The sequence below is a fragment of the Littorina saxatilis genome, linkage group LG1 (genome assembly GCF_037325665.1).
Source record: "Littorina saxatilis isolate snail1 linkage group LG1, US_GU_Lsax_2.0, whole genome shotgun sequence".
Taxonomy (NCBI): Eukaryota; Metazoa; Mollusca; class Gastropoda; order Littorinimorpha; family Littorinidae; genus Littorina; species Littorina saxatilis.
Window position 1 is genome coordinate 70826582 of NC_090245.1, and position 72089 is coordinate 70898670.

General features: G+C 41.7%; 3 protein-coding genes and 1 long non-coding RNA gene across 5 annotated transcripts in view; 2 read left to right on the plus strand and 2 right to left on the minus strand.

Annotated features, from left to right (window-relative positions):
* Positions 1-25531: 25531 nt before the first annotated feature.
* LOC138946280 (uncharacterized) lies at positions 25532-27947 on the plus strand. Its single transcript, XM_070317855.1, has 2 exons — positions 25532-26025; positions 27833-27947. The coding sequence occupies exons 1-2, from the start codon at positions 25532-25534 to the stop codon at positions 27945-27947; spliced, it is 609 nt and encodes a 202-aa protein (XP_070173956.1).
* A 5473-nt stretch (positions 27948-33420) lies between these two features.
* Positions 33421-45793, minus strand: LOC138977522 (chitin deacetylase 7-like). Its single transcript, XM_070350364.1, has 7 exons — positions 45665-45793; positions 44774-44994; positions 44095-44202; positions 41637-41780; positions 37938-38273; positions 35438-35608; positions 33421-34134 (listed from the first exon to the last, which is right to left on the minus strand). Exons 2-7 carry the CDS (start codon positions 44969-44971, stop codon positions 33904-33906), a joined length of 1188 nt encoding a protein of 395 aa, XP_070206465.1. The 5' UTR covers positions 44972-44994; positions 45665-45793; the 3' UTR covers positions 33421-33903.
* A 9234-nt stretch (positions 45794-55027) lies between these two features.
* On the plus strand, positions 55028-65594 carry LOC138977311 (uncharacterized). Its single transcript, XR_011459242.1, has 4 exons — positions 55028-55168; positions 59819-59869; positions 60331-60419; positions 61874-65594. It is a non-coding gene; the product is annotated as an uncharacterized lncRNA (long non-coding RNA).
* Positions 65595-67594: 2000 nt separating this feature from the next.
* Positions 67595-72089, minus strand: part of LOC138977414 (inter-alpha-trypsin inhibitor heavy chain H3-like) — a 48398-nt gene continuing 43903 nt past the window's right edge. For both annotated transcript variants that reach the window (XM_070350302.1, XM_070350308.1), the window contains one exon: positions 67595-69448. In XM_070350302.1, the coding sequence (XP_070206403.1) occupies positions 69279-69448 (170 nt within the window). In that variant the 3' untranslated portion in view covers positions 67595-69278. The remainder of the gene's footprint in view (positions 69449-72089) is intronic.

The window sequence follows — 72089 nt, forward strand, 5'->3', positions numbered from 1 at the left end:
TGTCTCTGTCATTCTACGCTTGAGGGATGGTGTCTGTTGAAGCCTCTTAATCACACTTTGAGTGAAAGACGTACACTTTTTTGAACACCAACCACCACAAATGAGGGCCTTATAAACTATTCACATAAGTAAAACAAACAAAACACACACACAAAACACCGACAACTTCCAATGTATCATTAAGACTGAAAGACAGACCACTAGAACAAACATTTACATCCTCTGTCTGTCTTGTCTGTCTGTCTGTCTGTCTGTCTGTCTGTCCGTCCGCCCGTCAATCCGTCTGTCTGTCTATCTATCTCTGTCTCTCTCTGTATCTGTCTGCCTGTCGATCTGTCGGCCTGTATGTCTGTCTGTCTGTCTGTCTGTCTTTGTCTCTCTGTCTCTGTCTCTGTCTCTGTCTCTGTCTCTCTCTCTCTCTCTCTCTCTCTATCTCTCTTTCTTTCTTCCTCTCTCTCTCTTTCTTTAGCATAAATACATTTGCTTACATTTGAAAGAGAAAGAGACATAGATGTGTTAAGGAGGCGAGTTTTCTTCAAAACTAAAACGGTAAAAGGCACAATATTACATCTGAAGTCAACAACAATGTCAAAAGAGGAAAAGTATGGCATTTTGACCGAAGCTTTATATATATAACACAATATTTCAAAACAATCTCCTCAAATGTTTTAACGAAGACTATGCAAAGTTGAATGCGTCCAAATGGTCGTCGCCACGGGAGGCTTCTTCATGGTGGTAGTTGGAGGATGATCAGATGGTACAGGAAAGTATCTGTGCATGTACGTCTCTCCTTCTTCCCTGCAGTTTTGTTGTTCAAAGTCTGATCCTTTCCCAACTCTAATAAGAAGTCAATTTATTCTGACCTCGAATCTGACTTCTTTCAATAGTCAGTGTTGACCCTTTCCCCTGTGGGCTCCTCTTTGTCCACGGAACTGTTAAAAATGGTGGAATCGAATCGAATCACCTTGGTCCTCTTTCCAGGTCCCCTCTTATTGAGTTAAGGGGATTCGTCTGAGCCGAGGGTGACAACAGAGTAGAGAACAGGTTATGGCAAAACCGTGACAATGGCGGCAAAGAGTAAATGACAGAGGTGGGAAACTTGACAGTATTCAGAAGTTCATTCACCTATTGTCGAGGTCTTCAGTGTGCGAAACCATCTAGTACTTGGGATGACGATCGCGTTCACTGTGCACATTACTTCTGTTGACCGACTCTTCTTTTTGAAATAAGAGATCACGCTACACTGTGGAACAACGAGGCGTACAAAGCGCGACAGATAGACGGACTAAATGACGATCGCGTTCACTGTGCAAATGACTTCTGTAGACTGACTGACTACACTGTGGAACAACGAGGCGTACAAAGCGCGACAGATATACGGACTAAATGACGATCGCGTACACTGTGCAAATGATTTCTGTAGACTGACTGACTACACTGTGGAACAACGAGACGTACAAAGCGCGACAGATAGACGGACTAAATGACGATCAAACAAACGGCCAGACGGCCAGGCGAACGGACGGACGGACAGGAATGTAATAACAAAATAGTCTGTCTTTCTGTGTTTGTGTTATTTGTTTGTTAAGAAAATGTACGGTGTCACCCCAAACTCATTTAAGTATTTGTTTTCTTGTTCCTTGTTTTTCCCTTGATTTGTTTGTTTGTTTGTTTGTTTGTTAACTACTTACACTATTTGTTCTGCCTATCCATAGGTCTTATCAGCAACCAATGTGTTAGCATCAGACGAGGACAGCCTTCATAATCTCCGTCCGCGAGGTTAAGCAAAGAAGAAGAAGACATTATGTGTGTATCTTGGCTTCACTGTATTAACTAAAGCCGTAGACGAGTCCATCGTGTAACTGTAATTTCTTCTGGGAAAGAAATGCGAACAGAGAGGAGGGCTGGGCAGTAAAGACAGATTAAGACAGGTGATTCATAGATAATCAGTTGGGATCTCCGGCCACTCTGGGCATGCTTCTGGTATGTGTACCTTTCGTCCTGTCTATGTGCGTAATCCTATGGAATTGATGAGAAAATAAATGTGGATGCAAAACGGTCGGATCAGGTGTTTGGTTTTTCGAAGTAAGGCGAATCTCTGCGAAGTTTGAAAAGAAAAGAAAGAACAACAAGTCGGAAAGAATAACTGTGGAATCAGAACCCCGATATTTATTTGACCAAACAGACAGACGGACAGACGGACAGCCAGACAGACAGACAGCCAGACGACAGACGGACGGATGGGCAGACAGACAGACAGACAGACAGGCAGACAGACACCGAATAGACAGAAAACATGTATACTTACAAACAAACAAATCTGAAAATGAGTGACAATTGTCCCAAAACACAAATTAAAAATATAACGGTTTTGAATATCGCGCAGATTTGTGTTGCTCTTGTATGGCCTACATCAAGGTAAATAAATAAATGAACAAGAAGATAAATACATGACCTATTGCATCAGTCATGCAAGATACCAGGTCAGGCCCTACTTTCTTGACAAAGCCCAAGCACTTTTGTAAAAGTTAAATGATTTGGCCGTCAAATAAAAAGATAGTTCGGAGAAAGACTTAATGAGACCTCCCTGAGACAGAATCGAAATAGAATTCCTGGGTTGTGCCCCTTGTCCGATTACTTCCCCCGCCCCTGGGGTCAGGGGAGATAATGCTGTTTAATGAAGTGAAATTCACCTTATCTGGCGTCCAATCAGACTCCTCGAGTCGGTTACCCAGGGCAACGCTATCACGCGACGACTGTGCCCTCGCTGTGACCCAGAACGTATCCTTAGAACGAACCTCGACCGTAAATTTGCATTTTCTATTTGGCACAATGAGAACGGGGAAAAAAAACAAAATAAAGGAAGAAGAAAACAAAAATAGGAACAAAGCAAAGCAGCCTTTTGTTTGTTTGTTTGTCCAACCTACATTTACATTAAATTTGAACATTCTTAGTCTATTTTACTATTTGCATTTTATTACGAATTTTAACTTTAACGAAAGAAATAGAAATGACCCGACACTCATTCCTAAAAGGACCATAGTTATGACAGTCCCTGTCACGAATTCGCAATCCAGCATAAGGAAAATACAATCACACGGATTTAATTACGTGTGCGAAAGGAAAGCTAACAGAGATGTGCTTGGTTTCTTTGCTCACCAGTTCTACACAGTCACATTTGATAGTTTCTGAAAAGAGTTTGGACCATCTTCTGACAAAGATCTGTTTCACACTCAATGATAGAACCATAGCACAGAAAACCTTAAAAACACATGCAATATACAAAACAATGCTAATCATTAACAAATTACGGCAAAGCGTTGTCTTTGGTGAGAACCAGTACTCAATTAAGGTTCCATGCATCCATTTCCATTTTTAGAGCAGATTGATTCTCAGTTCTCACAGTTATACACACAGTAGTACAGATACTAGCCTGCTATCTGCAGCAGTAACTCACGGGGTAGATCCGAGCATCCTACCCGTTATCCACCCGAAACTGACCTCCCGCGTGTCCCCGTCGTCAGGAGGGACCCAGAGAAAGGATTCGGGGTGGAGGTCACGTGACCCCAGCTTATCTGCCTCCGGAAAGATCAAGGGCGAGGAAAATGCTGGTTTTTGGTCTATGCTCAGAAGTAGATAAATGGTGGAGTGTTTCAGAGTCTTTACTTATATTCGGATAAGTGTTTGTGTTCTTGAGAAACCTGGTGGTCGTATGCGTGCTATAAGTTCGCTTTTCACCATCAAAAATGTCTCGAGCTTTAGCCAGAAGTTGATAAATATCGAAGTTTGTTTAAATATGTGTATATGGTTCTTACTTTTGTGTAAGTGATCCCGTCGCGATATAACCTTGAATGGTTGAAAACGACGTTAAACACCAAATAAAAAAAGAAAGAAAGAAAGGTGTAAGTGATGCATACTCAAATAAACTCAAGCATGCTGTTGAAAATACAGTTGAAAATATAATTTTTCGTTCTCAAATTTCTTCACAATTTTGCTAATACATGTACACAATTCTATTGTGAACTGAATACGCCAAAGTGAGAAACAAACCCATTACACTTACATAGGTTAAAGCGATCTGATTTTATAATGAGAATTGTTTCAAAGTCTTTCCTAGCAGATACCTTCAGGCTCATGACATTAGACAAAAAACTACTACGCCACGAGACATTACACGACAATGTGTAAATATAAGTTAGTTTGATCAGTCTTTCAGTTGCAGTATTAGGGGCCATATGAAAAAGGCACTGGTCCACTCTTGTTCTATCTACTCCTGATAATCACACTCATTAGTGCATAGTACCTGTAACAACGTTCCATGTGATCCCTACATTTCTGTCCTCTCGCTCCTTGTTTCAAAATACGCTGACGACCCCCAGCCGTTAAGTGCCAAGGAATAACTTGTTGGTCGTTGAAGTAAGGATTGACTTTTCTTTGCACGGCAAGACTTCTGATTTAACAGATAACCCGCACATATAGTAACAATTTCCGTTGATAGAATACACCGCGTTTACTTTAGCATCGTTCGAAAACGGGAAACCCCTGAACAGTGAGGAAAAGATACGTCGAGAATAACGAACGAAACTCGATCATTCGCACACTACGTTCGCGACTGTCGTGTTGTCGAGGAAGGTTAGAACACAAGGTGCTTAAAACAAGGAAGGAAGCTGCTTTTATGATTGCGGTGTTGTAGAAACGATCAAGTTAAAAAACAGTGACTTTACAGGATAAAGATCATGCTGCTGAGGTTTTAAAGTTTGAAGTCAGTGACTCGGGTTTTGCGATAAGAGGTGGTCCAGGGGGCGGAGAGGTTAAGCTTTATGTTTTGCCAGCATCACGTCATCAAAGGAACCTTGAGGCATACATCTGACCCCGGCCTTAAAACAAGCTAGAGGTGAAAGTGTTTGAGGCATTTGGACTTGAGGCTTCATAGTATTTAACACTTTAAAGTAAGAAGGCACTTGAGAGTGAAAAGTGGACTAGTAGGCGTAAATTGTTAAGTGACTAACATTGTTATATGAGAAAACAATAGAAATTGGTGGTTTTTACTGGTGTTTTTTTTTTAAAGACATTGTTTGCACTCATGGTGACTTTGACTGCAGCAGGATAGCTACTCAAAACGTTTAGCCTATCAAACTAAATCGAAACAGTTTCAAATAATATTCAACAAGAGAAACATCGATGCTACAGGAAGACGGAATTTGAAACATTGAAATTGTAAAAAAAAGAAAGAAAAAAAAGAAAAGAAAAGGGGAGTGTGGTTCTTGTGTTTAAAAAGGCAGGAAAACCAGGTATCAGCTGGTTGTACACCGAATTAGACTGTGTTGAAACCCAGAATTATTTTAGGTGTAACAGGAATCACGCCTTCCTGACCAGTCATCGCTGAAACACCATTGCAACACTCGGACATCTCACGCCCACAGTGATACTTTGGATTAGAAACCATCATTACTGAAGTGGGAACCATAAGTGTGGTCACCTTCCGGACACTCCAAAGATGACTGCATTTATTTATTCGTGTCGTCGAAATTTGCTGGCCATTCCATTGTGTTCCGTCCATAAGATGAAAACGGTTAATTTCGTTTGACTGTGTTGGCGATTTCTGCTACTGAAGAAGAACTGCAGGAGTTAACGTTGATTGTTGACTGGGATATTCTCAAAGCTAAACTTTTTTGGAGAAAAGGATGGCAGTTCCACGATGTTTGCTATTTTTCGTCCTCCTCCTTATTATGCAGGTAAGTTTTAATGCCTGAAGAGACAGATACTTGGCCAAATACAGACAGACATACGGACAGACAGTTCCACAAAACATTGAAGCAGACAGGCCATAAGACAGACAGACCGACAGACCAATAAAGTCACTGCCCGACAGTCAGACAGACAGACAGACAGACAGACAGACAGACAGACAGACAGACAGACGCCCGCAGGCAGGCAGGCAGGCACACACACACACACACACACACACACACACACACACACAGGCACACACCCACACACGCACACGCACGCACAAGCACACACACACACACACACTCGCGCGCGCACACGCATGCACACACACTCACACACACATACATTCACACACAAACACACAGACACACACACACACAAACACACACACAAACACACACAAACACACACACACACACACACATGCATACACACACACACACACACACACACACTTACATTGTTATCTTATTCTTCTTGTATTTGATGAGTACATTTTTGTTGTTATTTTCTAAATGTAATTCAATCAAGTTTGCGTTTTAATGAAACAGATCCTGTGATTGGTCAGAATGCCCCAACTCATTAAAAATCACCGGTGACTAATTGTCGATAGCCACTCGCTAAAAAATCCATTGTCTTGACAACCTGCTGGCGAGGCGCATTGATACCGCCTGACTAGTCTCGGTTAGCTTTGAGGGCCATTTTACAAGTAGGAAATATGAAGGCCAACGAAATACCAAGACCATAAGGTATGCAAAGTGATGACGTCGAATACGTGACGTAAGTTGATGCATGAATTCTTCCGGACTACGTCAGTCAATTCCAAAGATCGCTTTTGTGATGAAAGAATTTGTTTTAGAGTTTGGTGTCCAGAAACCCGTCAAAAAAGAAGGAAAAATGTGTGTGAAAGAAAACAAAACAGGAGCAGAGTGATACGATAGGAATACAGAGACATATTTCTTGAGACTTGACCCTTGCAGGTAGGTGGACTGAAAGTAGTGTGTGAACAGAACAGAACCAATTCTGTCTGTTTACAACCGCATGAAAGCAGGAAAGAGATCGTCGTCAGATTGAATTACAATAACATTAACATGCTTCCATTTGAAACTTCTCGGTCTTCATCGTGGATTGACGCCCTCCCAAAGTCAAATTGAAGCCCTCCGTCGCTTCGCTCCGTCGGGCTTCAATTACCTTTGGTCGGGCGTCAATCCCCGATGAAGACCTCAAAGTTTCAATTGGAAGCATGTTAATGTGTAAATGTAAGGCAAAATGATGTACTTGATCGTGAGCATTTTGCTAGTAATGTTTGATGGCAAGGTAGACACAAAAAGCCAGAGGGCAGACAAACAAAATCGTCCATTTTCAAGACCTTCAAAAATCTGAGAAAATCAGGTCTGAAAAAGAAGAGAGCATTAAATTGGAGGTCAATGTTCTGAGGTATCAAACAGAATCTTAAAAACCAAGATCTTAACATTGGGGAAGTCCTAAACCGGGGGGGGGGGGGGGTAAATTGGTAAACCGGGGGGGGGGGAGGTGCGTAAATTGGTAAACCGGGGGGGGGGGGGTAAATTGGTAAACCGGGGGTGGGTGGGGGGGTAAATTGGAAGTTCTACTGTAAAACATACAGCTACCTTCGTTTCTTTGATCCTTTTGATCCTCCAACTATTTTCACGGCAATCATAAGAATAAGAGCATTGGCTTTGTCCCTGTAGACCACAGACTTTACATCTTCCGGCGTCAGTTTACTACTCTCCGGAAGTGGAGCGAACACGAACCAGTGGTTTAAAGTTTTGCGCCATTCTACTATAGTAATAAGACGGAAATTGCTGTCTGTGGGGAACGGGATCAGCTCGTTATTCCCCCGGCTCGTTACTCCCCCTTAGGGTTAGGGTTAGGGTTAGGGTTAGGGTTACTAACAAGCCGGTGGAGTAACGAGATGCTCCCTGGGAAATGAGGTCTTGCCTTAGGTTTCTTTTACGGAGACGGTGGTCATAAAGTCGAGCAGAAAGAGGTTAAGGTTACAGGCACTTCGAGATTATCAACAACACCAATAACAGTATTGTCCTCCATTCCAGAAAGTAGTCTCAGACTATACACTTTTTGTTACACTTGCTGACAAAAACGTCGAGGGTGAGAATTCGCAAGTCGCATGCACATACACGCGATCGCGGATTCAAAACTTTTACAATTGCACATTTACGCGCAAGCTCCTACAGGTGCAAAACGAACATTTCAAATTGGGCGAGAACAACAAATCTGTCACCGGGAACAAGAGAAAGACAATGAAATCGGTTGAATGTGTTTGTTTTCTTGTTTTTAGTTTTCAGTTGTGCACTTGTATGTTTTGTTTACCATCACGTTTCCTTCCATTAGATTTGACGAGTTGAAGAATGGGTTTCACTATACTCACTTCAGCTGGCAAAAACCGTGTCGCAAAATTTTAAAAAGACAGAAAGAAGAAGAACCAGAAGAAAGAAAAGCCTTGTCCTTTCGCTTTACTGTCGCAAATCTAGAAATATTTCAGCAGCATAAGCCATAATGTCAGCATCATGTGTCAGCGCCGTACATGTACGCGCCATTGTCATTTCGGTCACACAATTCAATTAAAGTGTTCCTTCGTGTCCATAAGCTTATCAGTCCTGTTTGTGCGTCATAATTTTTTCCCCATCTATACAATCGAAAAAGACACAATCATAGCGATATCTTGCCCTTACTTCTGGAGTGAACTGTCGATAGCAACCTGCCAATGTTACGAAACAAAACAAACCAGCAAAAACGTCAAATCTTATTCTGCGCGGAGTAAAGCCGTAGACTACATTTTCCCACCAGACAGGCTTGAACTAAGCCAGGGATAAAGTGCGGCGCATGGATAGAGCCTAGCTGGGTAATCTGGGCTTGGAGATTGTGGGGTGTGTGATTTGAGACAGAAAACAAAGAACAGACAAAATCACAACAATTAGCGCTCACTAAAACTGCAAACAGGTTACAAAGAAGTCAAGACAAGTATGCCCAAAGAAAGCACTGAAAACAACGTTGGTCACGTCGAAGTTTGTTCGAAGATGAACAAAGCGGTCATTGACCCCCATTCCTGATTACGGACTCCACGTGCAGATTGGCACCGTTTAGCGATAAGACGAGGAACCCTGGTAGCGTTTCCTTTTCAAGCCCTTGTCGATCTCTAAACGAGATTATACTGTGTTTTGTTAGTTATTACCCTTTTAGAACATTAGCAGCGGTCAAACTCCATTTTTGTTCCTGATGATTTGGTTACTATTCTGAAACATGAAAGTAAAGGGCATATTATTGTTGCAAGCCATAAAACAGTCGGTATTATTTTTTTCTGATTGGTTCTCATCTTTTGCTTACTTTTTTCGTTACCGGGGTAGTGACCCTTGTCTCTATTACTCTCATAATTATGTTTACTCTTGCAACGACCACAATACTCTGCAGATATTTAAAAAACCATGTCGAGTTTTATTTATCCAGAATACAAATCCTTTCGTGAGTGAAGTCTGTATCAAGTGCTTATAAAGACACTAGTGTCCACATTTAAACTATACCTAAAAAGGACATGATTTCCTTGATACGATACATGAACAGGATTTGAAAGGCTTTGGTTTAAGCGTGTTTTATTCAATTTCTCATACACTCGTTTCAAACAATATCAACATTAAGAACGTTAACAAGCAGATTGCTTATGGACACGTTCTTGAAATGATAATCAATACACATTCCGATAGCAAAACATGGCGAACAAGTGATAACTTCAACACTTTTCTTGATAATCTTTCATTATATTTTATACAAATAAGACGAAGAGAGAGACAGAGAGAGAGAGAGAGAGAGAGAGAGGGAGAGAGAGAATGCCTGGCTGCATCAATTGCACAGTTAATATAATATCAGCCGAAACGATTAGTTAACATAACATAGTCTTGTACAACAGAGAATATTTTCGTGTTCAAAGATATAGTTAAATCAGTATTTCCAAACAAGAGTGTTTTGCAGTCTAGGACGTGTGTTGGCAGACTATTAAATAAAATGGTTGAACTATGTTCTTTAAATTTTGGACAGTGTAACAAGAAATGTTCAGAATCTTCCGGGCATGCTCTACACGTACATTCTAAATTATCAGAGAGGTGTCGGCTTGAAAGGCTTTCAAGAAAGAAAAGAAAATGGATCTCGTCTAAAACCGGTATCAGCTCATAAATAATACTTTCAGCTTGGCTAAATCTGTAATATTATCTTATCAACTTCCTTAAAAAAGAAAGTATTAAGGGAATAGTATATTTCAGATAACCACATTTTTGGAAGAATGTGTTTTTGTCTGCAACATCCCCCGACAAATATTCCAAACATGCAGAGGAGAGAAAAAAATCTGACTGCATTAGCCGCTAAAAGCATCCGGGTAGACAACTCTTTTGCGCATGGTTTAGAGTTACCACCCTCAGGCTTACGCCATTTTGTTGCACTTCGTGAAGGAAATGATTTTGTTTCGCCAGCAAGGAATGTGTTTTGGCGGACGCACAACCGAGTTAAGGGAGGCAAAAAGGTAGGCATTCCTTTCAAGGTAGGGGGAGGATGCCGGTGTTTGCCTGGTACGTACCACCTAAGCAAATAGCCTCATCACGACCAGGCCAACAAGTTAGAGTGTTCAACAGAACACAATATTTATCAGTTCACATTCACGGTGCGTCGTGCTGTGTTGACAAAATAGGTAAAGTGGGCTGAAGATCAACTTCAGAATAATGTCCTGTTGTTCACAAAAACACGACACAATGAATCCAGTCAGGCGCACAACTTTCTTACCACCGCCGGGTTTATTGTGATGATTTCCATTTTTTTTTAAACCACTAACAATACTCACAGGTCTGCAGTGTTACTAGACAGTCTCATCCTTTCGATGATACGCCAACGTACACATTTTTAAACGCAATTTAGATTGTGTAGCAGAACAGAATAAAAGTGTAAAAGATGTATTCCTGATGCTTCTGTTGTCACTGGAGCGTATCTGAGGAAGGGGGGCAGATAGTGAGTGAGGTAAATAAATAGTGGAAAGCAGTTCGTTTCAGAAAAAGAAAGAGAGCTGAAATGTTATCATTCATACACAATTTCTTCTACATTCGGGTTGCTTAACTATATTGACTCATTGCAACGAAAACAGTAAGCCCATTTTTGTATGTGTTGCTTGAGTGTAACAAATTGACATGGTCTTCTCCGTTTGCAAACGTTTCTAACTGGCAACAAATACCTTTAAGGTAATGCATTACATACGAATATTACGTCGACGAGTACAAGCTACTCAACTACCTTGGGACTGCGTACCCCTGAAGGGATGCAGTTTGGAGTCGGCAATCCAAAAAACGCCTACACTTATTTCAAATCAAAGACAACATTGCCGTCAAATCGGCAGATCCGTCAAACTTGTTCACGATGTGAGAAAGGTAACTTCTATGTAGAACTATCTTAAATTTCCAGGAATTGCCGAAACATTTATTACCCTTTCGAAAAAATTGACGAAGGAAATTTGTCCCTGAAACATCTCTGCTGTTGCAAGAGAAGCAGGCCCTCTCAGTCACTTCCTACCGTTTACAGCCACTGATATTTCTAGTAAAAACTCCCGAAAGACAAAACCCTAGATTTTCTAACACTGGTCACGTAGCAATACGAGGATGCTGCAGACAGGGAGCTGTTACTTTCACCTAAATGGTGCCTGTGTCCAGATAAAGGTCACTGTCACGAATACTAATTCAGTCTCCTGTCTCCGGTGGTGGAACGATGAGACAGTCTGTGATGCAAATGAAAAAATGTGGGTTTGTTTTTCGACTGGACTGAGAGAAGGTGGCTGTTAAAGAAGAAAGAGACAGACGGAGAGATGGGGGGGAGGGAGAGAAAGAGAGAGAGAGAGAGAGAGAGAGAGAGAGAGAGAGAGAGAGAGAGAGAGAGAGAGAGAGAGAGAGAAAGAGAGAGTTTGTGTGTTATTTAGTGGGTGTTTGCGTGTGTGTGTGTGTGTGTGTGTGTGTGTGTGTGTGTGTGTGTGTGTGTGTGTGTGTGTGTGTGTGTGTGTGTGTGTGCGTGCGTACAACAAACAGTTGCATTAAATGGTATGTGAAATACTTAGACTGGTCAGGATACTCTGTTGCTGTGACACGCATGTAAGCGTCCTTAGTTGGTCCTAAATTCCTTTCGTGCCGCCAAGTCAAATATCATAGATGCTAAGTTGCACATCTCTATCACGAGACTGATAATACTCTCTTTCATCATCGTCTATGTTGTCGGAAAGAGGACAGTTTCTGTAGAATCGGGATACAGAAATTAAAGCGAAACTCGAATATTTTTGTTCGTGTTCCTTCTTTACAACAGCAGCTAAAGCAATATTTAATGTAACTGTTTTCCTTTGGTTATTAACGTCCTTTTAAAGCAAACTTGTCACGATATGAGAACTGAGGCATTGAAGATCTGGTTAATGTTATCATCTTTTTTAATTGTACAGGACATCTGAGCGATATCTATATTCAGAACCTGTATCAACCAATACAAATTAATCGACCAACCAATCAACAATTCCTTCCCAGTTATCACGAAAGCGATGACCATACGTATCAAGATCGTCATAATGGCTTTTAACAAAGAAACCAACAAACCACAACAAAAATACAGCTTGGTTCATTCGCCAAAGATAGTCAGTTTGGGGTCAAAGCTCTATTCATCTCATGACAAAGTGCCATTTCGTGTTTATTTGTTTGAGTTTTATGTTTTGCTTCATTGTCTACAAAATACAGTTTCAGAATGGGGCCGGTGGAGGCCGTCTCTTCTTCGGCTTTCTAGACTACATTAACCATGACAACCGAGGCAGTGATGGACGATGTTGTGATGGTAGTGAAGACGTTGATGGACACTGTCCGCTGCCCTGTGACCTCATCTTTCAGATGTCCATCTTTGGACTGGACGGGTGAGACTCTGTCTGATGGAGGTGATACGGGGTGTGTACGTGCGAGAGGGGGAGGGGTGCGCAGGGAGGGTGGGTGGGGTGTATTTATACCTTTCTGTTAGTGTATACGATCAGGCACAAAACCACATATCTATACTTTTTTGTGTGAGTGCATGTGGCTAACATTCTGAATTACAGCTGGTTACTGTCCACCAGAGCTGTACAGAACACGCACTCATACGCTCGTTCCTTTCTTATCAGTCACTCCCACACATTAATTGTCCACACCAGCTGTTTGCAGTTAAGTCCACGTATAGTGAAATGTTATTGAATTAAAGCGTTTTATGATTTGAACTTTTGTGAAAAATCATAGCAAATTCAACATCAATTTTCCAAAAACATATTTACAAAAAAACATGAACATTTTGTTTACATACAATACGGACATATTTCCACTTTGACACCTTTTTAAAACACAGCAGCTTGGGCGCTTCTTGTGCAATGTGGGGTTGTTGTTGTGATGGATTGATTTCACAGACTGACATACTTTTTTACACTGTACATTGAAGTGTTCCGCTGTTGAACACACCTTTCGCAACCAGTTGTGAACACTGTGGGACGTACTATATAACTCTACTAACAAATGTAGCACACGTGCTAAACACAAAATAGTGCTTACAATGCGTGCTACTTGTGCAAGTATGATTATAATAGTATTCCACACAGTGTTCACAGCTGGTTACAAAAATTGTGGTCAACGGGGGAACATTTCAATGCACTTGTGTTTAGACTGTAGTTGCGGACACAACTTTGCACGGGCAGCAGTTGGGTTGCTCATTGTGTGTAGGTGGCCTGGATGAAGGATGCTCATAACTCTGTCGGTAGAGCGCTTGCCTTCAAACCAGTTCGCTGCTGGCGGCGTGGATTCCTAGCTGGGTCTCGTCGAGGAATTTATTTCCAAGGGTCAACTTTGTGCAGACTCTTTCATGTGTCCCAACCGCGGTGGAACACTGGGAGAAAACGAGTGAAAGTGAACACGTACAGAGCAAAGAGAGAGAGAGAGAGAGAGAGAGAGAGAGAGAGAGAGAGAGAGAGAGAGAGAGAGGGGGGAGGGAGGGAGAGAGAGAAAGGGGGGAGAGGGAGCAAGAAAGAGAGGGAAAGAGAGGGAAGAGAGAGGCACAGAGAAAGCGAGACAGAGAGGAAGCGAGAGACAGAGACTGAGAGACAGAGCAAACCAGAGACTGACAGACAGGCAGACGAACATTTTCGCTGGAAAACGGAGATTATTAACAAGAAGGGAAAGCCAAGACGAGTAAGAAAAAAAAAATAAATGTTGCAAGTAATACAGGGAAAGGCATGAATAGCCAGGAGCACAACCAAGAGACAAGTAGGAAAAGACAAGGAAAATCAGAAAAGATTGAGGAAGAAACCCGAAGAACCATTTCCTTTCATGGCTTCCCAAAAACGTTGTTCTACTTCTTGTGGGTCCTTCTGCCCAGTTTATGCAAACTTTTTTTTTGCCCTCTTCTCTTTAATTCCGTGTGTTTGGGATTATGTAACACAATTATTGTTTAAGTTATGTCTCCTCATCACGTTCGTTCCATTTCAGCTTTTCCTGTTGCGAGTTCTATAGATTTGAGAGGGAAAAAAATCATATCACAACAGGTTGCCTGTGATTGTTCTTTTTCTTCCCCTCATCCTTTTTCTTTGTTTCCGTCTTCCTCTTCCTTGTCTCTTTCTCCCTCTCAACCTCCTCCTATTTTTCTTATTTTCCTCATTCCTTTCTTCGTCCACGTGTCCTCCTCCCTGAACGTCCTTGGGTAATTCATTCAGGAAATTGGGGCTACTTACCCCTCACATATGTTTTTGCTCTCGCTAGTAAGCCTGATATTTTGTATTTTCAACCTGTTGATCCATGCGGACGGGGCGATGACAGTGTGTAAGATGGTCAGTAGAATTCTTACCACATTTTTGTTCATGCTGAACTTTTATCTTTCAGGCCAAACACCACGAACAGACGTCCTTGGGACGTACCCTTCAACTCCAGCGGTGAGTCTTTTCTGCACAGCCAAGAAACTGACCAAGACATCATCAACCCCTTGACCTTCACCTTTGACCAGTGGCCTGTGAGTCTTTTGTCTTTGAAGCTTTGAACTCAGTGCCATGTTACGCCTCAGTTCGTATCCGGCGGCGGAAGCTGTGTATAAAATATGGCGTATCACGGAAGCACAGCGTAATGCGAGTATCAACATTGTGCTACATCTGTGTTTGTCTTTGAAGTGTATTCGGAAAGTATTCCTATTAGTACTAGTCTCCTTTAGGTATCGCGTCAAAAATGTCATCGAAGGACCATCTCGGCTGCTTCGTATGTGTGTTCCAAACGCGTACCCTCATCCCCTACACCCGTCATCTAAAGACTGGGTAAACTGACCTCAACTTTACTCTCAGTCTCTGTCTCTGTCTCTCTCTGTCTCTCTCTTTCTCTGTCTCTGTCTCTGTCTGTCTGTCTGTCTATCCGACTGCCTGTCTGTATGTCTGTCTGTCTGTCTCTCTCTCTCACTCTCTCTTCTCCCTCACTCTCTCTCTCTCTTTCTTTTCTCTCTCTCTATCTCTCTTTCTTTTCTCTCTCTCTCTCTCTCTCTCTCTCTCTCTCTCTCTCTCTCTCTCTCTCTCTCTCTCTCTCTCTCTCTCTCTCTCTCTCGCTCTCTCTCTCTCCCTCCCTGCCTAGCTATGCGCCTGTCCGTCTCTCTCCCATTCTCTCCCGTCCTCTTCCCCCACCACCACACTCACGCACTTTCTGTAAGATGAAAGCTCCGGAACACCGTAGGCTATTGCTTTCATCGTTGACAGAAAAGATCTGAATGTTTTGTCACGAGCACTGTTAACATTTCATTTGCTAAGACATCGTACAAATGACCTTTCATCTTGCAGTGTCAATAGTCAAAAGCTACACAGCTAGTAATGGTGCGAGTGTGGTCAGATGTTCTGCATTCATTTACAAAGTAAATGGTTAAACAGAGGTTAAGTCGAGTACATAGGACCCTAAAGACACGGACACTGTCGTTGGGCAAATAACAGCTAATGTAATTGGTAACGCAGGCATTGTGGGATACAGTTTGTTCTAGCTAGCTAAAGTTTCTGGGTTAAAGTACACGTACGCGATGATATAGTTTTATCGTGTAACAAACTAGGTCGATTTGCAATTATCGAATCAGAACGCATGAGTTGTATGCTTGCCCAATGAAACTTTCCTGTGGTCTAATTTTCCCACCTCAAACGAAATCTAATTCTTATTTTTCAGGGTGAATTAATTCGGTGAAATAATAGGCCAGCTGCCCCTAAGGCATTACGGATGATGTTTTCACACAATATTGCCTTGGTATAGGCCTTTAATAGTAAGCATATGTTTAGTGAGTAAACTACGGAAAAAGACCAGGAAATTGCAGTCACCAAAGAAATATTATGAAACAAATATAGGCGACGAACCCCCCCCCCCCCCCAAAAAAAAACAACAAAAAAAAAACACACACACACCTATATAAGAAAGGCAACAAGACCAAAGTAATCAAAGTCAACCCCCCCCCCCCCCCCCCCACCACCCCCGACCCGAAAAAAACACGAGAGAATTCGGAGTAATCTTCAGTAAGCTTTCGCAAGTGCATCCGTACGCAGATATCCCTAAGCCTATACTTACCAGTAACATGAATGCGTTTGTAAGAACATCCTATCAGTCATTGACTCTACAGAATAGCAAATCATTTCAGTAGGGATACACGGCCGCCGTTTGATGAATGTCATGTTTTGTGTACAAAAGAAGCAGCAGTAGCTTACTGGAGAAATAAGGTCAGGGGGTGGGAGGGAGGGAGGGGGTAGAGGTTGGAAGAGGGTAAACATGTGCAAGATCGTTAGCCAGCTTTGTCAGAAAGCAAATTAGAAACAGAAACCGAACAACGAGAAAATGATGACGGAGCAGGAGGGGATCAGACAGGGTCGGAAACTTTGAATGAAGAGAAAACAGACATACAAGAAAGAGAAATAATTAACTGCCAATCTGAGCTTCGATCTGGCTATGCTGTTCTGTACTAAAAGAGAATGATACTGTTTCTTGCCCGAAGCTCTGTCAGATATTCCATGGCAAGTCTGTCTAAATTCCAATTATTCAGATCCGGTAAGAACAGGACCTTGGGAGACCGTTCTGAATTCGGATCGCAACACAAAGAATTGTCAAAATGCAGAATATTATCCTTCTTCGGATATGGGTATCTGTGTGTCTTTCTGTTTTATCCAACGGTGTTCATCATCTTTCCTTTGTTTTACTTTTCGAAATCCTGATCAATCGTAGTTCGTTCGGAAATAGTTGCTTCTGTGTGTTCCTGTCTTATGTGTCAGTTTTTCCACACGGATACGTTCTTCTTTTTTTTATTTTTTTTTTAACTGTACTTTGATGTCGTCATGTTTGCTTTGTTCTCATCTGAATTATGTGCCTATATACCGGCACGGTTGGCCTAGTGGTAAGGCGTCCGCCTCGTGATCGGGAGGTCGTGGGTTCGAACCCCGGCCGGGTCATACCTAAGACTTTAAAATTGGCAATCTAGTGGCTGCTCCGCCTGGTCCTGGCGTCTGGCATCATAGGGTTAGTGCTAGGACTGGTTGGTCCGGTGTCAGAATAATGTGACTGGGTGAGACATGAAGCCTGTGCTGCGACTTCTGTCTTGTGTGTGGCGCACGTTATATGTCAAAGCAGCACCGCCCTGATATGGCCCTTCGTGGTCGGCTGGGCGTTAAGCAAACAAACAAACAAACAAACAAACAAAAATGATGTGCCTCTATAGATCCATGCTGGTACACATTGTCGCTATTCAACTAGATATATGGAGTGTCCATGAGATGAGGTGCTGCTGATGAGTAGGGTTCATCAACCTAAAAATGCTAATGATAATAATGAAAGCTTACAAAGTGCAAACCACAGAATAGGTATGTGCTCTCCGCCTTTTACAGTATTAAACACGTACGACAGCGATTGCCTCCGACAATCGGCTTCGCTAATATTGTGTTCATATTTTGTCTGTGATCTGTTTATCGCGAAATCTCATGATTGTTCACGAACAATAGATCCTGAATAATGTAAGTTAAATACCGAAACCACCAATGAAAGAACCTCTGTGAGTTTATCTGACATTGTGTGGCTCCGTCTTTTTGGTGTTCTGTGTGCTACTGCCTGCAGTCAATTTTAGTAGAATCCCGGAAGTTTCAGTCCAAAAAGGAAGCTTTTAATATAATTCCCGAAGATAGTGTGATCATTCGTCTCCTGAAAACTCTCTCTGTCTCTCCCTTACTACAGAATTCGCGGTTTCATTTGCATATTACAGACTGAAGCAAGAGGTGAGAAAGAGAGAGAGAGAGAGAGAGAGAGAGAGAGAGAGAGAGAGAGAGAGAGAGAGAGAGAGAGACACACACACACACACACACACATAGACAGAGACAGAGAGAGAGAGACAGAGAGAGAAAGGGAGGGAGGGAGAGAGAGAGGGAGAGAGAGAGATCATTATCTTCCTCTTAAAATGAAGATGATTGCAGACGTTCATACAAGACATACGGCCACACACGCATCCACTCAGAGCCACAGACACATACACGAATGCCACACATAAACAGACACACACACACACACACACACACACACATACACACACACATACACAGACAGACAGATGGACAGACACACACACACACACACACACACACACACACACACACACACACACACACACACACATACATACACACGCGTGTAGGCTCACACACACAAACTCACGCACACACAGACACACACACACACACACACACACATACACACACACACACACACACACACACACGCACACACACATGCACATATACAAACACAAACACACACACACACACACACACACACACACACACACACACATAAACAGACACACACACACACACACACACACACACACCAGGGGCGGATCACATCATTTTTAAGGAGGGGTTTCCAAATTTATTTTTGGGACAATTCGACGACGCGAAGCGTTTTGTTGAGGACGCGAAGCATTCGAACCTCCTAGAGGAATCCGGGAGCAATCCCCCCCCCCCCCCTCCCGGGAAATGTTGATACAAACAAGGAAAATGGAGCAATCTGAGCCAACAGAATTCCCCTAACACACCTTCCAAATAGTAAATTAAAGAAGACAATGTGGATCAAAACAAGGATAAATGACCGTCACTTAGAAGACAAAGGCCGGCTCCAAGGGAAAAATTGATGAAAATCACGGAAAATGGAGCAATCTGAGCCATCATTTTTACTTTATTTAACAACAAAATCTGCTTTTTATTTCATTTTTTCTCTCTTTGTTTAGGCCTCCCCTGGATCCGCCCCTGCACACACACACACACACACACTGGCCAAGAGAGAGTCAATTACAGCGTAAATTGCTGTAATGATTTTATTCGCTCGCATTTTTGCTCCACCGATAGCAATCCTTCTCTCCTTAGCCTCATTCACAACCTGACATCCCCATAAACTCCAACGTCACCCCCTTCGGTACTCTCTCCATTTCTCCCCCTCGATCCTTCTGTTTTTTTCTTGTTCTTCGTTCTGTTCAGACTTCCCTTGGACATATAATACTTCAGATTTCCGACCTGACCCCTTACAGCTTCAATCAACACCTCGCCATCTCTCTCTCTCTCTCTCTCTCTCTCTCTCTCTCTCTCTCTCTCTCTCTCTCTCTCTCTCTCTCTCTCTCTCTCTCTCTCTCTCTCTCTCTCTCTCTTCAGCATATAACCAATACCTGTCCCAATATAGGCCAACTACTGGTCTAAGAGGACGTTAAACCCTAATAGTCAGTCAGTCTCTCTCTCTCTCTCTCTCTCTCTCTCTCTCTCTCTCTCTCTCTCTCTCTCTCTCTCTCTCTCTCCCCCTAACACTCTCTCTTCCCTTCCTCCCCCCACTCCCCTCCGTCCTTTTTACATTTAGTCAAGTTTTGACTAAATGTTTTAACATAGAGGGGGGAATCGAGACGAGGGTCGTGGTGTGTGTGTGTGTGTGTGTGTGTGTGTGTGTGTGTGTGTGTGTGTGTGTGTGTGTGTGTGTGTGTGTGTGTGTGTGTGTCTGTTTGTGTGTGTGGTTGTGTAGAGCGATTCAGAGTAAACTACTGGACCGATCTTCATGAAAAATGTTTAGAGAGTTTCTGGGTATGATATCCCCAGAGGCCTTTCATTTTTGAGTCACTTGAGAAAAAGTGACTCTATGTAATCGGTCAGTGTTAGTCTGTCCGGCCGGCCGTCCGGCCGGCCGTCCGGCCGGCCGTCCGTAGACACCACCTTAACGTTGGACTTTTCTCGGAAACTATTAAAGCGATCGGGCTCATATTTTGTTTAGTCGTGACCTCCAATGACCTCTACACTTTAACGATGGTTTCGTTGACCTTTGACCTTTTTCAAGGTCACAGGTCAGCGTCAAAGGAAAAATTAGACATTTTATATCTTTGACAAAGTTCATCGGATGTGATTGAAACTTTGTAGGATTATTCTTTACATCAAAGTATTTACATCTGTAGCCTTTTACGAACGTTATCAGAAAAACAAGGGAGATAACTAGCCTTTTCTGTTCGGCAACACACAACTTAACGTTGGGCTTTTCTCGGAAACTATAAAAGTGACCGGGCTCAAATTTTATGTGAACGTGACTCATTGTGTTGTGAATAGCAATTTCTTCCTGTCCATCTGATGCCTCATATAATATTCAGAACTGCGAAAGTGACTCGATCGAGCGTTTGCTCTTCTTGTTTCGATAAATGTCTTTGATGACGTCATATCCGGCATTTTGTAAAAGTTGAGGCGGCACTGTCACACCCTCATTTTTCAATCAAATTGATAGAAATTTTGGCCAAGCAATCTTCGACGAAGGCCGGACTTTGGGATTGCATTTCAGCTTGGAGGCTTAAACATTAAATAATGACTTTGGTCATTAAACATCTGAAAATTGTAATTAAGATTCTTTTTTTATAAAACGATCCAAAATTACGTTGATCGTATTCTTCATTATTTGCTGATTCCAAAAACATATAAATATGTTATATTCGGATTAAAAACAAGCTCTGAAAATTAAAAATATAAAAATTATGATTAAAATTAAATTTTCGAAATCGATTTAAAAACAATTTCATCTTATTCCCTGTCCGTTCCTGATTCCAAAAACATATAGATATGATATGTTTGGATTAAAAACACATTTAGAGAGTTAAAGGCATATATACGCGCTCCCGTGTTTACAAAGTGTAGTTTGCCCATAATCGATGTCAAACGCACCATAAGACCATGTAATGACGATATGTCGCCATGCGCGGACCATATACATGCATTACAGCTTGTTTTAGAGTCTCAAAAACGTTGGATGTAAACAAAGACGCGGAGTTATTTCCCTTGCGTCAACGCTACCTCTGTTGGCAAATCTATAAATAGGACGATCCAGATCAAAATGAAAATTAACATATCTCAACATTGAAGGGGTCCTAGACCACAATATTTTGCAGGGAACTTAATTTAGCATGTCTCCAGCTGTTGGTAAAGCAATTAGCGTGTATAGTCATCAAGTACATATGGCTTTAAAAAGAATAGAGATATAGACAAGCGTGCTATCCTCCTCAGCCCAACCGCTACCTCGCTTTTCTGGATTGTTAATTTCACTGACTTTGCCACGAGCGGTGGACAGACGATGCTACGAGTGTACGGTCTTGCGGAAAAAATGCAATGCGTTCAGTTTTATTTTGTGAGTTGGACTGAGCTTGACTAAATGTTGTATTTTCGCCTTACGCGACTTGTCTTCTTTTCTCCTCGAAAAAATCTTGTAGATCTTTAACTCCCGCCCAATGCACCAGGGAACTGATTGCATGTTTCGCGCGGTTGACGAGGTGAAATGATGAAGATTGAAGCTCAAAATGACACCATCCAACACCCTCCGGGTCATGGCCTGAGGTCATCTGATCAGTGCCAAGTTCAACCAAGCAAACAGTATGACTTTACCACCTGACCCGCGCTTTTTTCACGCGTGATCAATTTCGTCTCCTGCTGTATTCCCGATCCTATCGAACTGCAGGCTGCGACTCGGTGGGGTTCGTGAGTGATTTAGCACAGCGACGAATGGTGATCATGATGTCATTGACAAACCGGCGTATGGAATGATTGAGCAGGAGGGAGAAGAGAGAGGGAGGGGGAAGGGTATAGTGGGGGAGCAGGGGGAGCTCCATTTTTTAACGGTTTACGAATCCTTCTTGGAAGCATAGAAAAAAAAAGCAATATATATAACGATCACATGTGCACCCTTGAATGAGATTACATTTTTATTAAAACCCTTGGGCTATAAGCGTAATAGAGCAAAATGTGTACCCTGGCTGACATGTTACACGCTCCCTCAACCATTTTGTACCCTTGCAGCAACAATGCCAAGGCGGATGGTCACTTTTCAGTGATGTGGGGATCAATGTGGGTGAACTGCCATATATTTACACATCGAATATTAAATCTTTGATTTGCCGTCGGGTTGTTGTCTGTCGAGTGTTCATAAGCAGATAAGCGCTCTCTCCTGAGGTACATTTCCTATCTGACTCTTGATCTTGGTACGTTAGCAGTCTATCTGATTCGGATTTCTACTAGTGTAATCAAGGCTGTGACTGAAGCACGTGAAATCCACTTAACCTAAAAGTCTTCCGTGTTGACGTCTTTCTAAAGTCGTTCGTAGAAATGTTCATCTGGAAAATGTAATGCGTGTTTGCATTTGCCTTTGCATTTAAATGGTGATTATCCGAAAACTGTTGACCTGAATCAAACACAACAGAAGTAATGGAGTTGACACGGCTGACCCCTGACAGTTTTCAGAATGTTATATATGTACAGCCTCATCAGTTGCCCTACTGTGCAGGACTAAACAACATTCTGATCAGTCATCGCTCAACGGCTATCGCCAGTTATCTCTCTGACCGGACGCTACAGTCCTACGCGAATCTATCAAAACACAAATACAGAGTTATCTCCCATATTATGTTTTTCGCGAGCACTGATCTAAATTTGAGATCAGTGTTCGCGAGACGAAAATGATTGCAGATTGGCCGACTTCGACAGTGCTCTCCGTTCTGTTCTTCACAGTTATGATAAAGACATCGTTCTAAGGTCAAAACAAGTCGAAATTTTGGGACTGCTGCCGGAAGGAGACCGTAATATATGGTTTCATCACTGTCAACTGGTTACAGAAAAAATCGTCTGCTCCAGTGAGCGCCGAAACCAAATGGTTGATTATCACGTGACACCTTTGCCATATTTAGAGTTGTTTGCACAGTAAATACAGCCGCGAAAAATAGCTCGCTTGAAACTGTCTTACATATCAATTCCTTTGTAATTTAAAAATTACAAAACACCATGAAAAATCATTATCGACGATCGCGAATCTACTTATATCAATAATACATTACAAAAAGCTCTAAATATGTAAACAAATCGGTTTCCTTGCCAGACAAGGAAACTCAAGGCATCCTGTCAGGGATAGAATGAGCCGAACTCATTTTGACCTGAGTTCAGGATGGACTAAACAAATGTTTTGGAGGGCGGAAACAAAATCGAATACGAATGATCTCATTTTTCACACAAGTTTGTTTGTTCACTCGCCTCTTTGCCATCTAAATGTCCCCAGTGTCTTTGATAGTGATCCTTAAAAGTAGCAGGAACACAGGACAACTGCTTCCTCGGGTTTTTTTTTATGTTTTTTTTTATTCCTGATTGTCTTGATAAAGGATGAGTGGTGGTGGGGGGGGGGGGAAGGGGTGGTCGGGCAAAGGATAACATTGCTCGCCCTTATCGTGTTTTTTTGTTTTACTTCCGGATAGTGCCGACACAGGAATAATACCACTTGATTGAAAGCAACAGATAAAGGCTTTCACCGATAAGCTCGCAGCGATTTCAATTGTCTCACGTGGTCTGCCTTTTGGAGAGATGTTTAAGTCCTCGTGTCCACCCTAGCAGTCTCTTCCGGTGTCCTTGTTTCTAAAACATTTCTGATCAGGGAACTGGGTTATCTGTGTTATAATGAATAAAGTGGTGTTGTCATAATTATGTTATTCGATTTCTGACTTGTGTCCTCTGCGCTTGTTTCCTATTGGTGTAGATTTTTGCTGAATTAAATTATTTTTGTTTTGTATCGGAAAACGCTTGATGATGTCTTCAAAACAGAAATTGCTCACCTAGTATTTTGCTTCTCTGTCTTTAAAACCGTTACCTTTATTCCTGTTCGAATCAGGTGAATTGTGCAAAGAATTTACTGAACTGACATCATTCACACGTGGGCGTGGTGGGGACTTCTGTTGCTGTCATAACGCTAGAACTAGAAATACAATAATTGCAGTTTTGGAACAGCATGCTACTGCAGATAACCAAGCATGTTAAATTTACAGCATTTGTTTTTCGCTGCATATTTGCCGGAATCGCTATACAAGTTCAGTACCAACATAGTCATTCTGTTTTGAGAGAGAGAGAGAGAGAGAGAGAGAGAGAGAGAGAGAGAGAGAGAGAGAGAGAGAGAGAGAGAGAGAGACAGAGACAGAGAGAGAGAGACCGAGATAGAGACAGAGATAGAAAAGAGAGACAGAGAGAGAGACAGAGAGAGAGAGAGAAAAGAGAGAGAGCTCTAGAGAAAAAGAGAGAAAGGGAGGGGTTGGAGTAGGAGAGAAAGAGGGCGTCCACACTGATTTAGTTTATTTTTCTTGCTTTTATTTATCATGTTACTATTTTAGTTGTATGTTGTTTGATGTTGTGATATATGTATGCATACATTACACATCAATTTTTCATTTGAGATAATAACGTTTTCTATAAGTCACTGATATAATGTTTCTTTCTTCCAGGGCTGCCTGGACATTGTGGTTGAGATTTTTGACGTGGACACGAGTGCGGACAGCGGTCAGCGGCTGCTCCAGCCAGTGGACAACATGACATTGCAGGTGGCCTTGGGTCGACCCTACTCCTCATACACTGAACGACACCTCTCCGGCCATCGTGCTGGCCAGCCTTCCAAGTACGTTGCTTTTGTGCTATTATTTTTCATTTTGTCAGCAAAAATGTAAATGCAGTGAAATGGCATGATATAATCGACGATTTTCGAAAATGACTCTCTCATGTAATCGACGATTTTCGGAAATAACTCTGTCAGGATTTGCAAGCGTTGGGGAAGTGTTACGCCCCGCTTACCTACACACGGGACACACGTGGTCGACCAGTTAAAACCACGGTCGCAGCGAATAAGTGACTCCGATGTGTAGGTTATGCAGTGTCCAATCGATATGATTGTTATTATTTTGGGTTACGTTTGGTGAAATGTGTGGGGTGGGGGTTAGGATGGAGGTGGGTTGTTGCTGATAGTGTTGGTGTTGATGGTGGTGGAAGTGAGTTCTCGTGTTCGTGTGCGCGTGTATGTAAGTATGTGTGTGTGTGTGTGTGTGTGTGTGTGTGTGTGTGTGTGTGTGTGTGTGTGTATGTATGTGTGTGTGTGTGAGTGTGTGTGTGTGTGTGGGTGTGTGTGTGTGTGTGTGTGTGTGGTACATGCATTGGTGTAGGTAATGTAAAGAGACAGACAGACAGAGAATTCGGGCGCTCGCACGCTTGTGTTGGCATTAACAATGCCGTCTTGATTTGGCTTTAATTAATTTCTATATGTTCTGAATTGTTGCATTGACTGGGAACTGTTGTCTGTTTTCTAGTTTGACAGTGGTTTTACGCTACGAATGCGACAACTTGTCAAACGCCACCCAGTGTCCTCCAGGATTATCAAAGAATGTGATGTCACTCCCTTATAACATCATGGAATGTCCAACCCCTCCGCCACCCACTTCGTCATCGTCAACAATCAGCGTCACAACGACCGTCACGTCATCACAGATTTCCACAGCATTGATGACGTCTTACGGATCCGAAGTTGTAACGGAGACGGTGTCTGCAAGTCACGATGCGACGACGTCATTATCTCACGTGACTATGACGTCATCTTCTGCTGAATATTCTCACATCATCAATCCCAGCATGCACTCCGGACGAACAACAATCATCGGATCTTCTACTTCCATGTCCGTCACACCCACGCCAACAACCTCACCCACACCAGCCACTACTACAACGATTTCTCCGACGAAAATGACGTCATGGAGGAATGACGTCACGAGTGGCATGACGCCAATAACGACGAAGGAGAAGAACGACGGGCCGATGGAATACTGGGGAATCATTCTGGGCGCTGTTCTTGGAGTGATGGTCATCATCGCTGCCATTGGTTTCTTCATATACTACAGGCGAAGACAGTATGTATACACAAGATCAAAAACAACGTTTCAAATAGTTCCATTTATACACTGCACTACGCTACATAAAATTACAATGCATCACAATATACCGTGGGTACATTTTTCTCTCTCTCTTTGTGCTCGTCTTAAAGGACCAATGACCGAATATTCCTTGTTAAATTGTTTTGAAATTATTTTCTGCACCAATAAGCAACACGCGCAAGTATGTTGCTTAGCGAGGGCGCTTTTCTACTTGACTACAATGCAAGAGATAAGTGGATTGCTATGTCTGACATGATTTCGAGACGATTAGGGTACAAAACGAAAGCTGCGCAAACCCTAGATGAAGTTGTTGACAGTGAAAGGGACTGAATTCGGTTTGGAAAGAGTTTCCATTTAGGTCGCACATAGTTTCAACGAGTTGTCGCCCTTCAGGCGTGTCGAGTGTTAAGTTTGACGGTCTTATCGCATGGCCATTCATATGCACCTTTTTCCAACGAAAGTTATTATTTGTGCTATAACTGACTGACTGAATGACTGACTGACTGATTGCCTCACGGATTCACTCACTCACGCACACACTAACTAACTAACTAACTAACGCATTTTCTCGCCCACTCACCATTGTACAAACGAACGACCCGCAAAAACAGCCAACCATCCAGGCAAACAAGGCAGCATGCAAGGACGTAATCAACCAACAAAGCATGCAAGTTCTTTCAGAGAGTAGAATACTTCTACAGCTAATTTTACACTCCTCAATCAATCAATCAATGAGGCTTATATCGCGCATATTCCGTGGGTACAGTTCTAGGCGCTCTGCAGTGATGCCGTGTGAGATGAAATTTTATACGGCCAGTAGATTGCAGCCATTTCGGCGCATATTTACCTTTCACGGCCTATTATTCCAAGTCACACGGGTATAGGTAGACAATTATTAACTGTGCCGAAGCAATTTTGCCAGGAAAGACCCTTTTGTCAATCGTGGGATCTTTAACGTGCACACCCACTGTAGTGTACACGGGGGGAGGGTTCGGACACCGAAGAGAGTCTGCACACAAAGTTGACTCTGAAATAAATTTCCGCCGAACCTGGGATCGAACTCACGCTGACAGCGGCCAACTGAATACAAATCCAGCGCGCTACCAACTGAGCTATATCCCCGCCCTGTGACCAGTTTGTCTTTAGTTTTAAGACTGGTAAGGCAAAACAAAAAATAGTCTGTTTACGGTATCCCCACCGACCCTTTTTTTTTTGCGCGACCCTAGACTTTTTCGGGCATTTTGGAGAAAAAAAACCAAAAAAAAACCAGTTTTTGTTTTTTGGCAAAATAACTTAAAAATATATGTTTTTTTGAAGAAAAAAAAATAAAATAAAATCCCGACCTACCGACCCTATGTTACCGAAAACAGATTTTTTTTTTTTTTTGCCTAATCATCACTCACAAATTAATAACCAAACAAAACATATTCTATATAAACTGAACAATGGTGACTGCGCGTGAGAGCGAAAAATAAAAAGACCAAAACACACTGTACTCACGTGTTAATGAAGACGATACAAATCACAATGTTCGACGTTTCGACCCTAGGGTCTACCTCAGGAACACAACACACTTTACTCCTCTGTCCGTTTGTTTTGGTTCGTACTTCTTTCTGTTCTATCGTCTGTCCTTTTCTTCTATCCGCTTCGTTTCGTGTTTTGTGTTCCCGAGGAAGACCCTAGGGTCCAAACGTCGAACATTGTGATTTGCATCGTCTTCGTGAACACGTGTATACAGTACGTTTTGGTCTTTTCTATATTGTATATACTATCTGTGTTGCAGAGCTCTGTACAAGCGCCAGGAGATCTACACAGTGACGCCACGCATCGTCAGCGTGGTGGAAGAGAACGGGACCGCCGGACGTAGCGACATTCCTGTGGAGACCACTCAGTACTGAATACATCGAATTTGAGAGACGAACTTGAAGTGTATAAAGGATTCAGATACAGACCCCCAAACAATAACAGAGAGCATCACTGAAAGCAGAACATGTGAACCACCCCATTGTTCCGAGAGAAAAACACGCAGTAAGCAGTCCGGTGCTATGTATGGCTTTAATGCGTTGATGGGAAACTACCTAGTCAGAGTCAGTCCGGTGCTATGTATGGCTGCGTTGATGGACAACTACCTAGTCAGAGTCAGTCTGGTGCTATGTATGGCTTTAATGCGTTGATGGAAAACTACCTAGTCAGAGTCAGTCCGGTGCTATGTATGGCTTTAATGCGTTGATGGAAAACTACCTAGCCAGAGTCAGTCCGGTGCTATGTATGGCTTTAATGCGTTGATGGAAAACTACCTAGTCAGAGTCAGTCTGGTGCTATGTATGGCTTTAATGTGTTGATGGAAAACTACCTAGCCAGAGTCAGTCCGGTGCTATGTATGGCTTTAATGCGTTGATGGGAAACTACCTAGTCAGAGTCAGTCTGGTGCTATGTATGGCTTTAATGCGTTGATGGAAAACTACCTAGTCAGAGTCAGTCTGGTGCTATGTATGGCTTTAATGCGTTGATGGGAAACTACCTAGTCAGAGTCAGTCCGGTGCTATGTATGGCTTTAATGCGTTGATGGAAAACTACCAAGTCAGAGTCAGTCCGGTGCTATGTATGGCTTTAATGCGTTGATGGAAAACTACCAAGTCAGAGTCAGTCCGGTGCTATGTATGGCTTTAATGCGTTGATGGAAAACTACCAAGTCAGAGTCAGTCCGGTGCTATGTATGGCTTTAATGCGTTGAATGGAAACTACCTAGCCAGAGTCAGTCCGGTGCTATGTATGGCTTTAATGCGTTGATGGAAAACTACCAAGTCAGAGTCAGTCCGGTGCTATGTATGGCTTAAATGCGTTGATGGGAAACTACCTAGTCAGAGTCAGTCCGGTGCTATGTATGGCTTTAATGCGTTGATGGAAAACTACCTAGCCAGAGTCAGTCCGGTGCTATGTATGGCTTTAATGCGTTGATGGAAAACTACCTAGCCAGAGTCAGTCCGGTGCTATGTATGGCTTTAATGCGTTGATGGAAAACTACCTAGCCAGAGTCAGTCCGGTGCTATGTATGGCTGCGTTGATGGAAAACTACCTAGTCAGAGTCAGTCTGGTGCTATGTATGGCTTTAATGCGTTGATGGAAAACTACCTAGTCAGAGTCAGTCTGGTGCTATGTATGGCTTTAATGTGTTGATGGAAAACTACCTAGCCAGAGTCAGTCCGGTGCTATGTATGGCTTTAATGCGTTGATGGGAAACTACCTAGTCAGAGTCAGTCCGGTGCTATGTATGGCTTTAATGCGTTGATGGAAAACTACCTAGCCAGAGTCAGTCCGGTGCCATGTATGGCTTTAATGCGTTGATGGAAAACTACCTAGTCAGAGTCAGTCTGATGCTAAAACTAAAGGGCTTTGAAGGCAGCGAAACCACTGCACTCTACGTTGTCTTGTTGGGAGGCCACGCATCGCACTTCTGCCAGTTCTAGGGATGTTGTCAGGCTCGACTAAGTAGGTGTGGACATCGACAAGTGCAAGACGATATGAAAAGCGCCACATCATTCTTCTGCATATCCCTAACATTCGCCTTAAAGCAAGCCGTCATGAGTATCGCATTCGCGTAGAGCATGGCAAAACAACACTTGTTGTAAGGCTCGACTTATTATTTGCGTAGCATGGCAGGACAATATTTTGCCGAACTGCACTATCGTCGATGGAGTCATGGAAGCCTTATTGAGTATCGCATTCGCGTAAAGCATGGCAGGAACTTTCTTTGCCAAAATGACCGACCGTCGATTAAATCGGCTTCACACGCCTTAAGATACACGCAGTGCACAGCAGATCTTTGGGTAAAAAATCTGTTGCAAGCATCCGGGATGGGGGGGGGGGGGGGGGGGGACAAAGCTGATGGCGTGTGCTATTGACCACGAAGACTGCGTGGAAGGATACCTATATCTCATGCTTTGGGTCTTAAATGGTAGTGTATGATACCTACTCCCAAGCAAACGTTGCACGATCGCATGCAATTGCAATCCTGTTTGGCACAAAGGACAGTGCGCGTATGTCTATATCAGCAGATACAACTCAGTTTAAACGGATTTGTTTCATCGTCAGACGATTTGGAAGGGCGATCTGCTCCAGAGAGGATTGGCGTCTTTTGTCAAGTCTCAAGTTAATTTGGCGAAGTCTGCTTCCCGAAGCTTTGCTGTAAAAAGCTATGGCACTATATGGTCGACAAAAAGACTTTGCAAAATCTTTGGGCTCAATTTAGGATAGCCAAACGGCAAAGTAAGAATCTAAGCAACATAATTCAGATATAATGCAAAACACAAAACGGTGGCGTGATGCTGATGCTGCTGATGCTGCTGATGATGGTATTGATGATCATGTTGATGATGATGATGATGATGATGATGATGATGATGATGATGATAATGATGATGATGATGATGATGATGATGTTTTTGTTAATCCTTTTGATGTTGCCATTAATGGCACGCACAATGTGTGCTGATCCGCTTCCTACACAATGAAGCCACTCAGACTTTTGGCGTTGAAGTTTGAACAAGAAGTGCTGAAATGATAATGAAAGCATGAAATGTATATGTCATGCAAAACCAAAGAAAACTGTTAACTGAGATGGCATAAAATTGCATAGCAATGTGCATCATAACATCTAGTGAGATCAAAGTGATGTTCAAAGAGTGTTCCACATACAGCAGTCCCTCTCATGAACGGACACCCTTGGGCCATAGCAAAACTGTCCATACATTGCAGGTGTCCGGTCACGGGAGGGGTGACCACACCACCCCCTCCCCCATACACTCACACAGACACACAAACAACAGGATTGAGTCTATGCTAATCACTTCTTGTGGCTACTAAACAATAAACTCCTAATACTTCTTTAAACGTTCTGTAAAAATGATTTGTATGAAAAGTGTTGAAAAGAAGAGATAAAATAAATCCTCAAGGCAGTGAACACACTCACCATGCACTGACATACGAAAGCAGCCACACAAACGCAGCACAGAGGAGCGTGTGCAGATGCTTTGCAAGAATAAGTTTGAAACCCAGTTTGAATAAATAGCAGCAGATAGAGCTGCATGTCATAATCATGTAATTTATTTTCATCTTGTCTGGCTTTATTGACTGGATGCCGATCATGTGGCATGGCAGTGACTTTTCACTCTTCAGTCGGAAATACACTGTACATAACACAGCTCCCACTCTCCCTCACTAATGCCTACCCCAAGCCGTGACAACTGATGCTTGGAAATTGTGTGGAAGAGTACACCTCTCTATTTCTCTCCAATGCTCTTCCTGCTGACATGCAGTGACACCGGACACCCCACAGAGTTTAGCCAGCTACCCCTCCACCCCCCCCCCCCCTCCCGCCTCCCTCTCTCACTCCCTCCAGCCATGTACTGTTGGGCTGTGGCCAGAGAGGTCAGCTCCAACTGTTCACTCAGAGCAAAACCAGTTGACTGTGTCGTAACTTTTGACACAGCAAGACAGATTAGGCAACCGACTCACTGGTCAAGGCTGAGGGGAAACAAGACTGAGTATCTTGTCAATGAAAGAGGTTACACACAGACACACGATGCTGAGAACTGTGGCCGGTTTTTCACTCTCTTTCGCTCAGGACCTTCATCGACTGTGGTTTCTGTTGTTTACGTCCAACAGACAAGAATAAAGAGCACAGTGCAGTTTCATGTTGGCATCTTCGCATACATGTACTCCACTCCTGACCAAAACTACCCCCCCCCCTCCTGATGGGTACAGGTGCACTCAAGTTACCAGTGACTGTCGTCACGCCATTGCGGCTGTGATCTTTGCACCAAGAGCCGGACTGCTCTGTTATCGATTTTGTTGTGGTGAAAATGTGACGATGGTCTGTCCGTACATTGGAGGTATGACCTGCTGTTGGGACCGAAAATGAGTGTCCGTGTCCACGTTTTGCAGGTGTCCGTTTAAGGGGGGGAAAATATAGAAGGAAAACACTCCGTGCCGAGCAAATGTGTCCGTACATGTCAGGTGTCCGCTCACGCCGGGGGCCGTACATTGCAGGGACTGCTGTATATTTATTTAACCACGCTTCACTAACTTCGAATAAATCACAATTATAGCCACAATTCTTATTTGAATAGGTACTTGACAGTGATTACCCGAAGAATAAAAATATCTTCATGCATGTTCCACCATTTTATTCAATTCCAACTTCCGTGACATTATTGACGTATTTTGGTAGTTGTTATAATACATATGTCCAACAAGAATGCACCTCAGAAAGTTACCAGAAAAAAACTATTATTGTGGAGAAAAATTGTTGATTGTAACTTCAAAGTAGAGCTATACTTCTGTGTGTCTGTGTGCCTGTGTGTGTGTTTCTGCCTGTCTTCGATCTTGCAATATAATTAGTTTTAATTTCTTTCTGGTACGCTTGTTCGAAGTCGTCCCTTTTCGAGAATTTTATGGAGGAGGAAATAATAACAGTTTGTAAATTTGTTAACAAGTTCAGATTTAGCAAAGACTTTGTCTGGCGACAATTAAGCCACTCGATTATGTATTTATGAAATAGAGCGCTGTTCATTATTCAAGTGCACACACCACCAGCGCGTTTTTATATTCATCATCTAGTGTTCATTGCTGGATGTTTTTGTCTAAATACGCCGTTAAGCTTCACAGGCACATGCGGATACCACGGAATCATGTACAAAATGATGAACTTTGTGCATTGGCAGTTGCTCAGGATTTTTGTGTTTTCCCTTGCTGAATGGTTTGCATGTGCTGGTATAATAGTACAGATGTTTGCCTTGCTCTTTTGTTAAAGCATTAAACCATTAAATTATTATCAGGGAAGCTTGAAGTATTTACATTTTGTATTAAAATATGCAATTACGGGTTTAGTTTGTTATAACGTGTTTTGCTCTTTCTTCGTGCTAATTATGTTTTCAATTAAGCATATACACGTGTGTAAATGGACGCAAAGCGTAATAGACACACACACAAACACGCACGCGTGCACACAGACACACACACACCAAATTGAATGATATGTCACTTTGACATCAGAGGACGTCACTCAGTGGCTTGGAGGGGGAGGGGACTCAGGAGGTGAGACATAATTATGGGCACTGACAGGGGATAGTATTGGCCTCCCGGAGTGGCAGTCACCTGACGGAGAGACTAACATTTTCATTGAGTCATCTAGCTTGGACCAGTGCTTGGACTGTCGGAGATCTGGATCCACAAACTAATCTAGTTGACCCTCACACACACTCCCACACACACACACACCCACATACAAATTAACACACACACACACACACACACACACACACACACACACACACTGATACCCAGCCGACCGAATAAGGACGAACATTTAAATTGACGTAAGAAACCTTTATTGTTCTTGTTTATTTGTTTAGTTATTATATACCCCTATGGGGTTTCTTGCAATAAAATATTTGCCTTGCCTTGCCTAACAAATGACATGCAACATAAACAAGAACGCGTAAAAGGTTAACAACTCAAGCTATGGTCAGTGTGTGTGTGTGTGTGTGCATGTGTGCGTGTGTGCGTGTGTGTGTGTGTGTGTGTGTGTACGTACGTGTGTATGTGTTTGTGCGTGCGTGCGTGCGTGCGTGCGTGCGTGCGTGCGTGTGTGTGGGTGTTAGTTTATGTGGGTGGGGCGAACGGTAGAGGGGGGGTGTAAGATTGTGTGAGTGTGCTTGTTTTTGTGAATGTTTTGAATTAGGATGAATAAAAGAGCGAGTGTGTGTGTGGCTTGTGTCTTGCCTGCTGCCTGTAAAATAAACAACACTACCTTAAATGGACACTTTGCAGAATGTGCTCAATAACTTGTTGAAATTAGGGAGGGCACCGACTCCTGCATTCGAGCAAGTTACGCTCGCATGTTTGCTCAGGCAGGGTAGAGACTGCAGGTGTCGTGTTAGAGTCAGGAAGAGCGGGCGTTGTCTCAGAGTCAGAGGGATTGGACGTTGTGCTAGCGTCTGGCTGAACCGTTGCTGGGCGAGGGGTGGTTGACCTAGGCTGTGGTGCTTCGCAGTTAAATTCTGGCAGCTGGCTGATATCAGACACCTGGAGGAGGAAAATATGAATAAGTTTTACAAATCGCGATGATGACTGAGCCCGAGCTTTTCGTGTGGATCTAAATAGGTACGCTGAATATTTTGAGTGGATATCGCTTCTCACACACACACACACACACACACACTCACACACACACACACACACACACACACACACACACACACACACACACACACACTTACTGATATATCTATATATCTATAATATATTTATAATAAAATCAAGGAAAAGAAAAGCCAAACAAAGAATTGCAAGTGTTTCGTAAGCAAGCCATGTAGTACTCTCTCTCTCTCTCTTTCTTAGTCTCCCTCTCTCTCTTTCTTAGTCTCTCTCTCTCTCTCTCTCTCTCTCTCTCTCTCTCTCTATATATATATATATATATATATATATATATATATATATATATATATATATATATATATATAGATAGATATACCAGCAGTCAGGCCCGGCTTCGCCCGGGTGTTTCTGCTCTCCCCTCTCTCAGAAACCTCTCGAATCTTATTCCAATGTGGATAAGAAAAATGACAGTGTGAGCTCATACATTTGGATGTATAGGCAAGGCAAGTTTCTATTTGGTTCAACGTGTTCTTCGTGATTTGTTTACCCCTTCTCACACCCACTGTAGTTACCGTCTGATCAAAGCACGCATACCTCATGAGTGAGCGCGTCATACCTTTTTGAACAGGGGAGAGAAATCTGTAAATTCTCGTGATCTTTCACTGAGGCGATCGTTTCGTAAACATTATTCGCGATGATCTGGAAGGCAGGGAGGGGGAGCAGGGGGCAGGGTTAATGTGTGTGTGTGTGTGGGGGGGGGGGGGGGCGGCGGAATGATAGCGGGCGGGGGGTAACCCTTGAGAATGACACGGTATACTGGTTTGATGGGAGTTACCTCCCTTCCGTGGGTGACAAAGCATGACTTACCTCCCTTGCACTATATCGACTGTATTGATAGATGGGGAGGGTAATTATCCGAGGAAGGAAACAATGTCTGGAGAAACTAAAACCCAGGTGCACATTTGTGGGTCCAGGGCAGTGTGCATGCAAAATATCTTGTGCTTATCTTTTGCCATCTCTGAGGTATGGCGACCACAGACAGACAGACACACACACACACAGACAGACAGACACTCTCTTTTATTTATATGTATAGATGTATAGATACACACACACACACACACACACACATACACACATACACACACACACACACACACACACACACACACACACACACACACAATTATTCCAGTATTTTTGCTCTCACTCTACCCTAGCCGGTATTTACCTTGACGGGATTCCTCATCCAGTCGAGGACCTGCTTGGCAGTGACGATGTAGACGTCGTCCTTCTGCAGCAGACGGTCCAGGAAGGTGTTGGTTGCCTCCAGATAGCCGGGGAAGTAGAAAAAGGCCGCGTGCATGTTGAGGCCGAAAGGTGCACGGTTGGAAGTGTATACCTGCACATTGTAATCTTAGATAATAATGGACTCAATGCTAGAGTGGTGGTCATTTTGCGCACACGGCCAACTAGAGATAATTCACTTTCATTAGTTGGCCTTGTGTGAGGTTCGAATCCGGGCCGGGACGGACACGGGTCAACTTTATGTGCAGACTCAGGGACGGTATCCATGTTCCACCCCCGTGTCACCACTGTGGCACGTAAAAGACCTCGGTCATTCTGCCATAAGTGCAGGTGGTTGATTACACATAAACACGCATACACCTGGGTAGCGCGACTCTATTGCTGCTAGCTTTCCAATGGGAGGTAGTCACCCGAATTTCCCAGCGATGGGACAAGAAGTTAATGAAAATGATAATTACACATTAACATGCTTCCATTTGAAACTTCGAGGTCTTCATCGGGGATTGACGCCCGACCAAAGGTAATTGAAGCCCGACGGAGCGAAGCGACAGAGGGCTTCATTTAGACTTTGGGAGGGCGTCAATCCACGATGAAGACCGAGAAGTTTCAAATGGAAGCGTGTTAATGTTATTGTAATTCAATCTGACGACGATCTCTTTCCTGTTTCGTGTTGTAACCTCTATATATGTATAGGTTACAACACGAGCGTTTTTTTATTATATGGCTTGTATTTCAGTCAAGACCCGGCCGTACCCAGCGGATGAATATCATCGGGAGACACGAGCCTCTGGCGAGTGGCTCTCGATTGATATTCCCGCTGGGTCTTGACTGAAATACAAGCCATATAAAAAACCACGAGTGTTGTAATCTGTATATCCCATTCTACCATCAAACACAAAGTGTAGACTACTAGCGGCACTGTTGCGATCTGTGGACTGTAAAACAGTGGTGCCAGCGAGACTTAGCCCTTTTGCAACCTTAAACTAAGTGACCGTCGCTGAAAAAATAAAACGAATGAATGCATCGAGAAGTACACGGTAACACTACTTTCAGACCATTTAAAAGCTTTAAGTAAAGGTTCATAAGTTGCAAGAAAGTAATGAAGTCGTATAGAAATTAATTTAGTTGAAGCGCACAATTCTTTTGTTTTGCGTTTCAGGTCGGCAGAACGGGCGAAACGGGTTTGGGACCCATTTGGCTTACTCGATTCAGAATCGATTCCACGTTGTTTTTCTCGAACGTGTTATTATACAATTAGGCTTATTGACAGAGAAGCAAATTTTAGGGAACAAATATGTAGGTTTAGATTTAACCATTTGCTCCCTATTTGAAATGTATCTACGTGATAAACTGTTTTGCGAGTGTGTTTGCATGAATGAACCTAAACTGGTATGGGTGTGAGGAAAACGGGACCGACTTGGTGAAGTCGCGAATTGCTGACACGTCTGTCACCGCCGATTGATTGCATTTTGAAGGAATATGACTGGATTACGGAAAAATACACACATGTTAAGTTCTTGAATACCTTCATCGCCAATGTGGACTTACTGCAGAGCCAGGCAAAAGAGTAGACTTGCTCGCAAAACACGTGAAACAGCCGATGTTTGATAGCGAAGCCAAACCGTGCCAGGTAAGGATGCTTCTCGGTCTCGCTACGCATGTCACCAGTGACAGTGTTGTTGCTTTGAGTTTGACTAACAAACTCGAAACTGTCATTTAAAACATGAGCCAAATGTGTATTGATTGTGTGATTAGTCTATGTGACAGGGCTTCTATTATCTGTGCTCCCTAGCTTCTGTCAGTTCCCACACCGACACTGCCAGAGAAACTGAAGACGCACACCAAACACATTACTGACTCTCAAAAGTCGTCTGCTAACGATGCAAGGGAGGGTACTCGTGTTTTTGTTTTGGTTCGCTAGCATCTGGGTATCTTGTAAGTTGAATGTTCGTTTTTTTCGATCTGCATTGCTTTCATAATGAAGGAAACGTTTGTTTATTGCATCCCATACATCAGATCAGTTCTGAGATTCATTTTTGCGTGCAACTGATATGGTTTTCTGAGCCGTGCAATACGATTTTGGAACTTCATACAAATGTGTCACATTGTTCGGCGCGAGGTCAAAGGTCGGGAGGAAAGTAGTTCTTTGCCCAAATCGGAATCTGCACTATCATATATTTTTTGGAGTCCATGATGTATTTATTGAGCTATAAAAATACAACATATATACCCATACTGAAGTAACAGAGACAAAGAAGGGAAGTCATGGGATATAATATAATATATAATACAATATAATATGATATACTATAATATAGTATAATATAATGTAATGTAATGTAATGTAATGTAATTTAATACAATATGATATAATACAATATTTGAGTTATAGTGGAAAACAGTTACCTTCAAAAAAGCCTTACCTTTTCAAAGTTGCTCCACAGATAGTTGAAGGCAGCATCTTCTCCAGAGGGTCTGCAGCTGTCGACGTAAGCACAGGGAAAATTTGAGACAGGATCGTACAGGGCGGAAACGGGTATCTCCCAGAACCCGGGGTGGCTGACGTCAGAACTGGGACAAGGCGCGACGCCGCAGGAATATGGGTAGCCGTAGTCCAGGGTGTAGGGCCAGGGGACATTGTCGTCAGCGCTTGCTCTGGTGTAGGTGAGAGTGATGTCGTAGGTGTAGTTGAGACTCTTCAGGACCTCCGGCTGGGCGTCGCCGGCTGGTTTCAGGTTGGGGCTTCTCCACCCTACCACCTGGAGTGAGGAGAGACAAGTGATATTGAGCAGATTAAAAAAAAAAATGTTTATGTATTTTTTTTTTCTATTGTTTTTTTAAAATTATTTATTCATTTATGTTTTTATTATTTCATCTATTGATTTATTTGACAATGCAGGTAGACATGATAAAAGAAAGGGCGGCGCAGTGCAGCATACAGGGTACGTCTCGGGATGCAGCGTCGAAGGGCGACGTTCAGACGCAATTGCAGTCTTAAAACTAAAGAGTGTAGTAAAAACATCCAATTTATGCAATCTAAAGTGGAACGAAAGACCGGTTGACAATATCATTCCCGGTATGTGTTTACATATTCGCTAATGGTAGGCTATTTTTCAGTAAAGATACTGTTAAATAAACTATCTTAATGTATTTGCTTTTAACATCATTTGTTTTGTATTGTGTTGTACTACGTTGTGACTTGTGTTGACTTGTGTTGACTTGTGTTGACTTGTGTTGTGTTGTGTTGACTTGTGTTGTGTTGTGTTGACTTGTGTTGACTTGTGTTGTGTTGACTTGTGTTGATTTGTGTTGTGTTGTGTTGACTTGTGTTGTTGTGTGTTGACTTGTGTTGTGTTGTGTTGACTTGTGTTTACTTGTGTTGTGCTGTGTTGACTTGTGTTGTGTTGTGTTGTGTTGTGTTGTGTTGTGTCAGTCTTGTGTTATGTTGTGTTGTGTTGTGTTGTGTCAGTCTTGTGTTGTGTTGTGTTGTGTTGTGTTGTGTTGTGTTGTGGTGTGTTGTGTTGAGTTGTGTTGTATTGTGTTTAGTGCGTTGTGTTGACTTGTGTTGTGTTGAGTTGTGTTGTGCTGTGTTTAGTTGTGTTGTGTTTTGTTGTGTTGTGTTTAGTTGTGTTGTGTTTTGTTGTGTTGTGTTTAGTTGTGTTGTGTTTAGTTGTGTTGTGTTGAGTTGTGTTGTGTTTAGTTGTGTTGTGCTGTGTTGTGTTTAGTTGTGTTGTGTTTAGTTGTGTTGTGTTGTGTTTGGTTGTGTTGTGTTTAGTTGTGTTGTGTTGTGTTGTGTTGTGTTGTGGTGTGGTGTGTTGTGGTGTGGTGTGGTGTGGTGTGGTGTGGTGTGGTGTTGTAGTGTATCGTATTTATTGTACTGTATTGTATTGCATTGCTTCTTGTTTTGTATTGGTTTTTATATTTAGTCAAGTTTTGACTAAATATTTTAACATCGAGGGGGAATCGAAACGAGGGTCGTGGTGTATGTGCGTGTGTGTGTGTGTGTGTGTGCGTGTGTGTGTGCGTGTGTGTGTGTGTGTAGAGCGATTCAGACTAAACTACTGGACCGATCTTTATGAAATTTGACATGAGAGTTCCTGGGTATGAAATCCCCGAACGTTTTTTTCATTTTTTTGATAAATGTCTTTGATGACGTCATATCCGGCTTTTCGTGAAAGCTGAGGCGGCACTGTCACGCCCTCATTTTTCAACCAAATTGGTTGAAATTTTGGTCAAGTACTCTTCGACGAAGCCCGGGGTTCGGTATTGCATTTCAGCTTGGTGGCTTAAAAATTAATTAATGACTTTGGTCATTAAAAATCGGAAAATTGTAAAAAAAAATAAAAATTTATAAAACGATCCAAATTTACGTTTATCTTATTCTCCATCATTTGCTGATTCCAAAAACATATAAATATGTTATATTCGGATTAAAAACAAGCTCTGAAAATTAAATATATAAAAATTATTATCAAAATGTTTTTTTCGAAATCAATTTAAAAACACTTTCATCTTATTCCTTGTCGGTTCCTGATTCCAAAAATATATAGATATGATATGTTTGGATTAAAAACACGCTCAGAAAGTTAAAACGAAGAGAGGTACAGAAAAGCGTGCTATGCAGCATAGCGTAACCACTACCCCGCTCTTCTTGTCAATTTCACTGCCTATGCCGTGAGCGGTGGACCACGAGTATACGGTCTTGCTGCGTTGCATTGCGTTCAGTTTCATTCTGTGAGTTCGACAGCTACTTGACTAAATATTGTATTTTCGCCTTACGCGACTTGTTTTTATTGCATTAAATTACATTACATTCCATTCCATTCCCTTCCCTTCCCTTCCCTTCCCTTCCCTTCCCCTCCCTTCCCTTACATTACATTGCATTGCATTGCATTGCATTGTATTGTAATGTATTGCATTGAATTGTATTGTATACAACTCTCCTGTGTTCACTTTCAAGTGAATAACTATCGTTCTGATATCATTTTAAAGTGAAGCTAAAGAAACCTGGTATCGGCACTGCTGTGCATCTCCTATGATCTCAATGGTATCAAGGCACGCCTTTGCCGCGACAAGGTTTGCCGATACCTGCACTTGTCTTGTCTAGACAGTGACGTCATTCATAGATGACGCCATTCATAAATGACGTTTGTCAAGGGAACTTGTGCTTTCAAGTGTTGCTGCTTCCAGTGACAGGAAGGTATAGAGATTGATCATTGTATACAATCAATTTATCATTGTATACACAAATTACACAAACGTCATCTTGTGAGGGACCAAAAAATATTGAAACTCTCGGATGATTTGTTTGTGTGGTATCAACCTCGACCTACGGTCTCGGTTGATACCACAAAAAAATCATCCTCGAGTTTCAATATTTTTCGGTCCCTCACTCGATGACGTTGTGTAATCTCTATATATTGCATTGCATTGTGCTTTACTGTACTGTACTGTACTGTACTGTACTGTACTGTTCTGTACTGGACTGTTCTGTGTTGTACATAGAGAATACTACATAGCTTCCTATATGATACCAGTTTTACACGAGTTGTGTTTTTAAATATTAAACTGCGAGCGAAAGCGAGCTTTTCAATATTTGAAAACACAACGAGTGTAAAACTGGTATCACACAGGAAGCCATGCAGTATTCTGCCATGCAGTACATACTGTACTTGCGTATCTTTTGCTCCAAAAGTCCCTCAGTCAAAGCGCCCACATTGAAGACGCTTCAAAATGGAACCTCGGTCTCTTGGAACGCCTCGTGTAATCGTTGACGTCAAAGCAAAGAGACGTCACCATAGAAAGTAAAGCGTGACGTGTACGTTCTCAAAATACTTCCAGAAAAAATAACGAGCTCGAAAGTGTTCCAAGAATGACGTTTGTCTCGGTGACTCGATCGGCATCACGGGCAGTGGGAAATCAGGTCCCTGACAGACACGACCTATTCACATGAACTGTGGATTACGATATTGTTATGACATGAGTGGTATCTCACACGTATGTGGGATAATGTGTTGTACTGTGTTGTACTGTGTTGTACTGTGTTGTACTCTATTCAATTGAATAAAAAAAACAAAATGGTATTAAACCAGACATTTCCAGTGAATGCTTTCAATGCATACCTGATCACTTGGCACTTTGCCCAGACTGATGAGGTTGTCCTTTTGAGTTCCTGCCTCGTAGAGTAGTTTGGCCTCAGTATCCACATTTGTGTGTGTGACACTGTGCGACCCGATCTCATTGCCTTTCTCGTAGTTACTCTTTACCTGGTGGGATAAAATGATCATAAAATGGTGTTAATGTTAGGCGCGTTTGATCGATCTGCGCGATCGCGCGATCGCGCTGCGCGTTTGGTGGATCGATCAAACGCGCACACATCGATCGATGTGTGCGCGTTTGATCGATACAAAGAATACAAGAATCGTTAAAACGCGCAGCTCTTATATACTTGCGTATTTGGACGATCCGTCTCACAAATCACCATACTACGCACACACACGTATGCTGGCAATGACCGGAAGTTATGACCGGAAGTAGGCCTAGCTATAAGTGTCTAAACAACAATCTGTAGGACATTTAAAAAAAGAAGAAAAAATGGGATTATATTGTACCAAACACTTAGACTACCTCAAAGACATCACATCACAGGTATATATGCGTCGAGGTTGCACCTGATGATCCATTTCACATGTATTAGCTCATTGAGTGTTTAATTGTCCTGTAATAGCAAATGATTTAAAAGTTCAGCTGTTTTCATGAGATGTCAGAGGGATGGACAGAGATGAGGAAGGAGGGATTGGGGGGAGAGACTAAGAGAGAGAGAGAGAGAGAGAGAGAGAGAGAGAGAGAGAGAGAAAGTGTGTGTGAGAGAGAGAGAGAGAGAGAGAGAGAGAGCCTGAGAGACTCAGCGACTAAGAGAGAGAGAGAGAGAGAGAGAGAGAGAGAGACTAAGAGTCTGGAGAGAGAGAGAGAGAGAGAAGAGAGAGCGATAGAGAGAGAGAGAGGAGAGAGAGCCTAGAGAGAAGAGAGAGAGAGAGAGAGACTGAGAGTCTGGAGAGAGAGACAGAGAGAGAGACTGAGAGACTAAGAGAGAGAGGGAGACTGAGAGAGAGAGAGAGAGAGAGAGAGAGAGAGAGAGAGAGAGAGAGAGAGAGAGAGAGAGAGAGAGAGAGAGACTGTTTGAAAGATTGAGAGGCTTGACAACAAACAAATCAAAAACGTTGTTGGGGTATATTTCGGAACATTCCTGTATTTGAAACTTTTCACTTCCGGCGTGCGATGTATGTGTGTGGTAGGGACTTACTTTGTGACAGATCGTCCAAATGCGCAAGTATAAGAGCTGCGCATTTTAACGATTCTTGTATTCTTTGTAGCCTATTCTTTGCATCGATCAAATGCGCACACATCGATCGATGTGTGCGCGTTTGATTGATCCACCAAACGCGCAGCGCGATCGCGCGATCGCGCAGATCGATCAAACGCGCCTAACATTAATATTATCATCAATGTCGTCGTCGACGATCATCATCATTATCGTCATAAATCGCCGCCATCATCATCTTATCAATATTGTCGTCATCGTCGTCATCCTCAACTTTTGTCGCTACATTACAAATCAATGTCAAATACTGCTTTGTTTGCTTGCTTGCTTGTTTGTTTGTTTGTTTGTTTCTACATTTGTTCATTTGTTTCTTGTTTTCACCAAAAGAAGAAAAAGCACAGTTTGAAAATCTTGAAAAACTTGGTGTTTGTTTCTTCGCTTGTTTTTTGTTTCTTGTAAACCTTCCAGATATAATAATAATAATAGTAAAAAAGTAAATGTTAAGGGGCTTATTGTCCGTCAGGTCTTAATTGCCTATATTGGACATGAATTGGTTTATACGATTCGAGTTTGTACGCCCTCACGGCTTTTGATGTATGCGTGTTTAGGTGGTGATCAGCCATCTGCACTTATGGTAGAATGACCAAGATCTTTAACGTGCCATTGTGGTGACACGGGGGTGGGAGATGGATACCGTCTCTGGGTCTGCACATAAAGTTGACCCGTGTCCGTCCCGGCCCGGATTCGAACCAGCGAATAATAATAATAATAATAATACGAGAATTTATACCGCGCACATATCTCACCACAAGGCGACTCAAGGCGCACAGTACGAAATATAAGAGAGCTCTGAAATGCAGCCGCTCGGCGCAGAAGGAAAAGCACACTATATTTCGGGGGAAGCATGCTGGGTATTTTCGTGTTTCTATAACCCACCGAACTCTGACATGGATTACAGGATCTTTTCCGTGCGCACTTGGTCTTGTGCTTGCGTGTACACACGAAGGGGGTTAAGTCACTAGCAGGTCTGCACATAAATTGACCTGGGAGATAGGAAAAATCTCCACTTTTAACTCACCAGGCGGCAGCGACCGGGATTCGAACACACGACCTTCTGATTAGGAGGCCGACGTCTTACCACCACGCCACTGCGCCCGTCTGAATCCAAACTCGTGGAACTGATGACAGCATAAAGTCAAATCATGCTGCACCGTTACTAGCCACGTATACTGTAATTGGTCATGATGCACAATACTCACCAGAGAGTAGTCAGTATACTGGTGCTGTACATAGAGAGACATGGAGATGGGGCAGCCGTTAGGGTTTCTGCGAGATTCCTTGAACAATTGTTTGTAGAACGTGTCCACCTGACATCAGTGAATCAAACGGTTATTTCGTGAAAGGAATCAAAGCAACGGGCAATCCAAAACAAAAAGAAATAGAGAGAGAGAGAGAGAGAGAGAGAGAGAGAGAGAGAGAGAGAGAGAGAGAGAGAGAGAGAGAGAGAGAGAGAGAGAGAGAGAGAGAGAAAGGGGGGGGGGGGGAGAAAGAGAGATACAACAACAAAAAGTCAAGCAAAACTACAAAGAAGAAGAAGAAGAAGAAGAAGAAGAACAACAACAACAACAACAACAACAACAACAACAACACCAACAACAACAACAACAAAGTTAAAATCAGAGTGCAATCGCAAAAATAAATCTATGAATACAAAAATAAAGAAATAAAAGCAACAATAAATACTATCAAACTAACAAGTAATTCTGCCAACGACGAAGTGGTCCAAATCATTCAAAATTCTGAACAATGCTACCACCAGAAGAACGATAATCTAAGTTTTATTGGCAACAATTCCTGTGCTGTTACTTCGTATGAAGTGGGTAAGATGATATGTAAACTTGAGAAAATGGGGGGGGGGGGGGGGCTCATCGTACTCACCTGCACAGTGAGGGCATCATCAAATCCGAAGTACACCATTTGTGGAATGTCCTTCACTTTCTGGAAGTCCGGGTGATTGAACGTGGGACAGAAACAGTCCGGCAGGTGGCAGTTCTGTTTTTGCACGCATCCGGGCAACGCGGCTGCCCAGCACCCATGCGACAGGACGGACAGAGCGACGATAACACGTGCAATCATGTTCCACTTTGTTTGGGAACTTCCTGCAAACAGACCCAAGAGGCACTCTGATTAAATTCAGCAACAGTTTTTTTAAATCTGAATGTATGCCAGAGAATGTTTTTAAACTTATGACAGATTCTAGAAGTCTTTTTGGCTATATTATTTTTTGGGGGCGGAATCTTTTGTATGTCTTATTTTGTGCATTGTTCATGCCATACCCAGTTTTCGAAAGTGATATTGAACAAAGCAAGCCCAGAACTGATATTATAGAAAAGCGTTAGTCCGATATGACTAAAAACAGCCGGTCCAAAAAACGTAACAGCTGTGTTAAAAATTAGACCAAACTGAACCTGTCCTAGAAATGTTTGTTCGAAAAAGCGAGACACAGCAACGTTGCCAAACATGAGATTTAACAGTGTTAATAAGACTGAAACGGCTGCGTACAAATAACACTGAAAAAAGCCATCCGAGTTGTGTTAAAAATAATAAAAGACAGAGTCTCCGTGTGTTAGTGCAGGGCACACTTAATAGTTGTATTATTCACAACGTACCACTGACAAAATCAACCCTAGCGTTAATTTGCAAAGTGGTAACATTTGAACTTAGTTTTAAATGATTGACAAAATAAAACTCCAATATCAATTCGGCGCAAGATTTTAGCGTGATAGCTAGCAACCAGTTCAAAAGATATCGTAGTCTTCCCGATATTACCTGCCCTAGCTCTTACGCGGCAAATCAAGAAGTGAGGATTATTTTAGTAACCTTCCGTTTTATACACTTCAGTATCCTGTTTATACAAACTCTAGTCCTTCAAGTTGTTTGAGGTTATCAAAAACGACGCACATCAGCTTTTGTTCATGCCCTCTTGGTGTTGAGCACTTTAGTATCCTGTCATTCAATATCTGTTTGATGGAGTTGTTAGCCGACTTGGTTTTTTGTTTCTTTCTCAAAGCTTAAAGAGGCACACAGCTTTTTTTCCCTTTGATTTTTCATTGCTTTTGTCACACATTCTTGTGCACGCCTCTCGTAAATGTTCAGTACATAGGTTAGCAGATGCATGCGTTAGTGAACATAATATCAAAATCGGCAGTTTTTCTTTGCAGAGCGAAATAAAAGTGCCTTTAAGGCACACTGAATGTCTGTTCCTTCTTGTGGAAATTTGCTTTTGTACCTTGCTTCAAGTTTCAGCTTTTTTTGCGACATCTGGTGCGTCCTTATTTCGCTGGACGTCAGATGTGTGTTTAATTGACCTTAGTGGTTCGAACATTGTTAAAACCTACAGCCAGCGTGTTGGCGTTTCGAAGTTTTAGACAATAAAATATCTACAGACTAGTCTTTTATCATAGAACCAAGGGTAATGTTTGTGTCAGTGTTTTGGAACGTTAACTTTTTAAAAAGTTTATTCCAAATCGTTAACAGCCGAACTTGCACCGCTTTCATAGCCATTATTGTCTTCTGTTTTTTAGCAACGTCTGCTGAGGCAGCTAAGAAGTAATCTTTTCATGACCCGGGCCCACAGAAGTCTTTATTTTGTTTTGAGACATTATTTTATGGTGTGGCCTTATGTTTCTAACAATCGATGGACGCTCGGTTGGTGTGTTCCTAAAAACAAGTATGTGGGCGAAAAAAGATAGTTTGCCGGTTTGGCTGCGTAAATGCACTACAGCCAATCACTGCATGAAAACGAACTCGGCTCAGCCCGCGTTTTCCTTTGCTCATTTCGAATGCTGTACTCCGACATCTAAAGGGTGGCGCAGTGGTATGTAAGGTAAGTGCGTCCTTTGACGCGCTGAAGTGAATAATTATGGGACATTTTCACTGAGATTGTATGCGCCAATGGCGCGATCGAGGCGCACTAGTAAACCGAACCCTGGTTCTCTCTTCTCTCGCTCTTTCTTTCTCGCTCGCTCTTCCCCCTCCCCCCCCTCTCTCTCTCTCTCTCTCTCTCTCTCTCTCTCTCTCTCTCTCTCTCTGCCTCTCTCTCTCTCTCTTTCTCGCTCTCTCTCTCTTTTCAGTAGCCAGTAGCTCAAATAAATGGACAAAATGACACACAATCATGTTGAATTGAAATGTCACGTTTGTCTTTGAAATTTGATGTTGTGGTAACCTGATTGAACTAATCCACGAGAGGCGTGAGTAGAATTGAGGGACAATATTTTGCCTAAAAAATGAACACAACACTGCCCACCTCTGACAAAACACAGTAAGTCAATTTTTGTCAAAAATGAGATATCATGATGAGTTCACTAGCCCGCATTTTGTCTGTACATTTTTTACATTTTGAGTTTCCAGGATGTTTAGCTTCTTAGTTCTGTATTCATTTTTGGATGAATTTCTATCAAACCTAGTTTGCTCCAATTAGGCCTAAAGGCTAGCTAAAGAGAGTAAAACTACCAAACACTATATTTAACTTCTTCGCAAGATTACAAGCTAGTTATCAGCGTGAAGCTAAAGACATCCATATTAGGGGCCTCTCCTCCACCTGCAGTTAGTAAACATTTCTGAAACCTCCATCCACCCTGTTTCGAGACACCAATGTCACAGAGTCGTCTGTTATGTTATAGAAACACCTTACCTGCTTCTTGAGCGACGGGCAATGACGGGAAAGTAGGTCATCCATGGGAGGGGGGGGGCCGGGGATCTTAAATTATTATCGTCTTTCAAATTAGTAAAATAAACAGGATGTTATTTCTTAGAGCAATGTCCAATACAAGTATACCCCGAACTCGTCAAACAAGTATTATACTTTAATAAACTACACAAAATCAGTCATCCGTCGAATATAATGTAGGGCACGTGCTCACAACATGAAACCTGCATGTTAAACTCCTTAATTAAACCTGAGCAAAAAACCCGCACAGCTGCTTTCATATATATGCGTGCAAGGAGTGAACTGAACAGTGTGCACTCTAACTTGCTTTCCTTCGGCTAGGAATAAGAAGACACATCTTGCGTAGTTGTGTGTGTGTGTGTGTGTGTGTGTGTGTGTGTGTGTGTGTGTGTGTGTGTGTGTGTGTGTGTGTGTGTGTGTGTGTGTGTGTGTGTGTGTGTGTGTGTGTGTGTGTGTGTGTGTATGATAACGATCTGCTATTTGCCGTATAACTGGAGACTGCCTACGTGTGTGCGGTAACTTAACGCAATTCCACGCGAAAAACGTACTGACATAATCCACAGAAGCAGGCAGAGAGAGCACAGTCGCTGGGCCTTCCTCCTTTCAATGTTTTGTACTGCTCTTGTTCAGCCAGTCCTCCGTTTCTTAGACGCTAGATTTGGCGAGTGTGGCGAGGAATTAGCGTTTCCTAGGCAATTCTCGCCGCGAGCTGAACTGAACTGCACTGAACTTTATTTTACAAGGACGCATAAACACACACACACACACACATGCACGCACGAACGCACGCATGTTTGCATGTGTGTGTGTGTTTTATTTTTAAATTTTACATACGAGAAGAAAGAAAAATCATTTATTTATCCACAACAGGTTGTTTTGTTTTGCTATCTGGCGTATCTCTTGTGTTATGTTATTTCTACAGATGCAGGTGTGGAAAATGAGAGGATTTTGCGTCCATTTTGAGGGGTACCATGACAAAAAGCGCTTTATTTCAGCTGTGCCTTTATGTATTAATTCGAAACTTTCAGGAGCTGAAGTCTACATACGAGACTTATTTTGGGTGAAATTTTGAATCACTGCATGCTTGTTCTCAGATGTTTTGCACTCTTCCGGAAAATGTTTTTATACCCGTCACAGGTTTGTGAATTTACATCCTAAACATACATGACTTTGCATGCGTATTACAAAAACTGCCGAAGTTTCATTTGAGTATGACGACTGACGGAAAATTGCTAGCCATGTAAACACACGAGAAAGAATGGAAGGTTCTTTCTTTCTTTCTTTCTTTATTTGGTGTTTAACGTCGTTTTCAGCCATTCAAGGTTATATCGCGACGGGAATGGAAGGTTCAGGCTGTTTGCTATTGACAGTGGTTATTACTGAATGCCTCTCAAAACATGCTGCGGTCACGGATGACTGGACATGGCTGTCGCACTGCAATCCTCCAAAAAATGTGATCGTGTTTACAGGATTAGGAAACGTAAGCTAGTGATTGTATTTATATGAAACTTTGGCAGTATTTGTAACATTTATTTGTCGGTACGCATGCAAAGTCATGATATCTTTGAATGTAAACCTTAGAATTTATGACACGTTTTAAAACATTTTCCGGAAGATTACTTACCATCTCAACACATATCTGTAACAATGCGAAATGTTACCGGACGTACGTCTCGTATGTAGACTTAAAATTCTGAAAGTGTTGAAGCTATCCATTCAGGCATTGCTGAAATATAGCGCTTTTAGTCATGGTACCCCTCAAAATGGACGCAAAAACCTCTCGTTTTCTACTGCTCATGTGCTCAACGCCTGCATCTGTAGAACTGACATAACACAAGAGATACGCCAGATAGCAAAACGTTGCCACGTTAAGCCTATTTTGAATTTGTGTCGATTTTGTAATTGGTACATTACGTTTTTGTCAGGTCGATTTTGGGGGTACCCTGACTTCGGCGGCGGTCACGTAATACCCACAACAGAAATCTTTGATCTGAAAAGTGTGCCTGGTTGCCAAGTAAAGTGCCCTTAATGGCATTTACAGTTTGAATGAAATGACACGGCAATGATGTTTTTATTGGGGTACGAAAATGAGTGCAATAATGTTTTTGCTCAGTTTGCGTCACTGAAACGATCATATGGCCTGGAAGATTTTCTTATCTTTTCACCGTACCAAATCAACTTTGGGGAAGGGGGTGGGGTGCGGAAAAATTCTTTCTCACAAAAAAACAACAAAAAAACCAGGATTTGTTTTCAGTAAAACACACCGTATGCCACAGTATGCCAAGCTACTCGCTACATTTAAGCTCAATTGACCCCAGAGTATTTGTTTTTATAGCTGTTGCTTTTTGGGTCCAGCGGACCATATAGGCCCCACAAGTTTAACATTACACACATTTAAATTAAACCAATTTCAAAAAACAAAGTCAGGAAATGTATCACAGTAAAACTATGTATCACAGTAAAACTATTATCACAGGCGTGGCACAATGGTGCCTCTTCTCTTTTAAGCAGGTGAACATGTGTTATATAAGTGTGACCAGTGTGTAACCTAGCCAAAACACTTTCTTCTTTTCTACTTGAAGCCATCAAAACTACACAAGATACGCCCCGAGCATTAAGGTGTCAGCCACTCATCCCCTGGTCACACATGACAAACTCGGAATTCACCATATTTGGGAGAAAAAAGGTGGAGAATTTTATGGGTTAGAAAAGGTAAGTGAAAGGGCTTTGGGGAGGCAGAAATAGAGAAGAGACAAGAAAAAGATCCTAATTAGGTTCACGGCATCGAGAGTGATGCGACCTTCTCTCAGAAGTTAGTAGCCTAGAGAAGGCTCCCCCATCCACCTTCCGGGGGACGCGCCTCTACGCCAATTAGGGGGCGCGAGGACCCCAAAGTACCAGAGAAACAAGTCTAATCCGTAGACAGAGAAACAAACAGAGAAACAAACTAACAAACAAACAAACAGACAGAGTGAAACCTAAAAGCCGCTCTATTACATAAAGGCGGCTTACAAACATTAGAAGACAGTCATGCAAACGCGCAAGCGCGCGGGCACGCACACACAGAGCAGAAACGAACTAGCATCTCACCTATCTGGAGGACAAGGAGTAACAAAACACATTTCAAAAGACATTAATGGCTTTTAAATTCAGATTTATAGGTCCTATATCTACTCTGCGAAATCATCGAAACAGTCATGTTTGTCTGCTTGACACTTCTGATATAGTACAGTGCTTATTTGTCTTCACGGCCCCGACACTAGTGATATAGTGGAGTGCTTATATTGTCTTCATGGCTCCGACACTGTTTTGACAGCCATGGACCTTTACACTGACAACTCACTATGAGTCGATCGGTACCCGGGTGTATATTACTTTGAGATACACTGGTGTGCACGAGTCGGCCCCCGGGTCCGATTGGTTGAATTTTGGGTTACGTCTGTAACACTGAAAGGCTACCACATGAGGAGTGAACTTCGTTGCTTACTTTGAACATCGAGTGGGAGGATATTTCGAAATAATATTTATCGTGTTTCATGGGTAGTCCGAGGTAGGCCCTTAATAACGCTATTTCCTGAATGAACGCGTTATGCATGCCTGCAAGAGAGCAAGGTTGAGTGAACTTGGTCGCTCGAAGAAGGTACATTATCTGTATTTTTGACCAAGATATGACATTATTTTTACACAGATCCGCCGAGACAGTCAGCGTTACTCCGATCGGGACCGCAACAGCGGTCGAGGTGAACAATGACTGTCAAGATCTGTGTGAAATGTCATATTTTGGACAAAATCCAAGTAACATTAATTTATGTAACGATCGATTCTAATTAGCATTCCTTTTATTTGTAGTCTCAGCTAGCCGCCTAATATGAGTTGTCGGACTCTGACGTCAAATGGCTCAAAGCAGGAAGTTCCTATGTGCAATCGAGACATTATGTTAATATTTGTACGTCGTGATATGTTAATTGGGTAGTTATTGTGGTAGAGACTTCCCGATTTTCCGGACTACTCGTATACACGCCCTGCTATGCATTCAGACTCTTGATGACCAATAGTCTGCTTTTCAAGTAAGGAAAACTTGCACAGCTATAACGTTTTGGGAATAACTTAAGTAACTGAAACAGATTATGGTTGGAAGAAAAACGTCGCTTCACAGGTTATGCAGTGCGTGTGTGTGTGTGTGTGTGTGTGTATGTGTGTGTGTGTGTGTGTATGTGTGTGTGTGTGTGTGTGTGTACGTGTGTGTGTGTATGTGTATGTGTGTGTGTGTGTGTGTACGTGTGTGTGTGTGTGTTAGTGTGTGTGTGTGTGTGTGTGTGTGTGTGTGTGTGTGTGTGTGTCTGTGTCTGTGTGTGTGTCTGTTTCTGTGTGTCTGTTTCTGCGTGTCTGGTGGTTTTTTTTTTAGTCTTTAATAGGTGAGAAGGCTACAAAATTATTGCAATGCTCAAGTGAAAAACACCAAACCTAAAATAAGTAAAGAAAAGATGAAGAGTTTTGTTTGCTTGAGTGTTCGTGCCCTTGTGAAAATAACATCGTTTGGTGCGTTAAATTAGATTTGTTTCCGTTTTACCTATTAGGCCTGATAGTGACGGTCAAACCTTCGTTTGTACAAGCAAGCACAACACTAAATACACAAGGAAAAGATCCTGTGATTCCTCTCAGAGTTTGGTGAGTTACAACAGAAAAACCATGAAAATACCACGCATACATCCCTCGAAAATGGCGCGAACAAAACGGTCATACACTTAAAACCCCACTCGTGAAAAACACGAGTGAACGTAGGAGTTGCAGCACATGAGTGCAGAAGTAGAAGCTTTCTTTCTTTCTTTCTTTGGTGTTTAACGTCGTTTTCAACCACGGAGGTTATATCGCGACGAGGGAAAGGGGGGAGATGGGATAGGGGAAAGGGGGGGGGGGAGATGGGATAGAGCCACTTGTTAAGTGTTTCTTGTTCACAAAAGCACTAATCAAAAATTGCTCCAGGGGCTTGCGACGTAGCACATTATATGACCTTACTGGGAGAATGCAAGATTCCAGTACAAAGGACTAAACATTTCTTACATACTGCTTGACTAAAATCTTTACAAACATTGACTATATTCTATACAAGAACCATTTAACAAGGGTAAAAGGAGAAACAGAATCCGTTAGTCGCCTCATACGACATGCGGGGTGCAGAGAAATAAGGATGTGGAAAAGAAGACTTTTGGTAAGTGAAATAAAGGTGATGGATCCAGTCAGGTAGAAATAAGACAACAAGAAAAGAATTGGAAAACTGCAGGGAATAGTAGGGAGAGTTTTCTTGGAAGGAAATATAGGTGAAAGGACTGGTAAGGCAGAAATAAGACAAAAGAAGAGAAGAAACAGAACCGTTAGTCGCCCCTTACGACATGCTGGGTAGCATCGGGTAAATTCTTTCTAGTCCCAACCAATATGGGACTCCCCCTAACCCGCGGGGGGTGGAAGTAGAAGCAGACGCAGTAGAAGAAAAAGAAGAAGAACAAGAACAAGAAGAACAAGAACAAGAAGAACGAGAAGAACAAGAAGAACAAGAAGAACAAGAAGAACAAGAACAAGAAGAGCAAGAAGAATAAGGTCAAGAACAACATCAAGATCAAGAAGAAGAAGCAGTAATTATTCAGCAAAATATAGTCCCTCTGCACAAAGAGCAGTCAGATTGTTGATTTTGGGCGTGTGTCCAAGTGGCAGGATGCGCTGATAAATCTTACTGATATACAACCCTGAGCATATTTGAGGTAGAGTGCACATGATCACTCACACCAAAAAGAGTATTGTGCCTTAGGCCAACGCTCCTTTTCCTTTCAAGCCCCCACCAACTGTAACTCACTACCTCTCCCCCTCCGTCAACAACAGTCTTCAGAAGCATTTAAATCTGGCCTCAAGACTTTTCTTTTCCCTAAATAATCCTCAGACTACAGTGCCCCGCTAAACCCCCCCTCCACCTACCTCACCCGCAAGCCTAAATCAGAGCAGTTGTAAATAGCCATGTACATAATTACTATTTGAAATTTTCTTTTCTTTTTCATGCTTACTTTTGAGTGCCGTGTCTCTGTTTGAGTTGTTGCCTTGTCATCTTCATGTAATTTATGCGTAAGTGTATATGAGTGTGCTTGAGTTGTTAATGCGAACGTGTGTGTGTGTTTGTTTGTTTGTCCGTTGTTTTGCTTCCCTCTGTGTATGCTTTTGTTTGTTTGCTGAACTGTTTCTGAAAAGATCGCAGTTAAAACAGCTGCACCCGGATCTTTCCTTGTAGCCTGCACAAAAGATGAATGTGTAACTACTAGCCAGCCATCACGCGTCAGTCTTGAAATAATTCCGCTCTGAATGGCTTGCATTCAAAACACAGAAATTCAATACGCCTTTCTCGTTTGACTGACTTAAATTCAGTCATGACACTCCGCAAGTGACGTAAACCGCATGGCCGTTCCTTCGTGTTTCACTGAAATCAGAGAACGGTTCTTTTTATTCCTCGGGTTGTTGAATGAATGGTGATCGAGGTGATGACGTCCCGTATCGCCGCTTCCCGAATCGTCCTCACCTGAATCGCCCCCTTCCATATCGCCCCGTTTCGCTATGAATGGCAATTTGCCCCAGCTAATAAAAACTTGCTGACATTCTTTTTTGCGTTTAGTCAAGTTTTGACTAAATGTTTTAACCTGGACTGGGAGTCGAGACGAGGGTGGTGGTGTATGTGTGTGTGTGTGTGTGTGTGTGTGTGTGTGTGTGTGTGTGTGTGTGTGTGTGTGTGTGTGTATGTGTGTGTGTGAGTGTGTGTGTGTGTGTGTGTGTGTGTGCGTGTGTGTGTGTGTGTGTGGGCAGACTTCTCAAATGTATTATTTTTGTTATACACAGTTTTGTGATTTGTTCTTTTTCTAACACAAGATATTAATGTTATGCTGGTTGCATATTTTTGTATAATAGATTAGGTAGTAAGCTACACAATTGCCAAATCTTAACAAGGTTCATCGAAGGAAACACAAACCACAAAATTAAGAAATAATACACCCATCGCCAGGTGACCCTGGGCCCTTAAGTACTTATATAAGCTCGACTATCATTTCTATGAAATGGTGGGAGAGGGGGGGGAGATTCAGTGTGGAGTTTATACAAGATCAACGAGGCCGAATCAGAAAGCTGAATTAGGGTAAAAGCTGAATTCGCTACACCGGTGTAACACTCCACGAAAAATTGACCCCGGAGTAAAAATTTCGAACAACATTTTTACTCCGGGTACACCTGTCGTACGAGAAAAGAACTCCCCAAGACACGAACAAATTACTCCCTCTACAAAATGTTTACTCCCAAATTTGTTTTACTTCCAGTAAAAAATCACGTACGCGAAAATGGTATGCGGGCGAATTAGGGATGATGTCAACATGTGATCTCGCTCAAACAAATGTCGCGCTACCCTCCCTCCACCCCTTCCACCACCAGGACTAACAGGGGACAAGGGAGTACAAGTTGCGTACACTTGGCGTGGGCAGTAAATTGCTCGTGTTAGGGTGGAGTAATGTATGCGTTATTTATTCGTCCGGAGAGTAACATTTTCGTACACAATGTTTACTCGAAACACACCTGTCTTGGTGAGTAACTTTCTCGTGTTATGGGGGAGTTATTTTGTCGTACAGGGAGTAACATTTTCGTACGAAATATTTACTCCGGGGTAAAATTCTCGTGGGAGTAATTTTCTCGTGTTACACCGGCAGTCTCAGACAAGGACAAGGACCTCATTTTCGTCTTCGTCCCGTTTTCAGTATTCGGTTGTTCTGTCCGAAAACTTGTTTACAGGTGCCCGCATAATTATCCTTGTTGAAGTGTATCGTTGCGAAAGTGAGAGGTATATATTATGAGTTTGGTCCGCACAAGTTCAAAACTGACCACACAGTTCAACATTGCAGTGACACCGACCTTTTGTGTTGTCAGGTTATAAATTCAAATCGTGTTTGATATGTGTGCGCGCGTGTGTGTGCGTGTGTTTGTGGGGGGAGGGGGGTGGGGTCTGTCTGTTTGTCTGTATCTCTGTGTCTGTATGTCTGTCTGTGTCTGAGTGGGTTTCTGTCTGTCTCTGTCTCTATATGTTTCTTTATCTGTGTCTGTCTTTCTGTGTGTATGTGTACGTTGATGTTTATGCGTGTAGCTATTTATTATTTCCAGAAGAGAGTGCTGGCTACAAGAAATGTGCACAAGGAACTGTACAGTGCGTCAGTCCTTAAACATGTGAAGGAGGTTGCTATTGAAAATGAAAGTTAAAACGCTTGCATCAGTGTTGATATTCAATTAAACTCAGAAAGATGTCAATCATGCATTGAGTAGGCTATTCAGATTAGCAGTTATGTCACGGTGATATTCAAACATGTTTCTTTCATAGTGCGTAATTATAAACTTATTTTGTGTTAAATGGTCTCATTAAAATGTGTACATAATGTCCACATTTGTCAAAGTTCGTCGAAATGACGTTGACTGTCAAGGTCTCGCCTTAACGATAGGGCGTTTGACGTCGAGATGCAAAACGAAGACGATCTGACGCCAACTTTGCCTTACAAACTGAATACCTTTAATAGTTTGATTTTAATTTTGGAGAAAAAAGTATGCCTGAGTGTGAACAGCTCAGATCATGGGTAATGTTAACACCTTCACATTTAAATGCTTATTTTATAGCCATCCATTGAATTGAGAAGAAAACAAAGCATACTAAACTGCTAAGCATGAATCAAACAATAAGAAAATAAAAAGAACCAACAGCATCGTTTTTTATGTGTGGGTAGTAAACACGTTTTATTTACAAAACACGGCGGAAAATGGCGACACATTTGTTGCACAGCGTCAGGTCACTTTCTTCAACCAAGGCCAGTGCTTTCATACATGACAAAGGAAAGCAAATATATGGCCTGAATAATAAAGTTATAGTGTTCCTTTGCGTGTCTGAGTGATAAACTGTTTTAACCAACTATCTTCTGAAACGTAATTGCACTCAGCAGATTTGTCTTCCGCTCATAACTTTCGTGTCACACGGTCTTTGCGACAAACAGATAGATCGCATTCTCGCAGAAAATCATTGACAACACAGACCAGTCATTTTTAGCATTGCATTTGGGAAGGGCTACTATTATAGTGTGTTTTAAGAAAGAAAAACATTATAGTATCGGCAGAACACGACCAAATGAGTTTTTGTGTCACAACGTTATGGGCGTGAGATTTGTTAAACTTTTTGTTCTCACACTGTTGCAAAATCATTGACAACACAGACAAGTCAGTTTTAGCATAGACATTGGGAAGGGCTACTATTATAGTGTGTTTTAGGAAAGAAAAACATTATAGTATCGGCAGAACACGACCAAATAAGTTGCGTTATGGGCGTGAGATTGTTTTTTTTCACACTGCAGATCATATCTCATAATATACTGAGTGGATCTTTATGAAATTTGATATGGATATTTTTGATTGGATTTTCTCATAGAAGGTTTTTTCCGTTTATTGATAGGACAGTTTGATGACGTCATATTTTATCGTTTGCCAAAAGGTCGAGGCAGCACTTTCACAGTTACAGTTTTTCATCAATTTGATCGAATTTCTTATCACACAATCTCAGATCTTGGCCGGATTATGGGATTGCATTTCAGCTTGGTCACTTAAAGTTTTGTTATTGAAATGTTTGTTCGAAATATGTCATTTTTTTACATTTTTAAAAACTAATATTTGAAACAGAAAATTTATATTGGTGTATTCCCTATTGCGTCCTGTATCTAAAACTATATAGTTTTGTTGTTTTGTATTGATAATTATGCTTAAAAATGAAGAAAACCGATAAATAACCACTATCTTTATTTATGAAAAAAGACACTTAAAAACAACTTCTATCTATTCCTTATCATTTTCTGATTCCAAATATATATAGTTTCATGGTGTTTGACGTTGAAAATATGCTCAAACTTAACAAACTCGGATCGTTGAATGGAAATTATACTTCCAAGCTCCAAAAGCACGTCATTTCAAGTGTGGAACACGCTCATGACGTCATACTGAAAGGTGATGAATTATGGCTTCACCTTGCGATGTTTCATTTCAAACATGGTAACATTTTTAAAGGGGTTTCTTTCTCAGATTTGTGTTTGCCCTCTGTCTGTCTCTCTATGTCTCCGTCTGTCTGACTGATTCAATTAAATGTGTAATTACTTAGTTTTGCAAAAGTCAAACTAAGTATGATATACCTAATTGATTCAGGTCTCTAAATTCTTATTGTAAAATTGTGAGTTTTATTCAAAACAAATTTAATTGGTGTTTTAAACTCAATAATGGGGCATGCTGTGATGAGTAGAAGAATGTGTGTTTACGAGCAGAAAAAAGCGCATCAAAGTCAAGAATCGTGTTTTTCTTTTTCTATTTTCACCTTGTAGTTTCATACAGACACTAAGCAACAGTGTAGTACCACTTCCAGTGCAATATCTTGTACTTTAATTTTGACCATCTGTGTAACACTTTATTGACCCATGATCTGAGCTGTTCACCTGAGCATTGCAACATGCTTTAATTATTGGCCTAGGGTTGCAAGATCATGAAAACATTTGTTCCAGGTGTGTGTGTTTGTGTGTGTGTGTGTGTGTGTATGTGCGTGTGTGTGTTAGTGCGTGCGTGCGTGCGTGCGTGCGTGCGTGCGTTCGTGCGTGCGTTGTTTTGCTTCCCTCTCTGTATGCTTTTGTTTGTTGGCTGAATGTTTTGGTAAAGATCGTAACCTTGCCAATTAAAACAGTTACTCCCGGATCTTTCCTTGTTGCCTGCACAAAAGCTGATATTGTAACCAATAACCATCACGTGTTTGAAATAATTCCGCTCTCAATGGCTTGCCTTCCCCCAAAAAAACAGAACTTCAATAGGCCTTTCTCGTTTGACTGACAAGTTCAGTCATGAAAATCCGTCAGTGACGTAGCCGTTCCTTCGTGTTTCACTGAAATCAGAGAATGGCTCTTTTTACATTTAGTCAAGTTTTGACTAAATGTTTTAACATAGAGGGGGAATCGAGACGAGGGTCGTGGTGTATGTGTGTGTGTGGGTGTGTGTGTGTGTGTCTGTGCGTGTGTGTGTGTGTGTAGAGCGATTCAGACTAAACTACTGGACCGATCTTTATGAAATTTGACATACGAGTTTCTGGGTATGATATCCCGATACATTTTTTTCCATTTTTTTGATGTCTTTGATGATGTCATATCCGGCTTTTCGTGAAAGTTGAGGCGGCACTGTCACGCTCTCATTTTTTAAACCAAATTGATTGCAATTTTGGTCAAGTAATCTTCGACGAAACCCGGACTTCGGTATTGCATTTCAGCTTAGTGGCTTAAAAATTAATTAATGACTTTGGTCATTAAAAATCAGAAAATTGTAAAAAAAAAAATTTTTATGAAACGATCCAAATTTACGTTCATCTTATTCTCCATCATTTGCTGATTCCAAAAATATATAAATATGTTATACTTGGATTAAAAACAAGCTCTGAAAATTAAATATATAAAAATTATTATCAAAATTAAATTTTCTAAATCAATTTAAAAACACTTTCATCTTATTCCTTGTCGGTTCCTGATTCCAAAAACATATAGATATGATATGTTTGGATTGAAAACACGCTCAGAAAGTTAAAACGAAGAGAGGTACAGAAAAGCGTGCTATCCTTCTCAGCGCAACTACTACCCCGCTCTTCTTGTCAATTTCACTGCCTTTGCCATGAGCGGTGGACTGACGATACTACGAGTATACGGTCTTGCTGCGTTGCATTGCGTTCAGTTTCATTCTGTGAGTTCGACAGCTACTTGACTAAATGTTGTATTTTCGCCTTACGCGACTTGTTATTCCTCGGGTTGTTGAATGAATGGTGATCGAGCTGATGACGTCCCGTATCGCCGCTTCCCGAATCGCCCTCACCTGAATCGCCCCCTTCCATATCGCCCCGTTTCGCTGAGTGGCAATTTGCCCCAGCTAATAAAAACTTGCTGACATTCTTTTTTGCGTTTAGTCAAGATTTGACTAAATGTTTTAACCTAGACTGGAAATCGAGACAAGGGTAGAGGTGTGTGTGTGTGTGTGTGTGTGTGTGTGTGTGTGTGTGTGTGTGTGTGTGTGTGTGTGTGTGTGTGTGTGTGTGTGTGTGCTGTGTCTGCGTGCGTGCGTGTATGCGTGCGTGTGTGAGTGCGTGTGTCAGGGGGTTTATGCAGTAACAGGCGTTTGTTCTTCTATTCATTCAGCGCCCCAGGCGGAATGCAACGAGAGGCTGACCTGCAAAGTGTTTTGGCAAGGTACCGTTTTCTTTCTCCCTAGACGTCATACCGACATGAGAAGTGTGTCAGAAACATGTCAGTGATTTGTTCGGAACACATAGGTGGGACAAGATTGAGGATAGTTGCGCCATGGACATTTGTTTCTTTCTCAACAGAATTGAGAAGAAGATAGATATCAAATGCTACGTGTGTGTGTGTGTGTGTGTGTGTGTGTGTGTGTGTGTGTGTGTGTGTGTGTGTGTGTGTGTGTGTGTGTGCGTGTTAGTGTGTGTGTGTGTGTGTGCGTATTAGTGTGTGTGTGTGTGTGTGTTAGTGTGTGTATGTCTGTGTGTCTGTGTGTTTGTGTTAGATTGTGTGTGTGTGTGTGTGTGTGTGTGTGTGTGTGTGTGTGTGTGTGTGTGTGTGTGTGTGTTTCATTTTTTACATCTTGGGGAAAATGATTGAGGATTGTTGCTACGTGTTTGTTTCTTTCTGAACAGACTGGAGAAGAAGATTGAAGATACACGAGATAGACTGCAAGCTCTGGACGGCATATTGCAGAAAACAGCATCTGCTGCGTCTTCTCCGGGTAAGTACATATAACAGCAATCCGCCACGTAGACCTTTCTGTGTGCCCTATCATTCCACTGCAATGGGCAATTACATTCTTATTTAAACGATCATGCATACCATTTCAATTAATTCTTATTTAAACGATCATGCCACTGCAATGGGCAATTACATTCTTATTTAAACGATCATGCATACCATTTCACTGAATAACATTCTTATTTAAACGATCATGCATACCACTTCACTGATTTACATTCTTATTTAAACGATCATGAATACCACTTTAATTATCTTCTGATTTAAACGATCATGCGTACCACTTCAATTACCTTCTTATTTAAACGATCATGCGTACCACTTCAATTACCTTCTTATTTAAACGATCATGCGTACCACTTCAATTACCTTCTTATTTAAACGATCATGCGTACCATTTCAGATCTGCCCAGAATTGTACGTGGGATAAGTGCATCCAATCAGTTGGACACATCATTAAAGTCAAGAGCCTGGCAGACTTTATTCCAGATTACGAATCTTTGCTGAATTAGTTTGCTAAATGAAGGAGGAGTCATTTGCGAAATTAATTTAAGGCCTAAAAAAAAAATAGGTGTGGTTACGGTAACCCGACCTACCCTATTTTTAGGGGCCGACCCTATAACTTTTTATTACATTTGTCAAAAAAACACACACAAAAACAAGAAAACGAGTGCAGAAAACGCAATGAAAGCGAAAGCGCCCGAGTCGCACACTTATTTCCCTGTCAAGTAGGTTTAATTTGTACACATTAGAAAAAAAAGTTTAAAAAAAAAAGTGATTGCCTACCTTCCTACCCTATTTTTTTGGGGGCTATGTTACCGTAACCACACCTTTTTTTTCTTTTTTTTGTGCCTAACAACTAAATCCAATCGCCACTCTGCAAAGAAAGCCGTCTGATCGTTGATTTTTATTTGGTATGTGCATGGCCACATTGAAAGGATGCTCTTATTTGGTATGTGGTCATATTGAAAGGTTGCTCTTATTTGGTATGTGGCCATATTGAAAGGTTGCTCTTATTTGGTATGTGGCCAGTATTGAAAGGATGCTCTTATTTGGTATGTGGCCATATTGAAAGGTTGCTCTTTTTAGGTATGTGGCCATATTGAAAGGATGCTCTGCTTCCATTCCATGGGTTACAACATGGCTCGACAGTGCGCAAGAACATGAATAACGTCACACCCGACAAAGAATCATGTGACGTCTTTCTTATTGTTACATACTCAGTATGATACTGCCTCGACATGGATGCATACAAACCATAATGAGCGTATCGCGGTTTTCTGATCCACAACGGTGAATCCACAACGGTGAACCCCTCTGCTGTGCATGCCTTTCTAGCTTGTTGCAGGTTTTAAATACGAGACATTTTAAATACGAGACATTATTTGCGCGCAAGAACTACCTTTTTTCTGCTGAATTCGTCTTATTGTTCAGTTTCAGATGACGTCACCTTACCTGAAACGGCAAGCAAGCAAGAAAGAGAGTCGAACAGCTGAGCACAGACGGCCACGGAGATATGTAGGGGAAAGGGGGGTAACTTCGACCGCGTAAATAACTGCACCACTGCCAGTTCTCGTTGATGGAGAGCTCTCTTCCTGGTCATAAAACAACCGGACCATTTGACTGGCTGACATTTGCTGGTACAAACATGGCTTCAAAAAAGAAGCAGGGTCAAAGGACACAAAATTGCAAGATATTTGTTTGCTGTAGTGGTACCGCATCATCGCATCATTGTAGTTTACATTGACGCCACTTGCACAGAGCCAGGTGCTCGACGCATATTATTACAAACTTCATTTGTATGCCAGTAGGAAACGCCTAAATTGAACCTCTGCTCAGAAGGACAATTGGACAACTGATCCAATAAATCCGACGCATTGTAATGTCGTTCGTGAAACTTGGACCAGTGTACTACAAATGCAGCATCTCATCATAACATCTGTAGTGCTGAAATTGTTTAATTGGGCTTTCTTCCCATGTCTTGCAATCAGTTGTTCAACATTATGTTCTTGTTGTTTTTAAAACGTTAGCCTCAAATAAACGAGAGACAAATTGGACGGTTATTACTTCCTTTTTCAGAAAGGCTACAATGATACAAATTGATGTTTTTCTATTCTACATTATTCGGGGTAATGCTTTTATGTTCTCTTTGAAGATTGTTAACAAATGTGTTGTCCTTTATTTGTTAATTGTTTTTTTATTATTATTATTGGTCCAACTTACACCATCATGTGGTTCAAATGGCCAAATGCGGCGGCTAAGTTGAACATTAACAATGTATTTTTTTTTCTTCCTGCTTTTGAATATGTTTGTTATTAATTCCTGCTCTGTATTCGAGTTCGTCTAGATCTACCCCTTGGCTCAAGATCAGTAACAAACATTTTGTCCTTATCAATATTGCAAAACATACATGTTGCAATTTGCTTGAGTGGTTTAACTTTGCCCCCTTTACCCTATAGCTCAGCCACACGCACCCAAGAAGAACGGACAGTCCAAACCAATCATCAATCAAGCGCGATTGATAATAATGGCCATACAAAAACCAGTATGTTTTATTTTCGGATCCCAAGTGTGACGATTATATGCCTGTATTACTGCACTGAATGCCATGATGCACCCATACTTACTATAATTATGTGTGTGTGTTTTGTTTTGAGAGTATTATCAAAACGTTTTCCCAAACTGGCTGCTAGGTACATAGCAATCTCAGTCTCATCGGCCAGTCCAAACAAATTAACAATGAACAAATAAGAATTGATGCCACATAAAAGAATGTTTTGGATTATGTATGACCATGTGTAGCCTGTATTATTCAATTGTATGCTGCAACCATTCCCATAACGATATTTTCGTGGTATTGCCAAACCATGTCCATCGTCGATCACTAGCTGTCACTTTGATCGCAAAAGGTTCATTCAATCTTGTGTAACCCATCATGTTAACCGCCAGATTACAGATGTTACACGGGAAAAGAGCATCCTTCAACTTAATAAATTTCAGATTTAAAGGTACCGTTCTGTCCGCTAGCATGATCATGTTAACCGCCACATTACAGCTTTTACATGGGATAAGAGCATCCTTCAACTTAATGAATTTCAGATTTAAAGGTACAGTTCTGTCCGCTAGCATAATCATGTTAACCGCCAGATTACAGATGTTACATGGGAAAAAAGCATCCTTCAATTTAATAAATTTCAGATTTAAAGGTACCGTTCTGTCCGCTAGCATGATCATGTTAACCGCCACATTACAGCTTTTACATGGGATAAGAGCATCCTTCAACTTAATGAATTTCAGATTTAAAGGTACCGTTCTGTCCGCTAGCATGATCATGTTAACCGCCACATTACAGCTTTTACATGGATAAGAGCATCCTTCAACTTAATGAATGTCAGATTTAAAGGTACCGTTCTGTCCGCTAGCATGATCGTGTTAACCGCCACATTACAGCTTTTATATGGGATAAGAGCATCCTTCAACTTAATGAATGTCAGATTTAAAGGTACCGTTCTGTCCGCTAGCATGATCATGTTAACCGCAAGATTACAGCTTTTACATGGGATAAGAGCATCCTTCAACTTAATGAATGTCAGATTTAAAGGTACCGTTCTGTCCGCTAGCATGATCATGTTAACCGCCACATTACAGCTTTTATATGGGATAAGAGCATCCTTCAACTTAATGAATGTCAGATTTAAAGGTACTGTTCTGTCCGCTAGCATGATCATGTTAACCGCCACATTACAGCTTTTACATGGGATAAGAGCATCCTTCAACTTAATGAATGTCAGATTTAAAGGTACCGTTCTGTCCGCTAGCATGATCATGTTCACCGTCACATATCCGACATTTAGACTTTTACGTGGACTAAGAACATCTTTTCGCTTGGACATATACAAAAAATAAACACTCTGGTTGTCTCATATTCAGAGTTGAGATATTTTCGTAAGTTACATCTATAGGTTTATCTACTAATCTGATTAAAACAAATCCAACTTTGCACAGAATGCAGCCACGCTCTTGATTCATTTGGTATGTGTCCAATCGAAAGGATGCTCTAATTTCATCTGAAAACCTTGACAGACTTGTGGCGATGAGGTTCATCGTGTACGCGGTAGGGACAGTACCTTTAAATCTGAATGTCATGTCATCACGGACCCAAGACTGCGAAGGTCTGGGTGCAACTTCACCACTGTCTATGGCACCAGCACAACTGATTAAAATTGAAGGAAAAAAGCATGGTGGCTTGGAAATAACACACTCAGAATCACACTAATATTCGAATCTGCTAACGTTGATCTTGAATAGCCAGGGCTTTGTCTGGTTTTTTTTCTTGATCTCTTGATCTTTTTCCGGATCATGGCATCGCTCTAATAGATGGATTCTGAAAATAACTCCGTCGGGTTTGTACGGGTTGTGGGGGAGTGATCTTTTATTGCAAAATTATTGCAGACAAACTATGGAGGGACCAATCACTAGCGAGGGAGAGCCGGAAACACGTGCGTTGTTTGTCTGCCCATACAAACCCGACGGAGTTATTTCCGAAAATCGTCTATTTGGAGTGTTTTGTCCTGACATTTTCAATTTTTTATTATGTAATCTTTTGTTCTGTTTTTGGTCATCGTGGTATTTCTTTGATGTGGAGCAAAGTCTACTGCTTGGTACTGAATTTTCTATTGTATAATTGTTATTGGTTGTACGTTTTTTATCTATGCCTATACAATTTTGCCAGGAAAGATCCTTTTGTCAATCCTGGCAAAATGGTATAGGCATACATAAAAATGTCCACCAAAATACCCGTGTGACTTGGAATAATAGGCCGTGAAAAGTAGGATATGCGCCGAAATGGCTGCGATCTGCTGGCCGATGTGAATGCGTGATGTATTGTGTAAAAACATTCCATCTCACACGGCATAAATAATTCCGTGCGCCTTGAATATGTGCGCGATATAAATTGCATAAAAAAAATTTTAAATTAAAAAAATTAAAAATCCCTGCGCTTAGAACTGTACCCACGGAATACGCGCGATATAAGCCTCATATTGATTGAGTGATTGAAACTTTGCATACAGATATTTCCAGATGATGCCCCAAAACATATGGGTTGCCGCTCGATAAATGTCCTTGATGTCGTCTAATCTGGCTATTACTGAAAGTCGAGGTGGCAATGTGACGACAAACCACAACCAACAACCAAAATCTATTGAAATGGTGGACAAGCAATATTTGACTCAGTCCGGACTATGAGATTGTATTTCAACTTGGCAGCTTTTGAATTATAAAATGCGTTTGGTCATAAAAGGTAGTCTAGTCGTCTTTTTGCTTTTTTTCAATAATTCCACGGTTAAATTTCGCTAAAAAGTTATGTCAGGTGATGAATGAACCATGGGGAAATAGTTATAGGAAAAAAATATATCAAAAAAATGTTTTTATTTTTGAAAAGTGATACGTATCACTTCCAATGTTTATGTGTGCCATGTGTTGATCCATGTGCTTTGCCTATAAATATCGACCAATCAAATTCAAGTCACTAAGCTGACAGCCACACCCACACAATCACAGAAACAGTTTGACACTGATATTCGAGCGCTTTCAACGTTTTTTTTTAAACGAACAAAATGCCTGGTATTCGAGGTGTTTTGCCCTCGGCATTTGCCAAATAAGGATATCCGACTACGCTGGAATACAACAATGAATTTTCAAACGGCTACCCTGGCTTCGTGAAGGAGGGTGTTTTTTTGAAAGTGTTCGTGAACAGAATAAGCGTGTTTGCGATCAAATGTCAATTTATGTGAGAAAATATAGACGACGACTTTTGAAGTTGTCATTTAAATCGAATTTCAGTGCTGATGTTTTAGTTTTAGACCGACAGATTAACGAAATAATTTTGAATTGCTTCACGCGACTTGATTTTTATTAAATATATGTATTAAATGTTATACCTTTTACATGGACGATTTTCTTAATGTGGTTTGTCGAGCTTTTTTATTATGTGTGACTTTTACGCAACCTGTTTTTTTCTTATATAATCGAGTGTCATTCTCTGTAATCGAGTGTCATTACAGGTCTGGTGAATACCCCCCAAAAAGTTTATTTCTCAATTATGTTTATTCAGATCCACGTGTAAAATTATGTTTATTCAGATCCACGTGTACAATTATGTTTATTCAGATCCACGTGTACAATTATGTTATATTCAGATCCACGTGTAAAATCATGTTTATTCAGATCCACGTGTACACTTATGTTTTTTCAGATCCACGTGTACAATCAAGTAAGTTCAGATCCACGTGTACAATTATGTTTATTCAGATCCACGTGTACAATCATGTTTACTCAGATCCACGTGTACAATCATGGGGGTATGCAGTGCTTTGCGTGATGTGCGGCCAAAGGGATTGCACTTTTTCTCATCCAATTTGTGTTTTTAAATTCCAAACGTAAATAGTGTGTGTGTGTGTGTGTGTTTGTGTGTGTGTGTGTGTGTGTGTGTGTGTGTGTGTGTGTGTGTGCGTGTGTGAGTGTGTGTGTGTGTGTTTGACGTTGAAATGTACTGAACTGATTAAGAAATCCGTTGAATGGAAATCAGCTTTAACGTTTAGCTTCAACACACTGGCTAAACAAGAAAGTATCTTTAAACGTCGCACACATAACGTCATACTGACTTTCTGTCTCTGTGCCTCTCTGTACGCTTGCTGTGTTCTAGCCGATTATGAGGGAAGGAAGGTCGGGCCTTGCTGTCACTGTATGATTTCTGTGTTCTAGCCACACACACACACACACACACACACACACACACACACACACACACGATTGCCTGGGTCTCTGAAGCTGTAATTGTGAGTTTTCAGTATGTAATTGCTCAGTTTGGATTTGTCATATATTACACAAATCGTTTTCGTAAACCCTAAGGCTAAACCCTAATGTTGCAGCCATGTACGGGCGATAATTGGTGCATGACACAGCCAAGAAGATAATGCGCACAGTAAACTTTTTTTGATATTTTTTTTTAGATAGGACACTTGATAAACTTTACTTTAATATATAATTCGTCGTTATGTTGTATTGTAGGAACAAATGAAGTGAAAGAGCATGCAAACACAGACATTGCAAGCGTGCTGCTAAAGACAGAACATCTGGACATTCACACCAGCATTTCCACCGAAAAAAATCACTTTATTTCTCAGATGACAGTGATATCAAAATTCATAACAACAAATTAAAAGTATACAAAACCTTCTGATGTACAACGGTTGTCTTGTTTCAAGTTGTTAAAGATGCTCTCATTCAGAGTCCAGAAATCAACATTATTGTTTGTCAGTTGTGTATTTTGTTCGTTCCCTTCAAGGAGCGTTCAATCGAGATTCCAGTAAATGTTTTATTTTGTGAATAATTAATCATTCCATAAACTAACCTTTCTTGTTTCTTTTGTTATTAATATTGGAACATTAGCAGTCTATCAGGGTTTTTTTCAGATCCCACAGAAAACAACAAGCTGTTCGCACAAGTATCCCATAGAAATGAATGCAGTGAGAACAAAACCGCTGTCTTCGCAATCAGTGTTAATTTCATGCTGAAACAGTTTTAAAGTATTTACACATAAAATAAAGAGAAAGGTCAAGTTTATGCAACGTTTACTTACATACAAAAATGAATTTTTCACAAGAACAGTAACTTCTACCGATCTGTCTTTAAAGTGGAATATCAAGATATACAACAGGAACAAATCGATAATAACTGGTCTTGTAAATGATCTCTGAATTGTTGTTTGCAAAAATGGACGAAGCATAATGATCATGTCCACATTACTCAGAATTACATAGTGTATTCATTTTATACGTGTAAAAAGCAACAGTAACGCATCCTTTGTCGGGAATCTAAAGCATTATCTTGTCAACTCATTTTAACAGAAAGATGTTCAAAAGTCAAATAGTACAGCAGGCCTAAAACCGTTTGTCGTGAATGTTGGTTGTGTTCATGGTAGTTAATTTCAATTTCATCTAAATCAGGAAAGTATAAAAATAAAGATGAACAAGATAAGAAAATAAAGAGGAAAAAATAGCTGCCAAGTCAAAACATTTCAAAATACACAAGCAAGCGTATGAAATAAAATAACTTTCCAGTGATCAGTATCACGGACATCTCGACACAAGACCTCTTTTACAGTAACAATGGCCAGGTGAATGTAAGCGTGTATTAGTGAAAGACACCATAAAAACAGGCGTTCAGTGTGCAATCCGTTTCATTCAAGCGATCATGTTAACAGCTACTGATTTGTTCAAGATTTTACATCACATGAGATATAGGAGCATCCTTTAACCTAAAAATCCATAATCCCTTCTCACAAAAGTTTTACTGAACGATTCACGATTTTTTTGCAAAATTCCAACACACTAGGAACACTCTAGTTAACGCTTTCAACATGTTATTAGACGTACAGAGTGGCTATCTATTATAAGTAAACCACCGACCTGCTTCAACTGTTTTCTCCAACGCTAAATTAAAGTCCACGTTTAGGGAGCATTTCGAAATGTGCCACTGCACCAACGATCAAATCCAGCACGCGTGTTTTAACAATACAGGTATTTAGCTGAAGGATGTCCTTTTCTGAGCCCGAAGTTGACCTTACGAAGTCTTTTTACCGAACATTCAGTGCCAAAGCTTCGGGCAACGAGCTGCATTAAGTAGTCTTCGAAAAGTCGACATCGCCAAATAAAAATCAGGCTTCAGAAAATATAAAGAAAAATAAGAGACCTGGCACATTCAAATGGTCGAGGCGAGGGAAGGCAAGGGGGTAGACAGAGAAATAAAGTCCACTCCAAGATGCACAGAAATATTTTTAAAACTGGTAACGCATGAGTTGTCTGGGTCTGATGACGTAGGAGCGGTCAGCCGGAACGTTGTTAGCCTGGCAGGACTTGGCGACCTTGACCTTCCTCTTGTTCTTCCTCCTTCGTGACCTCCTCCTCTTCCGGTTGTTGTCCTTCATAGCAGATTTCAGGCTCTTAGCTGAAACACACACCAGATGCAATCAAGTCACAAGGCTGAATTCGGGCCGGCCCTTGGCGAAAACAATATGCTATCACGCAAAAAGGCAGACTTTAGGTCCTCGGCTGAAACACACAAAATGCTATTACGCCACAAGGCAGATTTCAGGCCCCCGGCTGAAACACACAACATACTATTACGCCACAAGGCAGATTTCAGGCCCTCGGCTTAAACACACAAAATGCTATTACGCCACAATGCAGATTTCAGGCCCTCGGCTGAAACACACAACATACTATTACGCCCCAAGGCAGATTTCAGGCCCCCGGCGGAAACACACAACATACTATTACGCCACAAGACAGATTTCAGGCCCTCGGCTTAAACACACAAAATGCTATTACGCCACAATGCAGATTTCAGGCCCTCAGCTGAAACACACAAAATGCTATTACGCCACAAGGCAGATTTCAGGCCCTCGGCTGAAACACACAAAATGCTATTACGCCAGAAGGCAGATTTCAGGCCCTCGGCTGAAACACACACAATGCTATTACGCCACAAGGCAGATTTCAGGCGCTCGGCTGAAACACACAAAATGCTATTACGCCACAAGGCAGATTTCAGGCGCTCGGCTGAAACACACAAAATGCTATTACGCCACAAGGCAGATTTCAGGCGCTCGGCTGAAACACACAAAATGCTATTTCGCCACAAGGCAGATTTCAGGCCCTCGGCTGAAACACACAAAATGCTATTACGCCACAGGGCAGATTTCAGGCCCCCGGCTTAAACACACAACATATATGCTATTACGCCACAAGGCAGATTTCAGGCCCTCGGCTGAAACACACAAAATGCTGTTACGCCACAGAGCAGATTTCAGGCCCCCGGCTTAAACACACAACATATATGCTATTACGCCACAAGGCAGATTTCAGGCCCCCGGCTTAAACACACAACATGCTATTACGCAACAAAACAGATTTCATACCCTCAGTTGAAACACACACACACCATGCTATCAAGTTACAAAGAACACTCTTCTGTGGGAAAATACAAAACAAACGTAAGTGGAATATTAACGTTACTTTATTTATTACCCGGTACTCTATTTTATTTTTTCTTCCAGTACTTATTTTACTTCATTCCGTTTTATTTGTTACCCAGTACTTTTTTTCTTTTTCATTTTTTTAAATAAACAAAATCTTTATCATCGAGGGTAAAAGATAAGCAAGAAGAAATCGGTTTTTTTTACAGCCCAAGCCCTGGATAGCATAGGGTAAACTACAACGAAAAAAAAATTTAGGAGCAAAGTTTACAGTGTGTTCATAAAAAAAGCGAAATGTACTTTTCAACAGTTTGATTAAAGGGAGAGAAACAAATACGGACTCGAGCCAGGCATCATAAGTGAGAGTTCGTGTTCACAGTTACCCTCATTCTCATTATAGTAGGAACAGAATGTTATTTGTAATCTTTATCAGTACTCTATTGGGCGAAGTCGACTTTCCTTAAGTCCGCTTCACGAAGCTCGATGCACGACGCAAAGACTTTGCTAAGTCTTTATATCGAAAATTTAGTGCTTAAAGCCCCAGTCCGTCTCAAATGGTTTACAGAACGATTTAAATCTTCTCATGAAAAAAGCAGTTCCAACCTTATCGAACACACTTGCAATAGCATTTAACAGCATTAAATGTCACACGCTTTCCTTCTTTGCCACTACTAAAGCAAACGTGTGCAAGATTGTATGTTACACGCTTTGGAGCATGTGCAAGAACGGATTCAAACTCGAAATCGTCCCTCCAAAAGCCCCAAAATGCACACACGACTTTTATTTCTCCTGCTGTTGTCGTGTCTTCTCTTTACAAATTCTTCAACGCTGAGAATACTGAAAACGGCATCCCAGACTACAGTACTGTTTCCATACGCGAGTTTAGCTTCCCTTGGAAAGTGGCTCGCTCAGGAGGCCTGTTAGTCTGAAACTAGAAGGACAGAGTTCTGAACATAGATGACAAAGACCCCGGAAAGAACAAACATTTCGCGGATGCAGACACAGAAAGACGTCATGAAGAATGGAATGCTTCAAAAGATACAGACTGTGACGATGACTGTGACGTCATTCACATATACCGAGACGTCATTCATAGTTGTTCGTTCACTTTCGTCAAAAAGTAGATCTCTCCACAATGGCTGCTCCTGTGTTTAGGTTTATCAAGCGTGAGTACGCAAAACGTGTTTGTTCTCTCCTCTGTTGAAGCTGTGAGACATAATCGCCATTACGAGCTAGTCGTGTGACAGAGAGTGTTCTTGCACACTCGACTGCTGCTGTTTCACTCCGGCTAAAGCCGTCGTGAAACATCTACAGTCTCGTGTGCAAGAAAACTCTCTGTCACACGACTAGCTCGTAATAGCGGGTAATGACACAGTTCGTTTGAATGGCTATTTAGCTCGCATAAACCACACACCTGTTTTCGTGGTTTATCTAACCCCAGAGCCATCGTGAACCCATGTGATCCACTTTCCTTTTGTTCACAATTTAGTAGTTAGTTTGTGATTTCAATGCAACTCGCTGTATCTGCAATAGCACGTTATTGTGTACCTCTGAATCTAGAACGCAACAAACTGCTGCGAGTCACACGAACTGAGCGGTGGCAGTTGACTG

Bases quoted from the DNA above. Each gene is read 5' to 3' on its own strand.
- LOC138977522 (XM_070350364.1), bottom strand. From the start codon at position 44,971: ATGATTGCACGTGTTATCGTCGCTCTGTCCGTCCTGTCGCATGGGTGC. The intron at 38,274-41,636 runs GTATGCATTGAA...TCCTCACTCCAG, and splicing joins GCAAAGTGCCAAGTGATCAG to GTGGTAGGGTGGAGAAGCCC. The intron at 35,609-37,937 runs GTAAGGCTTTTT...TACAATGTGCAG, and splicing joins TGTGGAGCAACTTTGAAAAG to GTATACACTTCCAACCGTGC.
- LOC138946280 (XM_070317855.1), top strand. From the start codon at position 25,532: ATGGAATGTCCAACCCCTCCGCCACCCACTTCGTCATCGTCAACAATC. The intron at 26,026-27,832 runs GTATGTATACAC...TCTGTGTTGCAG, and splicing joins ATATACTACAGGCGAAGACA to AGCTCTGTACAAGCGCCAGG.